Below are 72,089 nucleotides of genomic sequence, written 5' to 3' on the forward strand. Positions count from 1 at the left end.
TGCCGAACTGATTTATTACAGACTAACTTATGATATTATTTTCTTATTCCAGCTATTATTTAGTAATTCATGAAATAGCTTAAATACAATCAACAAAAGGAACAAAAAAAACGAAATTAAAACTTCAAATTTTCATTCTTCATATGTATTCATGCTTCATATTTCGGATTACAATAACCAGCTTTTCAGTTGTGTACCTGATATTGGAAGCAAAAGAAAATGAATATGAGAATCAGCAGCAGCAGTAAAATCAGTACAACACAACAAGAATAGCCCAGCAACAGTAACAACCCAATAATAGACCGGTGGAGTAGTAATCCCAAAAAAAACAAAATCTTCCCGCTTTTATGAAACAACAATTAATTCTGATTTCAAACAACAAAAGAAAGCAGAATATTTTTTTTAGTTTTTTTTTATTTGAAAGCTTAAATATTTTTCGGAATTTTCTATCTCTTAAATGTTCAGCCTTTTTCTCTCTCTTATTTTCAGATTTGTTTCTCTCTCCCGTTTTTTTCTGTCTCTGTATTTGATTTCAAGACTTCTACTTATATCACATCCCATAAATCTTTTAATCAATTAAAATCAACCCATTTTCTCTACCAAACCCATTATCTTCTCATTCATCCCCATTACATTAAATAAATATATCACACCACCCCATTATATTTTGTCCCCCATGCCTAACATAAAATAATGCAAGATTCCCCCCACTAAATTTTGTCTTGTTCCCCCTTTATATTAAATAACCATATCACAACCCACCCCATTTTATTTTGTCCCCCATGCTTCAAATAAACAATTACAAAATGTACAATTCCTAAACAACCCCTCCGACCCTATTGCAAATTACTATTTTACCCCCGAAAGTACTATAAATTACCAAACTACCCATCAGCTATAACACATCAATTAATCAAACTTAACCAAAATATAGACAATATGATTAATTTCTAACAATGTTCAAACAACAAATTTCATGAACATGAATTCTTCAACATTTCAACAACAAATCACATGAACATGATTTCTTCAACATTTCAACAACAAACCACATGAACACAAATTGAACAACAAAGAACAACTAAAATTTGATTGAACAATATTTTAGCAACAAACAATCCTATTTTCGGATTCAACAACAACAACAAACAAGTATATTTAGATTTCTAAATTCAATCATATTGAACTTAAAATCCACTCTAACAACATTACAACAAACAATTCTTATATTAAACTTTAAACAAGATTATGAGACCAATTCAAGAAATAATCACAAATGGTAAACAAGAAATCAAACTATACACATTTCGGATTCAAAATCAAACAAACATAATATGAACATGAATTAAATCTAAAAATAAAAACGACGGATTCAAATGACTAAAACCAACATACTTCCCTTATTACAACTAAATTCTTTTAGGCAAATGACAAAACAAAAACTAAGAAGAAATAATTATGAATTTAAACTTGAACTTAACAATATTAACAATTTCCGGAAAATACATAAAATACATTAAACAAATTGAAGAAACAATTAATTAAACTTCAATTTGTATCTAACTAATATTAAACTAACAAATATTCACTTAAACAATAATACAAACATGAAATAAACATGAAAACAACTAATTAAACTTCTATTTTGAAATCTGAAAATTAATTTTAACAAAGCACATGAACATGAACAAACTAGAAAAACGATTTCAACGATGAACAACGAACAAAACAAGAATCAAATATTTAACGATTTTAATTTTGAGAAATATAAAAACGAAAATGTACAAAATAAAATTCAAAACAACTAACCGGAGATGAATCAACGACGAACTTTGATTGTAAACAAATCTGTCCGAGCCTCGACCAAAGCTCGAACGAAGAACGACGAAGACGAAGAAGAAGTAGAAGCAGCCCGCAGCTACTGCCGCGACGAGCAGCAGCAACAGTCCGTCCAACACCTGCTGCGACGAGCAGCAGCAGCACGACGTTGAGAAGCATAAGCAGCGGCGGCGACAGGCAGCAGCAGCGGCGACTCCACACAGCAGCAGCAGTCGACGCAGCAGCGTGGAGAAGATGGCGACAGGGTTGTCGACTGAGTTTGGGTGGTGTCCGCGTGGGGCTGCTGGACATCGACGGACAGTAGCAGCTGGAGCGAGGTGGAGGAGTCGATGGATGCTGGACGAAGAAGAAATAACAAAGGTGTTCGGCGAAGGGGTCATCACTTGGTTTGAAGGAGACGGAGGCAACGGGGTCGTAGCAGCCATGAATGGCTGCTGCGTGCACTGTGTGTGTGCAGTGAGGGTGAGGAGGATGGAGGGGCAGCCATTGATGTGTGCTTGAGGAGGCTTGAGGAAGAAGAAGAAGAAGATAGGAGGGGGGCGGATGGTTTAGGTCTTTTAGGGTTTTTGTCTTCTTTTTGTTTTGTTTTTGTTTTGTAAAATGTAAGACAAAGGGGTTTGGGTCTTTTGGGTTATGGACTGGGTCGACCCAGTTTGAAATGCACTGGGTCGTAGGGAAGATTGGGCCATTTTTCGGGCCTGTGGCTTGAAATCGAAGAAGAGGCCCAATTCCGACTTTCTTTATATTTTTGTTTTCTTTTTTCTTCTTTTATTTTTCTAAAACTAAATTATAAAAATACTTAAACTATTATTAAGAACTAAATTAAGTTATAAAAGCGCAAATTAACTCCCAATAACAATTAACGCACAATTAAGTAATAATTAAGCATAAAATTGTATATTTGGACATTAAATGCTAAAAATGCAAACGATGCCTATTTTTGTAATTATTTTTTGTAAAACAAATTTAATTACAAACAATTGTAGAATTAAATCCTACATGCGAAAGGCGACATATTTTTGTATTTTTTATTAATTTAGCAAATAAACATGCACAAACAAATACAAATAATTATTCAAAATATCACAAAATATCACAAAAATGGCACACCAAGAAAAATTATTTTATTTTTGAATTTTTTGGGAGTAATTCTCATATAGGGCAAATATCACGTGCTTACAAACATCGTTCCGCATATTCAACTAATTGAGAATATACGTCCCAATACCAACCCTTACTCCCATATTCAAATTCAGAGTTCAAGTCATGACAAGCCCAAAAATTCGGGCCATAAAAATACTTCGTCAACCAAGCGTCTTCATCAATAACCTTATCTCCGTATATTTCATCCCTAGATGTCATGTTGAGAGAACTAGAAACACACTAAGAGAAAAGTCAAATAGTTATAAAATTAAAAATATTTACAAAAAGAGAAGAAAAAAAAAGTGTAAAGATAAAAGCAAAAGTCTAATTAAGAAAAATAGTTAATTTCTATGTCCCCGACAACGACGCCAAAAACTTGTTGCGGCCAAACGCACACGCAAGTATACACTGTCGTCAAAATAATAAAGTGATTAAAAGTCGGATGTTGATCCCATGAGGACTTGTGATTAACTATTAACTAAATTAGACTATCCTAATTATCTAAACAAGAATTAAACCTAGAAGTATTTGATTATAAACTAATTAAATAAAGAAATATAAATAATGAACTTTGAACAGAGGAAGAGCAGATTTTTATGTTATCAATGTAATGAAAACGATCTAAGGTTATGGGTTATCTAACAATCCTATTATATTCTTCAATTGAATTGACTAACTAATTTATCTAGTTTATTGGTCAACAAGGTTAATATTGCTCATAAAAATTTGTCGAGTTCTTACTCGCCTATTCTTGCTAACCTAATGCCTATATGTCTATGGAGTTAGAATCAACAAGAATGCATTTATATTTCCTATAAATAAACCAAGTAAGATAATTAGGTATATGTCTATCCTAACCGCGAATCCGTTCCCCGATGCCAGGTTCAAGAACTTGCTCTACTCAATCCTATATACAATCTAGAATTCCCACTTTCGAGTTCAATTCTAGATTCATAGATAGTATTCAATTGGTGATCAAGAAATCAAATAATTAAGCGCAAGATTGAATAAATAAACCAATATGATAAATCAATAAGGCAAAATCAATATCCGAATAGCAATAGTCATGAAAGAACTACAACCCTAAAACGTGAAGTTTAGCTCCATATAGATATGGTAGCCAAACAACAAATTATACAAAGAAACATAAAAATTACAAAGTTTGGTGGAAGAAATATGAAACCCGGCCTCTACGGCGGCTCCTTGCTCTCCCTAGGTTCAATTCCCTTCAAAAAATGTGTTAGATGACCTAAAAGAGGTGTTTTTGGCTTATATATTGCGTATAAACGTCGTGGGCCAAAGTTCTCATATTGCTAGTCCGACTCAGCTTCAGGGATTGATGCTGGGGTGGATACTTCGCATCCACCTTGTCATCCGCTTCGCATGCTAGAATCCACCCTTTTTTCCTCCATCTCAGCTTTGCCCAGGTGCTGATGCTATGGGGATGCTATCAGCCAACTTCACTACTAAGGGTGCACCAAGTAACCTTCTTTCCAAGGTTGGATGTGATGCATCCACCCTTTTCTCCTCTAGTTGGAGCATCTTTTCTTCATATTTTTGCTCCCCAAACACCCTAAATCATCACACACAACTCAATCAGTCATAAAACCAAAAATTAAACCATGTTGGGCATTTTTAGCACCAAATGGCAATAAAAAGCGATTAAAACATGGGTAAAGTAACATCATAACATATAGAAATATGCCCAACATCAGTAAGCAAGGCTTCTTTTCAATCAACCTCGAATACTGGGGGGCATCACCCTCAGAGGTTATATTTTCAGGAAAATACTTTACTTTATGCCAAAGAGGGCCTCGATAGTATAACTTTGTAATGGGCCAAACGGTCAGATGAACCGTGTCCATATAGTAGTCGATCCCCGACGGAAAAACATGTACGCATGTATCAATTATTTGAATAAGTACTCAGTTTATATCAAAAACACTTTGTGTCTTAATGAAATCTACTATTATATGAGCTCTACACTGACAATCCTACGGGAAACTGCTCAAGAGCCAGAAAGTAAACACCCCCCCTCCCCCGAATACTCGGGGACTATCATCGACAGTCAACACATCCGAGTCATCAAAAACTCGGACTTATAAGACCTCAAAGAGGAATCCCCTCGAAACAAAGGCCAAGTCCAATACGCTTGGGGACTAACTTTTCGGAAAAGTTCGAAAGGATATTGGGAAACAAATCCAAGTGACATACCCGAAGGCTACGGCCATATTAAAGACTATGGTCATATAAAAAGGATACGACAAAAATAATGTTGCTCGGAGACGTCCGACTTCCGCTATAAATTAAAGGCCTTCAAACACTTTGAAAAAACCAGTTAAATCAGGCTACCCTCGGCAAAAGCAAAGTATAAAGGGCTTCGATAAATTCAGCCCTCGAATAATTTAAAGGCTTTGATAACATCAACCTTCAAAAAAACCTCAAAAGGTATTCGATTATGTCTACACAAATAAATTACTAATAAGGTTCCGATCATCGAACCTTTGAAAAACCTAATGGGTACGAAAAACACATGCTAAGCATAACCAAATTTTCACTAGGTCTTTTAGCCGAAAAGAGGGAAAAGTTATATATCCACTCTAGAGGACGAATTGGCCCAACTTAAAGAGCCTAAGGGCCAACCTAAAGAGCCTAAGGGCCAACCTAAAAGTGCCTAAGGGCAGGTATATAAGAGCCTAAGGGCTAAACTATAAGAACCTAAGGGCCAAAATATGTAGAGTTCGAGACCTTTCTCCCACCCAATTCGGACTCAAGAGTCCCGACATCCCGAGCTCGCATCGAATCAATTCAAACTTAACTCGAGGATTAACAAAACATTAAGGTATGTTATATTGATCAATAGAAACCTAAGGGTTTATTATGTTCTGAGTCCAAACCGATACTCGGACTGATTATTAGAGTTATACAATAAACTTTTCCACAAGTAAAGACAGAAAGAAATTCAACACAAACTGAAGATAAAGAAAATGAGTTCTTTGTATTCACAAAAGATAATTTTCAAATTACATTTACGACGCCCACGAACGGCCCTTACACAAAATAAAACCTAATATATTTCGGAGATACATCCCTAGAAGCGACATCCTCAGGAATTGCATCTTCAGTAGATTTATCTTCGGGAACCCCCTCTGCCTCGGAGGCACTTTCTTCACCTTCCCCATCCCCGAAGCTACTCACAGTATCCTCGTCATCGGAGAAGAAGAGAAACCTAGCTTCGGTTTCCCGTGCCTTTGCTTTGGCTATCTCTTCAGCAAGGTCAAATCCTCGGGCATGGATTTCTTCAAGAGTCTCCCTCCGGGATTGGCACTTGGCCAAATTATTACTCCGTTTTTCCTGGTCAGAGGCCTCCCTCAGCTCCGCTTGAACAGCCTCGACATCTCTTAAGTACACGACAATGGTCTTGTCAATCGTGGCCTTTGTCTTCTCAACTTCAGCCTTGACCTGTACAGCTTCGGACCAGGCTCTAGCAAGCTCTATCTCTAGCTTCTCGATCTTCTTGGCCTGGGCCAAACCTTTTACTTTAAGGCCTCGGAGTTGAGATTCAGCTGAGGTCAGTTGGAATGTAACAACTTTCTTATCGGCAGCGAGCTTATCCATGTTCTTTTTCCATCTGTGGCAGTCAGCCCTAACTTGATCAACCTCGCCCTGAAGCTGCCCAATCATCTCCAACTTCTACTGCAGCTGAGACATCAAAGTATTAGCCTCCGAAGTAAGGCCAAGAAGGACATACTTTGTTAAAATCATAGTTATTGCTCATCTAGCTCAGTCTCATTTTTCCAAGATTTGGCCAATTCATCCCAAAGGTCCTTAAGCTCTTCCTCCTTTTGGCCACAGAGGAGCCTCAGGGCCTTCTCTTCACCCGAAACCATCCTGAGCTTGGCCTCACACTAGCAAAGCTCAGCTCTAAACTTGATGATGGCCTATACATGAAATGAAGATATGTTAGTCAAAGGAAAGGAATTTAAGAACAAATTACAATGAAAGATAGTATTACCTGGGAGAGGAGACGTTGAGCCACTTCGAATAGGGTGAATGCATCGTTAAGGTCGAAGACATCATCAACCCTATTGAAATAGTCCCGGAAAGGGTCTTCTTCGAGGACCTTGCTCGGGTCGGATGTTTGTAGAGCCCAAGCACCCTTTATTGTCTCCTCGGAGTAAGCTGGTAAAGGAGGTGAATGACCCATTGTTATGGCCCCGAGCTCCTCACCCGGGGCGCTCTAATTAGCTTAGGCCTTATCATCATTTATCCCCTCATGTGTACTTATTGAAACAGGAGGAGTAATCTCAACCTCCAGGGACTCAAAGGCCTTATCCAAGTCCTTTTCCGGAGCTCCTCCACCGTAAGATAAAGTATATGGTTCAGAGGGCTTGGAGGCCTCGACTGGTTTCCTAGTTCAGGGTACCAACATCGTTTCTTCACCCTTATTCTCTTCATCTTCTAGACATTGAGGTGGTGGAGTCCAAATCCGCATGTACAAGTTTCCTCCTCGGCTTTCAAGTTGGAGTCCCATCATCCTGTGAATCTTCAGGCTTTAAAGCCCTTTATTTTTTACTGTCCTTACACAATTTTGGGATCAAGGATGCAGTCTTCTTCCCGGGCAGGGCTGGCCTCATTTTGAAGACGTCTCTGATGCCTGCACATGTAAATATGAATGATTTGAAACCACCAATAAATGAAAAGTACCCAAAACTTGGGAAAAACACTTACCATGATTCTTGGCATCCCATTTTCCCTTCGATAAATTACGCCATTTGCGCTCATCATACGAGGAGGTCGCGGCCAGCTTTCGAACCCAATCGTCTAGGTCGGGGACAGCATAAGGTGACCAAGCAACAACTACAGATAAAATATAATTTGTCTCTGACACCCGATCTTTTTCACAACCTTTCGAAAGTGGGAATCCACGTAAACTATTATTACGTTCATATGAGTTATTCTCAAAGGTTTGAAATTGAGGTCCTTGAGGTATGCATCCTTGGAGATGATTGTTGGATAGATTTAAGAATTCAAGATACGTAAGAGAAGCAAGTTGTTGTGGTATCGCTCCTGAAAGCTGATTAAATGAAATGTCCACTGATTCGACTACAGATAAATTTTCGAGTGAATTTGGTATATGACCTTGCAACCGATTATGAGATAAGTTCAAAACCCGAAGTGCAATGAGATCTCCCATAATACTTGGAATATGTCCTTCAAATCTGTTAGTTGAAAAATCAATAGCGGTGAAAACTGTCATAATTCTAACAAGTTCAAACTCCAATCCCTTGGTTGCAATTGTTATGGAATCTTTGTAATATACGTCTCCAAGATATCTTGGTTCTTCCATTGTTTGATCAAGTGTCCTCATGGCTTTCAGATGTTCAAATAGACTCGCCGGTAAGTTACCCGTAAAGGCATTGTAAGAGAGATCTAAGATTTAAAGCTTAGGAAACACATTGTCTATTGTTGATGTTTTGATGGGTCCGTGCAGTTTATTCGATCTCAAGCTTAAAACTTGCAGCTTCGGCAAAGTTCCCAACCACATCGGAAATGTGTCGTTGAGGTGATTATCTCCTAAATCAAGAACTTGCAACTCTTTGAAATTGGCCAAAGATCGAGGGATTTCTCCCTCTAGTTCATTGCCATGCAAGTTGAAGCTTCTGAGTACACCTCTAGTGCTAAAACTTGTTGGAAGAGTCCCAGAAAGATTGTTGTGGTGCATATCAAAAACCTCAAGATAACCACTCATGTTGCTAAAACATTGTGAAATTTCTCCCTTCAGATTGTTTCTACCCAAATCTAGAATTTGTAGTGATGTTAAATTGCAAATGGACGAAGGAATCTCTCCACCAAGATTATTTTGTGACATCATCAAAACATAAAGGCTACTGATATTACTTAAACATTGTAGAATTTTTCCCTTCAGGTTGTTGCTCTCCAAATATAAATTTTTCAATAATGTCAAATTGCAAATAGATGAAGGAATTTCCTCAGTGAGATTGTTGCCGTGGAGAGATAGAGTTTGTAAGTTTCTCAAATCTCCAATGAAGTAGGAATAGAACCATTAAGAAAGTTAATACCCAAATCTAGTTGAATAAAAGACGATAAGTAACCTATTTCTTCAGGAATGGAGCCAGAACGGTAATTCCCAACAAGAGACAAAAAGGTCAGTTATTCAAATTCCCTAATGAAGCAGGAATAAAACCATTAAGAAAGTTAGAATGCAAAACTATCTCATTAAGAGACTTTAAGTAACCTATTTCTGAAGGGATGGAGCCAGAAAGGTGATTCATATAAAAATACAACTCAGACAAGTTGATCAAATTCCCCATTGATGTAGGAATTGAACCACTTAGAGTGTTATTACTCAAATCTAGCAAAGTAAGGTGATTCATATAAAAATACAACCCAGACAAGTTGATCAAATTCCCCATTGATGTAGGAATTGAATCACTTAGAGTGTTATTACTCAAATCTAGCAAAGTAAGAGACCTTAAGTTACCTATTTCTTCAGAAATGGAGCCAGAAAGGTGATTATCAAAAAGAGACAACAAGATCAAGTTATTCAAATTCCCTAACGAAGCAGGAATAGAACCATTAAGAAAGTTAGTACTCAAAGCTAGTACAGTAAGAGACCTTAGGTAACCTATTTCTTTAGGAATGGATCCAGAAAGGTGATTATCAAAAAGAGACAACAAGGTCAAGTTGTTCAAATTCCCCAATGAAGCAGGAATAGAACCATCTAGAGTATTATTACTCAAATCTAGCTCAGTAAGAGACCTTAGGTTACCTATTTCTTCAGGAATGGGGCCGGAAAAATGATTCCTATAAAGATACAAATGAGACAAGTTGGTCAAATTCCCTAATGAAGCAGGAATAGAACCATCTAGAGTATTATAACTCAAATTTAACTTAGTTAGAGACCTTAGGTGACCTATTTCTCCTGGAATGGGGCCGGAAAGATAGTTGTCATCAAGAGACAAAAAGGACAAGTTGGCCAAATTCCCCATTGAAGCAGGAATAGAACCATTAAGAAAGTTAGTAGCCAATTCTAGGTCAGTAAGAGACCGTATGTTACCTATTTCTTTAGGGATGGAGCCGAAAAAATGATTTTTATAAAGATACAAAAGGGACAAGTTGGTCAAATTCCCCAATGAAGCAGGAATAGAATCATTTAGAGTGTTATTACTCAAATTTAACACAGTAAGAGACCTTAGGTTACCTATTTTTTCAGGAATGGGCCGGAAAGGCGATTCTCGTAAAGAAGCAAAAAGACAAGCTGCTTAAATTCCCCAATGAAGCAGGAATAGAACCAGCAAGAAAGTTAGTATACAAAACTAGCTCAGTAAGAGACCTTAGGTGACCTATTTCTCCTGGAATGGATCCATTTAAATAGTTGTTCCTTATGTGGAGGGTCTGAAGCTTGGCAAGTGAACCGATTTGTGGTGGGATTGTTCCTGAAATCTGATTGAGCGACAAGTCAAGATAGACAAGATTAGCGAGTTTTCCAATTTCAGGTGGGATGGTGCCAGAGAGATTGTTCATGCTAAGATCAACATATTCAAGAAAAGGGAGAGATGAAAACGGAAAATCACAGAGCGTACCAATAACACTAGCATTTGTAATATTCAACCTATTTACCCTACCATTAAAGCATATAACCCCATACCAATCCCTGCATGTATCAGAACTAATGTCTGTCCATGAAGCCAATAAGGAATTATTCTGGTTCTTGAAAGTTGCTTTCCATTTTAGGAGAGCAGTTGCTTCCTCAGAGGAAGCAGCAAAAGTAAATGTAAAGAGATATAAGAGAATGAAAAACTGAAGAAGAGAAATTTTTTTGGGAACCATTATCATATATTGCTAAACGATAGATATATGTTGAGTTGGATTATTTTGGTTTTTGATCGATGAACTTGGTGCAGGGTATAGACGTTAAATACACCGTAGCAAAAAGTTTAATAATTTGTCATTTTGCTATTCAGAATGTTCAGATTTTTGTTGAAGAGCATTCTACACCACTCATCCCAATAACGACACACACAGTCACTCTTTACACACTCACAAAAGTTCCAGAAAACACAATCATACACGGACTTCAACAAACATTAGTGGAAGATAGTTGAATTTTATACTTTAATGCCGCACAAAAGGGATAAATTTGCTTGATTTATTCGTGTCGGGTGCACGTGTCACCATAGCAAATCCTACGCCGAAATGGGAGAGAAAAGTGAAGTAAAGCTTTAGAAGTGATGACAACACAAGTTAATATGGTATGCGCGCTTTTAATTTTGGCTCGATGTGACGTAGTCCGAAAGACAAATCCGTGAGCGTCTACACCCAAAGCGGACAATACGTGCCAAGTCACATAATTATCCTTGATTTATCCTTGTCGGTTTGGTATGAAATTATGAACAAAATAATTGGAGCTGGTGTCTTCTTTTTAGAATTATGTAATGAGACATTCAAAGTTGAGAATATGAACTTAGGAAAAAATATCAAGCTAATAAGAAAAAAAAAACAAATGTAAAGAAAAATGAGAAACATGTTTTATGAAAGAAACTTAAAAGTGAACATAGGAATAGCTAAATCCATTATATGTCAGTTTCCACTTGAAACACATGCATGTTTACAATCCATTAGGACTTTTCAATGTAAAACATCCAGGTGGTCAAGGGTAAGATTTCCCAGAATTTTGGACTGTTAGTCAATATTAATTTGCTTATTTTATTTATTAGTACATGATGATAGGCTATAATTACGTATTTTAGTCGCTTATTATACTCAAATTTACTGCACTTTAGTTGAGTTTGTGCTTTAATCGCTAGTGTTTTGCACTAACGGTGTATTTTATGCCTTGTAGGAGTTATTCCGAGCTATATAGATAGTATGGAATGAATTCAAGTGATTTAGAGCTTTAAAGTCTGAGTAAAATCCCAAGGAATTAAGAAGGGATCGTATTCGGGGATCAACGGATGATAGAGCAACAAAACGAAGAATCGAGTAGGCATATTGCGCACTGACTAGTAAAATACACATAACTTTTTGTTCAAAATTCCATTTGGGCTCCACAATATATAGTTGGAAAGCTAACTTAAAGGGATACAACTTTCATGTTTTACATTTTCCCAAATTCCAAATGGAACAGGGTGAACAAAGCGGTCGAAACTGCGACCGCGGACTTGATGCGGACTGAAACAGTAGCCTTGCACAGTACCGCGGCCGTCCAGACGTGAAAAATTATCCTTTTTCGCATAGGAGAAGGTATAATTATTTGGGCCCGACCCTACTTGGTATATATACATGGAAAAATGGTATTTTTAAGGGAGGAGACTAATTTTAGACACAGATTCGACCTAAGGAGGCAAAGACACAATAGGAGCAAGGCGGAGAATTCTTCTACGAGTGTTTCCTTTCCTCTTCTTATTTTTTCATTGTTGGTTATGACTTTTAGTATTGTAATTTTACATACTATTATGAATAGCTAATTTGTTATCTAGGGTTTTGATAAAACCTTTTGTAGAATAAATTCTTGTTATGTTTTTATATAATTGAGCCGTTGGATTTCTCTACTTGTTCAACTACGTATTTGTTGTTGTTTATTGAATGGCCATCAATTGACTGTGCCTATTTAGTGTGTAGTGCTCGAGATAGAGTACATATTTAAGTAGTTGTTGAACAACATCACTCCTAGCGTATGTGAGAAATCAGTACAGTGGGTTTAAAGGCAGGTTTAGAAACAACAAAGCCTTGACGTGGTCATAATGAGCGGTTAGATAAAGACAATTAGCGTAGTTCGAGAGAATATATCTAGTAAATTATTGTAGTTGCTCGAGAGAGAATTACGACACCTAAAGTGCTCACGATCAGTAGAGAATACATTGGCAAAATTGTAGGGAACATAGCTAGAAGGATTCCAACAATTGGGGAAATCATAATTCTAGACCTCCTTAATCTTTTCCCCAACCTGTAGTTTCTTTAGTATTAATTTATTATTTTAATTTGTTAGTTAGTTAGTTAAAAACAAGAATCTTAATATCTATAAGTTAGAAAATTGTCCAAACTTGTCTTTTAGTGATATTAAACAGATATACCTAAGCCTTAGTTCTCTATAGGATTCGACTCCGGACTTTTAAACCGGATTATATTTGCAGCGACCTCTTATCCTTTTTAGGACTAAAGTTGGGCGTGATCAGTACCCATTAGAAATGGGAATCGGGAGGAACTTCCGATTTAAGTGAATTGACAAAAAAACCAAGTCATTTTAGATTATTCCCTAAAATACTCTATCAGCTTAACATTTTTGCCTAGCATTCACAGGTTATGTTTGTCTTTTAGTGTAATGACCCGACTGGTCATTTTGAGCAACTGCCTTCGGTTTGATAGTTTGAGGCCACAAGTATCTTCACACAATGTATTATGACTTTCGTGCCTTATTGGTTCGGGTTTTTGAGAAGTTCGGAAAGGATTTTTAGATGTGACTTTCATTTGAGAAGCTTGAGGTCGAAGAATTGACAAAGATTTGACTTTTGAGCATTTGATCTTGGATCGGAGTTTCGATAATTCCGATAGGATCGGGTTGTGATTTTGGACTTAGGCGTACGTCCGGATTTGAATTTGGAGGTCCGTGGGTTGAATTGAAGCAATTTGGTTAAAGTTGGAAAAGTTGAAATTTGGAAGATGGAGGAGTTTGACCAATAGTTGGCTTTTGTGATATCAGGGTCGGAGTACGATTTCGAGAGTTGGAACAGCTCCGTTATTTCATTTGGTACTTGCCTGCAAAATTTAACGTCATTTCGGATTGGTTTGATAGGTTTCGGCATGAGTTTAGAAGTTGGGAGTTTGGAAAGTTCATAAGTTCGATTCATGGCGTGATTCGTTGTTTCGGCGTTGTTTGATGTGATTTGAGATCTCGAGCGATTCCGTGATAGGTTATGGGACTTGTTGGTATGTTCGTACGGGGTCCCGACGGATATAGGTTTGGGTTGTGTTGCGCTCATTTTTTTTTATGTTTTGATGTCGTTTCTTCAAGCATAAATGGTACCATATTAAACAAATGAGTTCCGATTTCTGTTTTGATTAAAGCATTAGATCTGTATCGTAATTAAGAAGCCATATCAAAAAAGAATCGTCAAATTTGGACATCGCATAAGGATTTTATGGTCATTTTACTAAGAATTGGGCTGCCAGATTTTTCAGATTAATTACGAAATTGCCACTGACCTCGTATTTAAAAATCTGCACTATTTCCAATTTGAAACCACTATATTTCCTTCATGATAAGGTAAAATGGAGTGATTCAAAAGTTTCACTTGTCTGAAATTTCACAAGGAATCCATTGAAGGCATCAAAAGCGAGTTTCGGGATCGTTTGGCAAGCAAAACGAGGCAGAATAGCTGGGCATAAATACTTAATATTGAAAGTGTGTTCATTTGGTCATATTTTGAGTTAGAGAGCTCGAATTTGGACTATTTTTTAAGGTGATTTTCTATATGGGTTGGGGTAAGTGTTCTATACTCAATTTTGGTTATATTTCATAAATCTATTTTTGTTTTAGGAATTTGATTGATGATTTCAAAGTGAAATTTGGGGGTTTTGTTTAAAATTTCATAAAGTGAATTTTTGAGTTTTGAATATCGATTCGGAGTCGGATTTGAGTGAAACTAGTATGGTTGGAATGGTAATTGAATGGATGTTTGGGTTTTGTAAATTTTGTCGGGATCCGAGGTGCGGGCTTAGGGAGTTGACTTTTGTTGACTTTTTACAAATTGTATAAGGATCATAGCTTTTTTAATTGAAATTATTTTTTCTTACATTTTTTGATGTATTTAAGTCCTCTTTAGCTAGATTGGGTCGAGCGATGGTGAATTGATAAAAAAAAAAGCTAAATTGAGTATTGAGCTGGCCGAATTGAGGTAAGTATCTTGCCTAACCTTGTGTATGGGACTTCCCCTTAGGATTTAAGTCTTCTATGCTAATTGTAGTTCATGTACGCGAGGTGACGAGTGCGTGCTCGGGCTTATTTGTGAAGAATTTTCCTTAGGGTTCTTAGGTCCTTATATTCACTAAGTGAGAAGTTGTTCTGATATGATTGGGTTTCCTATTTGCTAGTTTCACCTCTACATGCTCTATACGATGTTGTTAGGACTTCTTTACCTCTTACTTGTTATTTGGCCCTTATTTGCCTTAATTGAAGTGATTGCCTTCCTTATTGTTTTTGTTACTTCTTAATTGTGAGTTCCTCTATTGTCACGACCCGAAAATCCCTCCGAATGAGTCGTGATGGCACATAGTCTCTAAACTAGGTAAGCCTAACATTAACTGAGATAACAGTGATATTTGCTAACTTTAAATTAAATAACTCTTAACAAATTCCAATTCCCAAAACCGGTGGTACAAGTCATAAGCCTTTCTAAGAGTAGCTATACAAAAATAAATACATCACTGTTCCGAAACAAAAGGAACAAATGGAATTAAGTACAAATGAAGGCGACTTCGAGGCCTGCGAACGCTGCAGCAGATTTACCTTGAGTCTCCACTGCAACGACCAACCTAGCTACTATCGACTAAATACCTGGATCTGTACACAAAAATGTATAGAAGTGTAGTATGAGCACACCACAACGATGCCCAGTAAGTATCAAGACTAACCTCGGTGGGGTAGTAACGAGGAACAATCTAGATACCTACTGGTCAAATAAATTAAACAGGATTTGATAATAAACTATCAACCTAAAAATGACAAAGTAATATCAACAGAAGGGAAAGAACAAACTACAATCAATAAAAACAATAAAGAGAAACACGGATGGAAATGAAAGATAACCAAATAAATTAACACCAACATAGCTGGAAGACAGACAAGTAAAAATGTACTCAAATAAGGAAGGCGGTGTCAGCCCAATAAATCATATCATTTCTGATGCACAATTCCATCCATCTCAAACTCGATGTCTCATACCATAACCATAATTACCAAACTTTTAGCACACCCGAAACCTTGTGCCCACATATTTCTATCTCTCTTTGCACAACAACGTTCTCATTGTTACTCAGTAAATATGGTCCATAACCAATGAAATTAAGATGTTCAAGGAGTCTCGTTTACATAACATAAATTAAAGTACAACTTCTAAGCTAATTAGGAACTCAGCAAGAAAAGATGAAATTATTTTAGAAATCATTTGAATGAAGAAAGTATCATTTTTAATTAGAATACAGCGTCGACTGAATTATTACCTTTACCGTGGGATTTAATAAATTACAATTTAGTAGAAATTCTTTTTTAAGTAGAATACAACTTCCGACGATTTAGGAAAATTTTAATTGAGAAATTAATTAAATCAAAGATGTAGAAGTTATTGATATTTGAGGTATTGAAATATATATATAAATACGGCGAGGTATTGACAACACTATAGGTTCTAACACAAAGAATCACAACAGTAAGGGAATCTAAATGTGAATTGATAACAACAAATAAACAGAAAGTGCGCGGCATCACACTTCGTGCTTTTACACTCACAGAATATAGACAGGTGATCTCCCAAGATCCTGTCCCGTAGTCCCAAACGTAAATACTCGGGGATCTCTCAGTATCCTCATTATAGGAGCTAGGGATCTCTTGGTATCTTCAATATATGTGCTAGAGATCTCTTGGTATCCCAAGGATCTCTTTGTATCCTCAATATATGTGTCGAGGATCCCTTGGTATACCGAGGATCTCTTGGAATCCTCAATATATGTGATGGGGATCTCCTGGTATCCTGAGGGTCTCTTGGTATCCTCAATATATGTGCTGGTGATCCCTTGGTATCCTGAGGATCTCTTGGTATCCTCAATATATCTGTTGGGGATCTCTTGGTATCCTCAATATATGTGCTGGGGATATCTTGGTATCCTCAATATATGTGTTGGGAGATCTCCTTGTATCCCGAGGATCTCTTGGTATCCTCACAAAAAAATAAAAACAATACATTCCGGCAAGGGAATCAACAATATGAACAATAACATCCCAACAAGGGAATCACAAAAATCCAACAATCCAATCACAAATAAATTTGACCACCAAGAGTATGATTACATAGCAACAAGAGAATCACGGAGAAACCAAGAAGCACAATAACCTTAACAAGACATAATAAGTATGTGATAATTACACCGACAATCACAACGTTTTGGACACATAGCATATATACATGGGGTCATAGAGGAATTTCCAATTAAGAGATAACAAAACAACAAGGAGAACAGTTAATTCAATTAATGCAAATAAGGCCAAGTAACATGTAAGAGTTAGAGGAAGGCTAACAACATCATATGGAGCGTATAGAGGTAAATTATGCAATTAGATAACCCAATCATAACAGAATACTTCCAATATAATGAATATAAGGACCTAAGAACCTTATAAGCAAATTTTCCACAAATAAGTCCGAGCACACACTCGTCACCTCTCATGAACGAACTACAATTAGCATAGAAGACTCAAATCCTAAGGGAAAATCCCACACACAAGGTTAGACAAGATACTTACCTCAATCCGGCCAATTAAATACTCAATTTAGCTTTTCCTTTACCAATTCATCAACGCTCGGCTCAATCTAGCCAAAAACGACTTGAATACATCTAACAATGTAAGAGAAAACAATTCCAATTAATAAAACTATGATTCTTATACAATTTGCAAAAAGTCAACAAAGGTCAACTCCCCAAGCCCGCACTTCGGAACCCGACAAAATTTTAAAAAACCGAATACCCATTCCGATACGAGTTCACCCATACAAAAATTATCCAATTCCGATACCATTTGATCCTTCAAATCATCATTTATATTTTAGAAAGATTTCACAATTTTTCCTAAATTCCATCCCAAATCACGAATCAAATGATGAATTCAATGATAGATTCATGTATTCTATCCAAATCCGAGTTAGAATCACTTACCCGATGAATTTCTTGAAAAATGTTCGAACAATCGCCAAGATCAGCGCTCTATAGGTCAAAATATGAAATAAAACCCTAAACCTCATATTTATAGTGCACCTCCCAGATTTCCTTCACTGCTGACCGCGGAAAAACCACCGCTGACCGCGGTAAATCCATCGCTACAGCGAAAAAAATGTTGACTGCAGTGACATACTTTAGTATTTTGGCCATAACTTTCGCTACAGATGTCCAAATTATGATTTCTTTACCTTTCTGGAAAATAGACACGAAGGACTACTAATTTAATTTTTGAATTAGCTCAACATTCCTTGTATATCAAAAGACATAGGCTTCCAAAGTCAGACCAGTGAACCTGCGGATCCTTCCTTGCCGCGGACTGCGAACTATTTTCCACTACAGCAAATATTCCACTACTGCAGCGAAATATCACCGCTAGAAACGGTCCTTCTGGCTGCTGGGGTGATGATTTACTGCTGTCCGTGCCCCCCCCCCCAATCCGTAACGATTATTGAGTGCTGAAATGTTCGAATCGCTCAAAACTAACCTCGAAACTCATCTGAGGCCGCCAGAACCTCAACCAAATGTACCAACACATCCCATAACATCATACGATCTTAGCCCCACTCTCAAATCACTTCAACCATCACTAACCACGAATCAGATGCCCAAATACATGAAAATCACTATGAACTTCAAGAACCTCTAGAATTGCAACCAAGCATCCGAACCATATCAAATCAACTCCAAACGACACCAAATTTTGCAGGCAAGTCCCAAATGAGATGACGGACCTGTTCCAACTTTCAAAATCACATTCTGACCTTGATAACATAAAATTCAACTATGGGTCAAACCTCTCCATTTTTCAAACTTTAACTTTTCCAACTTTCATCAAAATGCCACAAATTACCCTACGGTCCTTCAAACCCAAATTCGAACACACACCCAAGTCCAAAATCACCATACGAAGCTATTAACATCATCCAAAACTCATCCCGGAGCCATTTACTCAAAAGTCAAATTTCGGTCAAATTCTCTCTACTTAAGCTTCCAGAACTATATTCCTTCTTTCCAATTTGACTCTGATTCATCCGAAAACTGAATCCAACTATGCACACAAGTTGATATACATAATGTGAAGCTGCTCTTGACCTCAAACTGTCCAACCGAGCGCAATTTCTCAAAATGACCAGTCGGGTCTTTACATCCTCCTCCACTTAAACATACTTTCATCCTCAAACGTGCCCGGAGTCGTTCCAAAGCCATCGAACCACTGCATGAGCTCCTCATACATACACCTAGGGGTGTTTCCCCATCACCCAACCTATGCAGTACTGACAGTGCCACTTAACTGAAGGTCTCATCTCCTCCTTAGTCCATAACCTTAGAACAGAACCCAACCTCAACATCTAAAATTCGTCATAGAATACAAATTCCACATCATCACATTGTTTACACCCGAACAAGATGAATCGAGCCAAAAATTCCAATCTAGGATACAATCATATGTTGTTACACACAACTCACATACTCGAAGCAATAACCTCTGACCATATAGCTGCTCAAATGACATCCTGGATGCCGGAAATACACTTCGCATTGAATACAACCTTGTTCCGGACTTCCATAACACTGCCCATGATAAGGAAACATATGAAAACTCGTATCCGCCCATGAAGTCAACAAGACAAGAAATTTCTCTCGCCCGTCAAGGGCAATTACCCAAATCTTAGCAGAAACACCCTCTTACTTCTAAACATTGATCACCCTCAATACCATAGTACAAATCTCAGGTTTCAGAACCTCACCTCAGCCAATACAGTCAGCCCAACTAACAACCCATCACAGATTCTCACACTACACAATTTGTACACCAAATCGGTAATGACTCAATTATACAGCACAAATAAAGAAAAGCATAGTATAAGAATTATATAACAAGTACAACATGTATGACAACAAAAGTAAATCGTCCCACAAAGGGAAAACACAACACCAGATAAACACAAGGAAAGGGTATCCCATATAACATCCGCTACGACGTGCAGCCCGCTCTCAAATACTCATCAAGGCAAAATGCTCGGGCTCACAGATCATATGAATACTAATATCAAGTACAATAGAGTGCACAAATAAGACTGTGGGAAAAGTGAATAGAAGTAATAAGACATAAAAAACAGGCACAGCTGAGGTGTAATGAGCAATTAACATCACGAGGGCTATCTCACTCACATCGCCATAAGGCCTGAACAGAATTACAACATGCGTGGAGAATAATCATACCGCCTCACAGCTCATCACAACATAAGGGAGCAGCACATAACATAGGCCAGAGGCACAAATAATATCCATTCTGCCTGATAACATAACCAAAATGGCAATTCCACAGGAGCACACAAACTTAACCTGATACAAGATACATATTCTCATTGAGCTTTCACATTGTCTAAACCAGATTTTGATCCTTCCCAACTAGATAAATATGCTTCAAAAGGATCCACAACAACTCGTCAATAATACAAGCTATTAATCATCTCATTCTCAACATTTCTTCAAAATCCGCAAACAGGAAATAGTCCATATATGAGGGCATCTAACCCCAAAGCTTAGGAATACCAAATTTTCATACCCGACTCAACTACGCAAATCAAATGGCCGATATCTCACTCACATCCTATCATTCTGCGGAGGCACCCATATAGGATTACTGGCCACATAACAAAATATGAACCTCGAATGCCTCGAAACCTAGTAATCACCATGCTACTAGCCACGCACCCGCAAACCAAAACTAAGGTCCTTTCAAAAAAATGCACATTCTTCACATATGATAGCCAAAAAGGTCAACTCTCTATTAATTTCTGATACCTGTTCAGGGGAAAGCTACAATGTACCACATATTTCTTATGTCCATAGTAGACAGCCAGCTCAAGTCGTTGCCAAACCATCGAGAACTCCCCGAGATCCACCCGCACATAACTAAGCCACTAGGACCGTATCTCCCCAACTCAATTAAGTAACACAAACCTTCCAATACCAGAGTGCTGCCACAAATGCTTGTAGAGAATTCCCATTCAAAAGGACTAATTACTTCCATTACTATGCTGACCCAACACTACTGAGCTGACTCATTTCTTCGGATAGTCGATATATAGTAATCTCAATTAAAGTCCCAACATCGTCCCGCGCAAGATCTCAGACCTTAGTCATATACAAATTCCGGGAACCTACCAATACCACACATACATATACCTCATGCCAAACCTGACGTTAGTCTGACTATGCAATCTGAATACCACTGATGGACTCATCCACTTGGCGTGAATCTATAGAAAACAATGTATGATGATCCGTAGAGCTAACCTTCACAGCTCGTACAACACAAATCACAAGTTACTCCAATACCTCCAACTATCCTCAGTCAACACCCACCATGCTTCCACTGCGCCTCCATATAAACAACTGAATAGTCTCTCAATACCTTTGTACCTCCAGTCTAGATGACACATTGAGAAAATGTCTGAGTATCCCTGACTCCCTCGTAGCATGTATGTAGTATCACGAACCACTGGCGCATAGCGGACACCGAGAGCATAATATTACACACGAGTGGATGTAAAGGAACATAAGTTTTATGCTTCGAGCTGAATCAATATCGCACGATAAGGAATGAAGGATGTGAGATTATCCTAATAGTTTTGTAGCATCTCGAAGATAAGTACAGACGTCTCCTTACCGATCCACAAGACTCTACTAAACTTGCTTATGACTCGTAGCACCTATGAACCTAGAGCTCTGATACCAACTTGTCACGACCCGAAAATCCCTCCGAAGGAGTCGTGATAGCACCTAGTCTCTAAACTAGGTAAGCCTAACATTAACTAAGATAACAGTGATATTTGCTAACTTTAAATTAAATAACTCTTAACAAATTCTAATTCCCAAAACCGGTGGTACAAGTCATAAGCATTTCTAAGAGTAGCTATACAAAAATAAATACATCATTGTTCCGAAAGAAAAGGAACAAATGGAATTAGGTACAAATGAAAGTGACCCCGAGGCCTGCGAACGCTGCAACAAATTTACCTTAAGTCTCCACCGCAACAACCCGCCCAACTAATACCGACCAAATACCTGGATCTGCACACAAAAATATATAGAAGTATAGTATGAGCACACCACAGCGGTGCCTAGTAATTATCAAGACTAACCTCGGTGGGGTAGTGATGAGGAACAGTACAGACACCTACTAGTCAAATAAATTGAACATGATTTGATAATAAACTCTCAACCTAAAAATAACAAAGTAATTTCAATAGTAGGGAAAGAACAAACTACAATCAGTAGAAACAATAAAGAGAAACACGGATGGAAACAAAAGATAACCAAATAAATTAACACCAATATAGCTGGAACACAGACAAGTAAAAATGTACTCAAACAAGGAAGGCGGTGTCAGCTCAATAAATCATATCATTTCTGATGCACAATTCCAGCCATCTCAACTCGATGTCTCATATCATAACCTCAATTACCAAGCTTTTAGCACACCCGGCACCTTGTGCCCACATATTTCTATCTCTCTTTGCACAACAACGTTCTCATTATTACTCAGTACATAGGTTCCATAACCAATGCAATTAAGATGTTCAAGGAGTCTCATTTACATAACATAAAGTAGATTGCAACTTCAAAGCTAATTAGGAACCCATCAAGAAAAGATGAAATTATTTTTAGAAATCATTTGAATAAAGAAAGTACCATTTTCAATTAGAATACAACATCGAATGAATTATTACCTTTACCATGGGATTTAATAAATTACAACTTAGTAGAAATTCTTTTATAAGTAGAATACAACCTCCGACGATTTAGGGAAATTTTAATTGAGAAACTAATTGAACCAAAAATGTAGAAATTATGAAATTTGAGGTATTGAAATATATATATATACCGCGAGGTATTGACAATACTATGGGTTCCAACACAAAGAATCATAGCAGTAAGGGAATCTAAATCGTTAAAACACTTGAATTGATAACAACAAATAAACACAGCAAACAGAAAGTGCACGACATCACACTTCGTGCTTTTGCACTCACAGAATATCGACAGGGGATCTCCCAGGATCCCGTCCCATAGTCCCAAACGTAAATACTCGGGTATCTCCCAGTATCCTCATTATAGGATCTAGGGATCTTTTAGTATCCTCAATATATATGCTGGGGATCTCTTGTTATCTCGAGGATATCTTGGTATCCTCAATATATGTGCTGGGGATCTCCTGGTATCCTGAAGATCTCTTGGTATCCTCAATATATGTGCTGGGGATCTTCTGGTATCCCGAAGATCTCTTGGTATCCTCAATATATGTGCTAGGGATCCCTTGGTATCCCGAGGATCTCTTAGTATCCTGAATATATGTGCTGGGGATCTCTTGGTATCCTTAATATATGTGCTGGGAATATCCTGGTATCCCGAGGATCTCTTTGTATCCTCACCCAAACAATAGAAACAATACATCCTGGCAAGGGAATCAACAATATGAACAATAACATCCCGACAAGGGAATCACAACAATCCAACAATCCAATCACAAGGAAATTCCACCACCAAGAGTATGATTTCATAGCAACAAGAGAATCACGGAGAAACCAAGAAGCACAATAACCTTAACAAAATAACAAGACATAAGAAGCACGTGATAACTACACCGACAATCACAACATTTTGGACACATAGCATATATACATGGGGTCATAGAGGAATTTCCAATTAAGAGATAACAAAACAACAAGGAGAACAATTAATTCAATTAATGCAAATAAGGCCAAGTAACAGGTAAGAGTTAGAGGAAGGCTAACAACATCATATGGAGCGTATAGAGGTAAATTATGCAATTAGATAACTCAATCATAACAGAATACTTCCCATATAATGAACATAAGGACCTAAGAACCCTAGAGGCAAATTTCCCACAAATAAGTCCGAGAACACACTCGTCACCTCGCATGCATGGACTACAATTAGCATAGAAGACTCAAATCCTAAGAAGAGTCTCCCACACAAGGTTAGGCAAGATACTTACCTCAATCCGACCCAATTAAATACTCAATTTAGCTTTTCCTTTACAAATTTATCAACGCTCGGCTCAATCTAGCCAAAAATGACTTGAATACATCTAACAATGCAAGTGAAAACAATTCCAATTAACAAAACTATGATTCTTATATAATTTGCAAAAAATCAACAAAAGTCAACTCCCCGGGCCCACATATCGGAACCTGAAAAAATTTACAAAAATTGAATACTCATTCCGATATGAGTTCACTCATACAAAAATTATAAAATTCCGATACCATTTGATCCTTCAAATCATCATTTTACATTTTTGAAAGATTTCACAAATTTTTCCCAAATAACGAATCAAATGATGAATTCAATGATATATTCATGTATTCTAGCCAAATCCGAGTTAGAATCACTTACCCCGATGATTTCTTGAAAAACCTTCGAAAAATCGCCAAGATCCGAGCTCTCTAAGTCAAAATATGAAAGAAAACCCTAAACCTCGTATTTATAGTGCACCTCCGAGATTTCAATCACTGCTGACCGCGGAAAAACCACCGCTGACCGCGGTCCGTCACCGCTGACCACGGTAAATCCACCGCTACAGCGGAAAAAATATTAACTATAGTGACATGCTTTAGTATTTTGGCCATAACTTTCTCTACAGATGTCCAAATTGTGATTTCTTTATCTTTCTGGAAACTAGCCACAAAAGGATAAAACTCTTGTTTAGGAATAATCTCAAAATTCCTTGTAGATCAAAATATAAAGGCTTCCGAAGTGAGACCACTGAACCTGCGAATCCTTCCTCACCGCGGACCATTTTTTGCTACAGCAAAAATTCCACTACTGCAGCGAAATATCACCACTGGCGGTGGTCCTTCTGGCTATTGGGGTGATGATTTACCGATGTCTATCCCCACCCCCACCCCCACCCACCCCACGATTCGTAACAATTTTCGAGTGCTGAAATGTCAGAACTCGCTCAAAACTCACCCCAAAACTCATTCGAGGCCCCTGGAACCTCAACCAAATGTACCAACACATCCCATAACATCATACGAACTTAGACCCACTCTCAAATCACTTCAAACATCGCTAAGACCATGAATCAGATGCCCAAACACATGAAAATCACTATGAACTTCAAGAACCTCTAGAATTGCAACCAAGCGTCCGAACCATATCAAATCAACTCCAAACGACAGCAAATTTTGCAAGCAAGTCCCAAATGACATGACAGAGCTGTTCCAACTTTCGAAATCGTATTCTAACCTTGATAACATAAAAGTAAACTATGGGTCTAACCTATCCATTCTTCTAAACTTCAACTTTTCCAACTTTCACCAAAATGCCACAAATGACCCTACGGGCCTCCAAACCCAAATCCGAACACATGCCAAAGTCCAAAATCACCATAAGAAGCTACTGACATCATCCAAAACTCATCCCGAAGCCGTTTACTCAAAAGTCAAATTTCGGTCAAATTCTCTCCGCTTAAGCTTCCAGAACTATATTCCTTCTCTCCACTTCGACTCTGATTCATCCGAAAACTGAATCCTACCATGCACACAAGTCGATATACATAATGTGAAGCTGCTCTTGACCTCATACTGCCGAACCGGGCACAAATTTTCAAAATGACCAGTCGGGTCGTTACATCTGTGACTTTGTGCATATATGCTACATGTCCAAATTGTTGTGGTTGCCCGTGTAGTTATCACGTGCCTTACATGTATTGTTTTTTTTTTGTAAAGGTTGTTCTATTCTATTGATTTTTACGTGATTCTCTTATCGTCGTGTACTCATACTCTTGGTGGTAGAAATCCTTATAATTGAGTTGTTGATTAGTTGTTGTTGATTTAAATTATATACGGTGGGATCGGGTTGCACGCCGCAACTGGAGGAATAAGGGTGATATATTGAGGAGAAATAAGGTTGAATTGATAGTATATGGTGGGATCGGGTTGTGCGCCACAACATATTATGTTTATTGTTATGATATTGATATTTTATGGTGGGATCGGGTTGCACGCCACAACAAGAGGAATAAGGGTAATATATTGAGTAGGAATAAGGGTGAATTGATATTATATGGTGATATCGGGTTGCGCGCTGCAACATATCTTGTATTTTGGTATCCCCTGTTTTACTGTATTGACTTTAGTTCCTTCGTGCAAGACTTTGAAAATTTGTATTTTTGGTTTTCACTGAGTTTTGAGTATCGAGTTATTGTCATTGACTTATTGACTTGCCATCATTTTCTGAGTTCTTTTCCTAATACTATTATTCTGGTGAATTAATTTTTAAAGTGAATTTACTATGTTGAGTCATTTCCTCCTGCCCTGCTGAGTCGTTCGTAATATCTTGATTTAAAATGAAGGAATTAATATCATGGTTCCTTGTGTGCCTTTAAGTTAGAAATCTTCGTATATTTTAGTATCTATTATTTCTAATAATCATTATATTTTATTTCAACGGCTTCCTCAGCTTCATCTTCTTCATTTGCCTAAGGTTTTCTTCTATTTTATTTAAATAGGAATGTTATTATGTTTTAACTTAATAAATATTAAAGGCAATAGCTTATTCGATGTCGTATTTTTATTTAAAAGGGTTATTTTCTTCACTCAAATGATTTCTAAAAATAACTTCATCTTTTCTCGTTGATTTCCTATTGAGTCTAGAAACCATATATTTACTTTATGATATATAAATGGGACTCTTGAATATCTTAATTTGAGTTTGTTGCGGATATTATGTACTGAGTAGCACGTGGATTTTGTCGTGCAAAGTGAGATCGAAATATGTGGACACAAGGTGCCATGTGTATTAAAGGTTTAGAAATTGTGATTTGATATGAGGTTATGAGGATTGGGATGGTTGGAATTTGTGTATTAGAAACGATGCGATTGGTTGAATTAACATCGCTTTCAATATTTGAGCACATTTTTACTTGCACGTATCCCAACAGTGTTGGTATGTAATTGCTTGGTTCTTTTTTTTGTAACCATTCGTATTTTCCCCTTATCGTCTCTACTGTTTGTGATTTAATTTCTTTCTATTATTGGCATTACTTTGTTATCTTTATCTTGTTAACTGTATGTCATATCCTGATTAGTTTATTAGACTAGTGGGTATCTTGACTGTTCCTCGTCACTACTCCACCGAGGTTAGTCTTGATACTTACTTGGCACCACTGTGGTGTACTCATACTACATTTCTGTATTTATTTTGTACAGATCCAGGTATTCGGTCATTAATAGTTGTGCGGGTGGAGACTCAAGGTAAACCTGTTGCTGCGTTCGCAGGCCTCGGAGTCACCTTCTATTGTATTCATTTCCATTGTTTCCTTTGTTCTGGAACAGTGATATATTCATTATGTATAACTACTCCTAGAAAGGCTTATGACTTGTACTACCGATTTTGAGAAATTGTAGATTTTGTACAGATTCCTCTTTCAAGACTGTTAGATTATACTTATTATTGTTGTTCTCAATAAATGTTAGCTTACCTAGTCCCTAAGACTAGGTTCCATCACGACACCCAACGGAGGAAAATTTGGGTTGTGACAAGTTGGTATCAGAGCCCTAAGTTCATAGGTGCTACGAGTCATAAGCAAGTTTAGTAGAGTCTTGCGGATCGATACGGAGATATCTGTACTTATCTTCCAGGGGCTACGAAAACTAATAGGAAATTCCACTTCTTTTATTCTTTGTCGTGCAACATTGATTCAGCTTGAAACATATATCTTATGTTCCTTTACATCCACTCGTGTATGATATTGCTGTAAGAATGTAATTTTTGACCCGCCACGTCTTCAAACTATATTAGCAGTTTCACATATTTTATATATTTATTTGAATTTTTCTAGAATTCTAATATACTAATTTTATTGTTATTCAGTATTTAAAAAAATCAAAAACACAAAAAGAATTTCAAGTCTATTTAATTTAAGGTTAATTAGTACTTAATGTAGTAATACTATTTTCACCTATTTTTATTTTTATATAATCTTAAAAAATATCAAAAATAGTTTCACAATATAATATTATTTGTTTTAATTAATTAGAGTTAGTTATGTATTTTATAGTATAGATATTACATTATTTGTAGAAAAGAATTAAGATTTTAAGTTGGAAAGACCCACTTTAGGATAACCCAAAATAACCTAAATTCCAAAAGCTAAGGGAGAGCGGCAAATCCTCTAAAAAAAATCCATCTCCATTGTCATTTTTTGACAAGTAGAAAGCTAATCTTGAAACAAAAAGGACCAAAAAGTTGCTTAAGCCTCTGCGTTAAAATCCTCTAACAGCACGTCCCCCAAAAATGGAGAATTCTCCATTACCGTTCCTCTCTTAACCAAGAAACAATAGCCAACTCCCTCTAACGTAGCAACAGACCCTTGAGCACAATCGACCACCGCTGCCGCCCCCGAACTTCCCAAAAATCAGACCAAAACGAGCTGAAGAAAGGGCCAAAATCCAGCCACTAATCACCATTGAAAACACTCTAAAAACACTCCGAAAATCAGTCCAATCCAGCCCCCAAATCAGCTAAAAACGATCAAAACAACACCTCTGGATAAAACACAAAAAAACAGCCACCTCTCCGCATAGAAACAACATCTCGAATTGCTGTCGTTTTCGCCGAGAAACGTCCCAAATAACCCTAAAAAAACCCTAACCGAGAGGAGAGAGATCAGCCGTAGAACCCAAAACAGGAGACCCCCCCCCCCCACCCCCGTTCTTCTTCATTTTTCACAACCTGCAGAAGACCCTAACCTTGGACTCGTTCTCTCTCGTCATTCTTGGAGCCAAGCTTTGCTCTGAAAAATCAGATTTTTATTTGGTTGATACAAAAGGAAAAAAAAAAACTCAATCTCTTCTCCACTTAATTCTAGCTGCTCCACCAAAGACCCATCAGTCCCTCCATCTTTTCCGGCGAAAATATATGTCCGCCGCACTTCACCTTCCTCTTCAGCCATAACCTCGTTGCTCATTTTCACCTTTAAGCTCTCATCTTCTTTTACCAAATTAAACTACTCTAAATACTTTACCAAGAAAATCACCAAAAATGTTTAGTTCACTTTGTCTAGTTTCATTTTTGTTTCCCTTTTGTAAATTGAAAAGTAGAATCGTAGCTACTAGAGTATAAATTATGGCCCATAAGTTTTAGTCGATTTAGTCGATGTGGGTGGTTGTTCGAATATTTTTAGTGAATCGCTCGATTTTATTTTAAGCTTGGGTTGATGTTCTAGTTTATCGAGTATTCCGGTCTAAGTGGGGAGGGTCGATTTGTCTCTTTCTTTTAATATCTGATTATGTGTGATTGAAATATGGTACTTGCTTGTTCTCCTAGTTTATTTGATTTTATTTCCATTTGTGTGTCTTGTTAGTGTGTGTTTATCTTCCTTAGTTGAGATATCAACATGTCTCTCTCAAAATCTTAGTTGGCCATCTATGTGTTAGTGTCAATATTTATTCACTAAGTTTTACTCTAAGGGGTTAATTTCTTGGATGTTGGATTTAACTTGTTATTGAACAAAAATTGGTTAAAGCTCACTCATTGAATGCTATAAAGATAATAATAGCCCGTTTGGCTAAGCCGGAGAAATCAGCTTCTTTTGAGAAGTGCTTTTAAAAAAAGTATTTTTGAAGAGAATCAGTTTGTGTTTGGCTAGTCAGTCTGAAAAGCACTTTTGAGAAATAATTTGTGTTTGGCCAAACTTTTTAGAAAGTGCTTTTAAGTGTCAAATTACGAATAAGGACATGAATAGATTTACTTAATAATTAATATTATAAGTAAATAAATAATATCAAAATTTTGTTATTACATGCAATAATTAAAAAAAAATCATTTTATTCAAGTAAAATATGAAAATAAAATTAAAAAGTACTTAATTCTTTTAATATAGGTTAAATATATTAAAATTCTTTCAACAAATATAAAAGCATTCACCCCTAAAGTCACTATATATTAGAAAGTTTCCTAAAAATAAGAAGAAATATTTATAAAACAATATCCTAAGTATTAGGTTTAAGGGTTATTTTGGTATATACTATATTTTGTTAAGGGTATTTTAGGTAAGAAAAAAAGCCAAAACTGCTTCTGCTTTTGGAAAGAAGCTACTTTTTTCTGCTTCTCTAAAACTGTTTCTGCTTCTTCCCAAAAATACTTTTTTTCCCAATTAAGCTTGGCCAAACACCTCAAATTAGGGAAAAAAGTGCTTTTGAAAAAAAAAATACTTTTTTTATCTTGAGAAGCTTGACAAACAGCCTATAAGACTATAACACTGTTTGGAATTTCAATAGGTTTACTACGAGGCTTTAATTCATCTTTCCTATAGTACATTAGTTTAATTCAATAGGTCATTTCATTTCAATATTTTTTTTTTATTTTTCGTTTCTCAATGAGTCTTGGATGCTACAGTGGTATGGGGGTTGTTATTTTGTTTAATTTGGCTATATTATGAATGATGGATATCGGATAGTGAGAGATGAAATCGAACTTGAAATTGAAATAGGACCATAAATATTTTATTACTTTCATTTTATATATTACATCACCCGCGCTTGGGTAGGCAAATTTTTAGGCGCGTAAATGAATCATCGTGATTATGTATACGGTTCCCGTGGCATAGTCATGATACGTAATCCTCAAATTCAAGTGTGCGTTTCACGTGACTCGACCATAACTTCAAATACTAATAAAATAAACATGTTGTAAATCGCGGGTGCATTTCATGTGATGCGGTTTGCAATGTGCACCGAAACGACAAGTGTACGACATCGTGACTTGTTCCGAAAATAATTTCATAAATAAATAAAAGCGGTTATAAAGTTAAAAATGCACAATAGGTTTAAAACACATAATAAGTTAGATAATTAGGTCATAGTTAAGCGACCGTGCTAATACCACGGAACTAGGAAATGCCTAACACCTTCTCCCGAGTTAACAGAATTCCTTACCCGGTCTTCGGCATTCATGGACCATAAATAAGAGTCAATTTCCTCGATTTGAGATTTAAAATAAACTAGTGACTTTGGACACCATAACAAATATCCCAAGTGGCGACGCTGAAATTAAATAAATAATCTCATGTCGATTAATGTCACTTTAATTGCAAAAACCCCCAATCCTTTTCGGGTAAAAAGGATGTGTGACAGCTCTGGCGACTCTGCTGGGGAGTAAGAACCGAGAATCTCTGGTTCAGAGTTCAGAATTCGAGCTTAGAATAACTGTTATAGTTGGCTTTTATTTATTATCTTATTTTTACGTGTTTGAGCCTAATCTACTAATTGCTGCTTTTTACCGCTTTGATATTCTGTGAACTGTATATAAACTGTTGCGAAACTCTTCTTCTCTCTGAGTCTTCTAAATCATCTGGAAGCATGCGCTTCTCATGACTTCTTTTCTGTTAGAGTCATATCCCAATTTTGGAATGAGGTTTAAGACAAATTGCAAAGTCGGTGAAGCTTCTGTATTCCCAGTACGTTGTCCTCTCTCGGCTCGAGCTGTCCGCTCGAGTAAGCCTGGTCTAGAACAATGCACCTAGGTTTTTAAACCTAGAATAACATAGTCTCATGTCGAATCCCTAGTAGGGTATGTTTATTTGCATCACGTGCATTTGACTTTGGGGACTCAACACAGGGATTGGGTCCTTTTAGGACAGGTGTACCCACATAAAAAGACCATACTGATGCATCTTACATGCTACTCGCGCATCTGTTTGTTTCGGCTTGCATGTTGACCGGCTTCTAGAACAAGGAAAGAAAATAAAATAAAAAAGAGAAAAAAACAAGAGCGAGAAGTAGGTATTTGGAAAATTCTGAAACTCTGCCGAAATTCTAAAAAAAAAGTCATTTCAAAATGAGCCAAAATTTCAAGTGCCATGTTTCCTCTGTTCCATCAAAACTGGATGAACTACGCGGGTCTGATTCTCACTGGATGTGAGATACGTCGGAAAACCTCATCGGTTCCGCCCAAAATTTTCAAAAAATCCAAAAATATTTTCCTTTACTTCCTTCTTTAGAAAGTCTTTCTTTTAAACCACAATTTTTTTAAAACTACAAAAATATTTTCTTTTAATCTCTCTCAAAATCCAAAAATATTTTCATTCTTCTTTCGAAAATTCAAAAGAAAATTCAACATTCAAAAAATATTTTTTCTTTTCTTTAGAAGTATTTCTTTCATAAATTCAACATAAAAGTCCAAAAAGCCAAAGATATTTTCTTTCTTCTTTAGAAGATTTTCTTTCGAAATTCAAAAAAAGAAAAAAAAGGAAAATTCAAAATAAAAAAAATAAAAAAAGATTTAGTTTATTTCCTTTATTCCTGATCTTCCCGAACTACGCAAGATCTGATTAATGTTCCTACATGATACGTAGGCAACCCACATCAGGTTTGATCAAATGATTTTGAAAAAAAGGAGTGATAACAGAAACAAAAAAAAAGAAAAAAACAAGAAAAAGAAGAAGAAGAGTGACCATTCTAACATATTGTTTGTTTTGAATTGTGAAGAAAGTTTGAGTTGGTCGGTTTGTGGTAAGCTGGCAACACATCCATAATTCACAAGATCCAAGGGAAAAATACCAATGACAACTAACATCGAAGCTGTTACTAGTGCTCAAGAAACTCAGTGTTAGATTGTTCAGCAAAAGTCTACTGTTGTTGAGGAAAATAGGGTACTAAAGCAGCAAATGACTTAAATGTGTCAAACATGGGCCAATGGCCAAGGACCGCCCTTTTCTTCTCATGGTTTCCTAGAGTTCACACCCATCTCGACTACTGTCATTCAGATCTCATTGTCTGATCAATCCTATCCACCTGGGTTCAGTCATTATCCCAATTGTACGACTACAGCTGGAATTTTTATTGTGCGCCCTCAAAGTTTTCCATTGACAACTAATCAGACAACTACTGGTGTTATGCCCGTCTTCACCATTCTACAACCGACGGTGGTGCAGAGGAAAACGCATGAGTCACAGTTTGCTACCCAGCAAGAATAGTCCCACTCTCTTGAGTACCACTTATACCTATTTGTTCTTCCTGCAAAGATTGAGAAGCCCTCCCGAAAGATGGCACAGGAAGAAATGACCCAAAGAGTGAAAAGCTTAGAATAACAGTTGGAAAAAAATGCAAGGGTTGGCAGGTCAGAAAAGTATTGCCTTCAAGGATCTATGTATGTTCCCTGATGTCCACTTGCCACCTGGTTTCAAGATCCCCAAATTTGAGAAGTATGATGGACATGGAGACCCAATAGCCCACCTGAAAAGGTATTGCAATCAGCTAAGAGGTGCAGGAAGAAGTGAAGAATTGCTAATAGCTTATTTTGGGAAAAGCCTTACGGGAGTAGCCTCCGAATGGTTTATGGATCAAGACACATCTCGCTGGTATGTCTGGGATGACATGGCAAGGGCCTTTGTCAAACAGTTCCAATACAACATCGACATCGCATCAGACCGCAATTCCCTTTCAAACCTGAAGAAGAAACCAACTGAAAGTTTCAGAGAATATGCCATTAAATGGAGAGAGCAAGCAGCTAGAGTTAAGCCACCCATGGACGACCACGAGCTAATCACTGTCTTTCTTCAGGCTCAAGAGCTAGATTATTTTCAAAACATGATGTCAGCAGTGGGTAAATCCTTCTCGAAAGCGATCAAAATGGGGAAAATGGTTGAGAATGGTCTTAAGACAGGCAGAATTATAAGTCAAGCAGTTCTCAAAGCCGCAACTCAGGCTGTCCTGATTGAATTTGATAATTTTAGTGACACGAATAAGAAGGACGAAGAAATCATGATGACATCAGGGCCGATAAGAGGTCCTAGGAAAGCATCTCGAAGGTATGACCAGCCTGGTCTGTTTTTCGATGATGCTCCTGAGCACTACTATCCACCTTAGATCTCACAATACTCTGTTGCTCCACTTCAGTATATTGTCCAGCCACTAAATCACTCAAGAAGGCGAGCACGAGCATCACAAAATCTCCACCAACCTCCACAAAATTTTCAAGTGCCCTATAACCCACATCCAAGCTAGGGGTATAGATAGGAACAAAGATTGAAAGATAATTTTACGCTAATATGAGAGTCCTATGCAAACTTATTTGAGAAGTTAAAACATTATCACATGATTGTACCCATTCATCCAAATCATGTGGACCCACGTGCAAGAAGCTTTGACTCTTCTAAAAGGTGTGAATACCATTCCAATGTCCAGGGGCACAATGTTGAAAGCTGTCGAGATTTGAAAAGAGAAATAAAAAGGATGATCCAGGAAAAACTAATTGTGATCCAAGACAGTGACACCCAAAATATCATGCAGAATCCTTTATCTGGACATGATGATGCACACTTTGTGGGGATGATGCGTGGTGACATGGAATATGATAATCATCTCTAGAACTTGCCGACTGAAATTGGAGAAGGCCATGGTGATTTTGATGAGCAAATTTATGGCTAAATGTCAAGCTTAGCAATTGAAAAGTCATTCCCTCCTCACAAGGAAGAAATCCTAGTAGCTCGTTTTGATAATTTTTCTATTATCTGGGTTATTTCAGGGTTGTGATCCAGACTTTATTTGTTTTATTGAGTCAAACCATTCTATCCCTCTATTCTGTTTGTGTGAGTCTTATCTGTCTGGTTTTGTTGCTATTTTCATTAACCGGGTTATTTTAGGATTGTAACTCGAATTTTAGGTTGTTTGTCTTGTTGTTTACGCAATGAAATACAGTTTGTCCTTTTGTGTCATTCCATGCTTAGTTCTTTTGCCGCTAGTTTTAGTGATATGACATGCATGTAGAATTTTTTGGTCAGATCTTAGAAAACTGATTTAGTCTTGAATTGAATGACTGAGAAAAAGACACTTTTGAGGATAAATAAAGAATCGAAACACTTTGGAATCAAGCTTGAGCAAAATTCACATGAAGTGGAACTAGAATAGTCATACCCATGGAGGTTAAGAATCTTTACCTTCAAAATCATTGAGAAGATCGGGTTGAGGAAGAATCAATTGACGTTTGTCGGAAATTTTGACTCTAATGGATGAAAGGTGTATTTCGACCAAGGCACACCAAGAAGATAGGCATGTTCATCAATGCTGTGATCGCAAAAGGATACTATGTTTGGCGTTCTCGAAGCTGGGAGACCCTTTTTCTACTACCCAAATACTTTATACCCTTTGTTACCCCTTTTGAGCCTGAGTTCTTTTCTTTGACCACCCTTTTTTGGAATCAAGTTTATAGTCAAAAGTCCAAAAAAAAATAAAAAAATAACAATAAAAGTTCATGCCCCAAGAGTACAAACTGGGGCAGCTTTTAGAAAGTTCAAATGAAAAAAAAAGGAAAAGAATTGTCAAAGGTTCATGCCCTAAAAAAATAGAAGCTGAGGCAACTTGTTTTGAAAACAAAAAGAAAAAAATATAGAAGAATAAAAAAAGAAAAGAAAAGAAAAATAGAAAGAAAGATGAAAAAAATTAGTTAGTCAAATGTTTAAACTACGTTTGACCTGGTTCCTTTTAAAAAAGGATACGTAGGCAGCCTCACGGTTCGGTCTAACCAAATAAGAATTCAAAAAAAAAATCCAAAAGTCCTCAGTATCTGAAACTGGGGCAGAGATTTTATTTCACTTTCGAAAGAGTCGATTCCAAGAGTTGTAAGTCTGCAACCCGTCATTTGAGTCTACTTTGAGCCTTCATGCCGACCCTTCTTTCCAACCCTATTCAAAAACCTTCTAAATAAAGACCTCCCGATATGCCTTCGAGAATACCAAGAGAAGCATGCAATGAGCAACGGTGGTCACACGACATAGAACACTGTCAAGTTGCTCAAGAAAGCAACAGAAGAAAAAAGAAAGAAAAATGAGAGAATCTTGCTAATGAAAACCTTCACGGGCACTGTAAGGTGATGGTAAGCAGAGATGAACAAATGAGAGAGACTTATTGATGAAAACTCCTTGGGGCACCACTAGTCGAAAGTAAGTCGTGAAGCTGATGCAAAGAATTGGCACAAACAAGTCTGACTTTGAAGGTCATAGGAATTGTAAAAGGAAAGATTAGGTCAATTTGATAGATCGGCCATTAAGTCCAAAATGCATGTCATGATTCATTAAGGCTAGTTATTAAAAAAAGGTAAAAAAAAAAAACCTTCCTTCTATCCTTCCCGATAGGGACATTTCTTGTTAATATTATTTCTTTACATCATTTGTGTCCTTTACTCTGATCGGTGAGACAAATTTAATTGGGCCAAGCAACCAATATCACATTCTACTCTTCTTGGCCTTCAAATGAGGTAAGTAATTATGTCTCTCTGGCATGATAAATTCCAGATATAAGCACCCAGGTCCTCGTACATTGGCTCCTCCAAAGGCTCAGATGACTCGATTTTGCATGTCATCATCCAAACACAATGTTGAAAAATGTATGGAATGAGGACCAATACACCCTAACTCTAGAATTGTATCACTATTTACATCATCATATGTACACACATTAGAATCTTCAAATATAATATTATTTACTTCCTCACATGACTCTAGAGTGCTTTCCTCGATATGGACATCATTAATAAAAATCACCTCTCTCTAAGCCCTAACCTTTCTCTATAAATACTCTCTTTGGATCTCAGCCGAAATCAGAGGTCCTAGAGCACGAAAAAAACCCACAAAAATTCTAAATTTCTAAGGCTCAAATACTCTCAGATACGGTGGAAAATACTAAGCTTTTCATCCGACATTGAACACTCTAAAGAATCAGTACATTTTTTTGTATTTTCACGGCTGCTTTTCCAAGCTCTTGGTTGTTCCTTCACTCTAAAGGACGACCTTCAGATCTGTTTGTTCAAAAATAAGCCAAAAGCCAGTTGGTCAACTTATCAAATTTCAGCTTATAAGCACTTTAAGTTTGACCAAAATATTTACTATTTTATCCCTAAAATATTTTTTTTTAAAACAAAACTCTTTGTATATTTAGTTCTTCGTCTACTTATTATTAATTTCAGCACTTCTATTCAAATACGTAACTGTTTATTTTTTAAATCAGCTTCAGCACTGCTTATCAGCTATTCTAAATCAGCTACGCCAAACGGACTCTAACGAAAATATTTTTGTCACCAAATGAGCTTTTCTGTCGCACCTTCATCATATTAATATGTTATAAATTCACTTTCATTCTGTCATGTAAGGAAATATGTTGAAGAAGTTTACTACTATCATACTAGTCAAAAGATGATTATTGCAAAATTATGTCAAACTTCGGCAAGACTTGAACCTTGAGTTAGAGCTTTCTGGATATATTGGTAATATTGTACTTTTAGAGGCATAACAAAGGCGTTCAAGGTTTACTTAAATCAACTTGTAAGAGTTTTGTTGATAGAACAGTGTGTTTCATGTGTTAGGAACCATACTTAGAATTTTTACCTCGAGTCACTTAAATACAGGCGCCAAAGATTCGCGGACAGAATACTGTATTTTCTTTAGTTAGAAATCATGTTTACATTAGGTGCCTAGTTCTTTTTGGCTGATGCATATTGTATGGATAACCATCCTTGAAATCTGAAGTGTCATTCTTTTGGATGCTCTAACTAATCGTGTGTCTAGTTGATCACTCAATATGTTAAAATACCTTTAATGACCATGTTTAACTAAATTTTAGGAATAAGTACTTTAAGAATGCATGATATGTTGGAATATGAACTTGCCATACTTTGTTAGACTGTTTGTACGTTGAGCTTGAGCAGAATATCATGAATCCTTTTTCTTTTGTTCTTATACTGTTATTGGTCGTTTGGTTGGAATACGATTTATACCGGTATAAGTTATATTGGGATAAGTTATGCTGGGATTGTTGTTTATTCATTGTTTGGTATGTTGTATTAAGAATGACAATTGCATAATTTCTAAGAAGAAGGTATAAGTTATCCGGTGCTAATTACCCCACCTTCTATAAGGTATAAGTTATCCCAATATTAAAATTAACACCGGAATAACTTATACCTGGTTTGCTAACCAACTAGAATATTGAAGTGGTATTAAATTTTTAAACCACCCTTATACCTTCTTATACCTCGTACCAAACGACCCCTTAAGAGTTGCATTCTCTTTTCTAATTCATTTTCTTTCTTCTTTTACACTGCATGACGTACCGGGACTCGATGATGTTGCTATACATGAAGCACGCATATACCCTAAAAATATACTTTCCATTTCCACTCGTAAAGTATATTTAGGGCTCTCAAGAAAAGAGAGGAGAAGATTGAAGAACAAACAATGGCTGCCTATTTCTTTATTTTGTTTTGAAAGTTGATTTACTGTCTCATGTGTGTTTACTTGTTTGTTTGCTCCATACTTTAAAAAGTATTTCTATAGTAAAGAATCAGTTATTTGCATCTAATTAATTTTTCTTTAAAATCATGACCTGCGTCAAATACTGGTTGTTAAGCATGCTAAGGTATTACAAAGACCAACAATTGCTTTTGAACTACTCTCTGCTCTACAGATGTTTTGTAAGATTGATAACTCTTCTTTTTTTGTGATTTTAAAAGGTCTTAAACTCGTAGTATTTCCAGCACACAGAAGTTGTCTTCTTTATTTTGCTTTCCTGTTTCATATATTCAAGACGACACTACAAGAAATTGGATAATTAGTGGCGACATTTAGCAGCAACCCTATAAGTTGCTACAAAATGTATAGTATCAGCAGCGACTTTAAAAGTCGCCATAGTTTGAATATATTTAGCAGCGACTATTTATGGGTCGCCTCTAAAGTGGCTAAAATTTTCACTCCCGCTAAAACTAAAAATTTGGCTCCATATATTATTGTGGCGACTACTGTAAAGTCGCCGCTAAATATGAATTGCAGCGACCGGGTCGCTCCTATTATCTTTTAAAATAACAAAAAAAATAAGCTAGAAATTAAAATAACAAATGAAACACTAAAATCTGTCTAAAGACGTTTTGAACTTAAAAAAAAAATACGTTTTGAACTAATGGATACTTTTCTAATGTTTCAAGTTTGGAGTTAACAGGTTAAAGGAAACTGATTTTTTGGACAGCGTTGAATGATATCGATGAGCTCATTACTAGTTCAAGAAATCATTCTCTCAGATCTTAAAGTTCAAGTTCACTACTCTTTAAATCTTACATTAACGCTATTATATTTGTTTTACAAAGATTTATTCACTTTTTTTTTTCTTTCTTTAGAAACTAATATATTCTTTGATTTTACACTCAGCCTTAATTAACCTAAGTTTGGCCGGTTAACTATATTTAATGTATCATATAGAGTGCTTGATACCTTCTCTATAAGATCCTTACCCATAGTCTTAAAGGTTAAGTAGACCATGAAACATAGTTAACTTAAAACATTATTTAGCTAAAATTGGTGTCCTAATTCACCGTGAATATAATTAGGTGTCGACTCTTTTTAATTAATTAAACCTCGGATTTGCCAAATATGTTATATTCTAATTTGACCTGTGTTAAAATGGAGTATAACACCAAGTTTGACTCAAAATCTCCTCTTTTTCAATATTTAGTCTTGCTGGTTACTCGCTCTCTTCATTCAATTCTTCCATATTGAACTTCATTCTTGTGATTGCTATCCTCATTCTTTTCATATCTTTTATGAGTTCATTATGTTCCTCTGCTACTTGCCTCAGAATATCCGTAATATATGCATCACGTTCCATATCCTGGACTTCATTGCCCCTATCAAACTCACAAACACTGTTAGAAAGATCATAATAAGGGCTCAGAGAAGGATGAAAAGAATTAGGAAAACCATCCCAATGGCCATTTTGACCACCACACATATTACAATTATTCCACTCATAAGATTGAGATGGTGCACCGAACTCGCTTTCGGGAATATTTTGACATTTTTTCCACCGGTGGGGTCCTCCACAATATGGACAAGGATCACCAAAGTAAGAATAATCATCATTAAAACAATTTTCATTCCAAGATGTCATGTCAAAATAGGAAAAGAAAATACTAACTAGATAAGAAAATTAAAAACTTGAACAAAAAACAACTAAAAGCTAACTTAGAAAAGCAATCAATAACTAAGTCCCCGCAAACGGCGCAAAAAACTTGTTGGGACCGAACACACACGCAAGTATACGTGGGCGTCAAGTAATAAAGTTACTTGAAAGTCGGATGTCGAAGCCACAAAGACTTAGATTGATCGTTAGCTAAGTAAACTAAGATCAATTAATTGTCCAAGATATTTAAGAGTGATATTTTTCTGTTAATCTACTATTGCGGAAACTAAATAAATAACAACAAAGTTATCAAGAATGCGATTTTGTATGACGAGATTTTACTTCAGAAGAGATGAAAATTCCAGTGTTGTGGCTGGTTTATTAATCATATTAAGTTCAATAATCACACTCGTTAATCCAGATTATCTATGGTTGCTAATTAACCGGATCTTTTATATGAATAGCATGTTCCCACAATACTACTCGCCTGCCCACAATATATCAACCATATATTCTTATGGTATTGAGTCTATCATGGACGAATATACTACGGTATTTACTTAAGCAAGACTGTTAGGTTTATTCCTATCGTAACCGCGAAATCTTCCCCGGAGCCACGGGTTCAGAAACAATCTCTCTCTAATTCTACTGTAATCTAAACATGGCATTCCCAAGCATAACATAGATAGTAAATAGAACTCAACTGCTGGCCAGACAATTAAGCAATTATGCACAGAATTAGAGAAATAACCACAAGATGGTAATCCAAATTAACAAAGAAGTAGTTAATAAACGTTAATAATCATGTCAACTACAGTCCTAGAACGTGAAGTTTAGCTCCACATAGATATGGTAGCAAAACAACAAGTCATCAAGAAAAAGTAAAATTACTAAGTTTGATGGAAGAAATATGGAATCTGATGATTCCTGCCTTTACGGCGGCTCTGTGCTCTCCCTTAGTCTAATCTCACGTCTCCCTAGGTCTAATATCTGTCAAAAAGTCCTCAAAATAGCGTTTTATATGTATTTATTCCAAGTAGGGTCGGGCTCAGATGAAACACCCTTTCCTGTGCGAAATAGGACTCTAGATATGTAAAATTTGTACATGTGTGCCGCATGGGGCGACGCGCCACGCGTTGTGCTTGTGGGGAAGTTCATAGAGCTGATTCTGACAGGCTGCAGAAAATTTCCACAGGTGCGGCGCGCCATGAGCTGCGTTAATGGGAATTGGCAAACATTCAAAACATGAAAGCTGTAGCTCTTTCAAATATCTTTCCAACGATATATTATGTAGCCCAAACAGACTTCTGAGCAAAATGTTATGTGCATTTTACTAGACAATATGCCATATGCCTGCTCGATTCTTCGTTTCATTCTTAACTATCATCCGCTGATCCCCGAACACGATCTTGCTTGATTCCTTGGTCTTTTAATAAGACTTCAAAGCTCCAAATCACTTGAATTCATTCCATAATATCTACATAGCTCGGAATTACTCCTACAAGGTATAAAATACACAAGTAGTGAAGAACACTAGCGATTAAAGCTCCAACTCAATTAAAGTGCAGTAAATTAGAGTGTAATAAACGATTAAAGTACGCAATTATAGCCTGTCATCAGCATGTGGGCGTGCACCCTGTGAGTTGTGACTCTGTTGTTTCCAGGGTACTATTTAGTGGCCCACTTTGTTGATATTTGAGTTTTTCACCATGTGATAAAATAATTGAGCTGTACACCATGATAGATATCATGTTTAAGTTTTCTACTGATATTGTTGGGACCCCTAGCGGTCGTTTCTTGCTGTCATCTCATTGATTTAATTGATATTCCTTACTCAGTCACATTCACGCATTCATATCATATCTCAGTCTCAGTTGTTACTTATTGATACATCATATCATTATTCCGGATCTGTTTTCATGACATTGTGAGCCCGTGGGTAAGACTGGAGAGATTGATGACTGAGTGAGGCCGAGAGCTGATTATGAGTGACAGTTATGGGATCGGGCTGCACATCACAACATGTTTTATTGATTTATTTCTTGATTGGCTTGTTACAGCGCTTGGGCCGTAGGAGCCCCTCCGGAGTTTGCACACCCACAGTGGGCGTGGATGGTATTACTGAGGGATGGATTTCCCTGGACATGGATTTGTCCAAAGTATTTGATATCTGGAGATGGATTTCTCCACAGGGTTGGAGTGCCCTTGTTCTTCGATACTGGGTGACTTCTAGTCAGTGTTGTATATGTTCCGTGATGGATTTCCTTGGTTCGCATGGGCCATATATAGTGCCGAGTGATTGAGAATTTATATATTATTGAGGGATGGATTTCCCTGGATATGGATTTGTCCGAAGTAATTGATACCTAGAGATGGATTTCTCCACAGGGTTAGATTGCCCTTTTTCCTCGGTACAGTGTGACTTATAGTCAATGTTGTATATGTTCCGGAACAGATTTTCCTGGGCCGTATGAGCCATATACAATACCGAGTGGTTGATTATGATGGGTAAAAAGTGCGATACAATAAGGTTAAGTGCTCTGAAAGTGTGAGTACATCATTCATCTATGAGATACATGGCATTGGCATGCGTATATGGCATACATGCATAGAGACACATTTTCCTCATGATGTATGGTATCATATCATTTGTGACTTTTTACACACATTGATATGTGGCTATAGAGTGGTATTTCACACTTGTTATTTGGAAAGGAAATGAAATATTTTTTATTTATCGTGGAAAGAATTTTTCAGGAAAACTATAGGTTTCAAACTATCTCATAATTTTTCGATGATTTTGATAAAGGATTTGAGTTTCCAATGATATTCTTGAAAAGCGGAACTATTTTTGGAAAACTATGCAAAAGCTGAACATGTTTAGTTCTCAGATTATTTCCTTGGTTATAAGCTCTACATTGTATGAACTGATGTTGGTTATTTGTGTTGGACCCGACCTATGTTCCAGCTCATCACTACTTTCAACATGAGGTTAGGTTTATTAATTTTTGAGTACATGGGGTCGCTTTTACTCATACTGCACTTCTTGCACATTGCGTGCAGGTCCCGAATGTCGATGTTGTTGTGTTCGATGGTTGCTGGATTTCAAGGAGTACCTGCATTCCTGTTGTAGCTGCCTCTTGTTCACAGTAGCCTTAGATTATAAAACTCTGTTTATGTACTTTTCAAACAGAAGATGTATTCTTTTCATGTCAGCTTTGTAAACTCTATTCTTAGAAGCTCATGATTTGTACTACCAGTCCTTGGGAAATGTAATAGATCCAAATAATTTATTTTGTTTAATTGACTTATTAGTAATATTGAAATTGGGTAGTTGTTAGTTGACTTACATAACAGGTTGGGTTAGGTGCCATCACGACTAGAGAATTTTGGATCGTGACACAACAACAATCTGACACCCGAACAGAGCAGTGGCAAAATCTCAAAACAAACTAACACATCGAGTGTCTTAGAATTATAAGAACAAAAAAGCCAACCTGGACGTGAAGAATAAACTCCAAACAGTATTTTAACACCAGAAAAAGAACACACCTGAAATACGTTGGAATTGACAAGACGACGGCGGAGCGTGAGAGATAGTCGCGAGGTGGAGGTGGCGCATGTGACACACTCGTTGCCCACCTGATGCCGAAGAAAGTTTTGAGAATAAATTGATCCCTAGGCCTTAGAGGCTCTGATACCTTGTAATTTAATGATAGAAGAAGATGATTTCTATTCATTTATATGAAAGGAATTTATACAGTTACAAGAACTCTATCTAAGAATAGAAATCAAAACAAATGAAAGAGAATATTACGAGATCTGCTAAATGTATGTAGACTAATCTAGTAAATGTATCTACACCATATTTATAACTAATATTCTATAATATTTCTTGAACTAAAACAAAATACCCTCCTCCCCCCCTTTCTTTTGGAGTTGCACATTAATTGAAAATAAAGTGAAAAATAGAGAAGTAAAGTTTTCACTAGTAGAAAGTGTAGACAAAGATCTCAGATTCTCAGATTATGATATTCACTAGTTATTTCATGAACTAAAAAGGCTATGTTAAACTAATCCTCTTAGTATCCTTAACTGTTAAGATCATTTTTCCAATTTTGAAAATCCATATTTAGCTTAAACAATTAAAATCATACTTAGAATCCATAGTAAACTCTGCATATGAATAGCTCATTAATAAAGTGATAAATTGAAATTTGTTATTCTCCAAGTCCTTGCAATAGTGGAAATTCCAAGTGAAAGCTACTTTACACAAATCCTTTTCACTATGAATTATCGTATTGATATTTGTTGCGGAAGATCGTGTGTTAACTAGCACACAATCACACATAAAACAAATAGAGAAGAAAAAACAACACAAAGATTTAACGAGGTTCGGCTAAGCCTAATCCTCGGGGCAAAAACAGAGAGAGTTTTCCATTATGAATGAAAAGAAAAGCACAATACAATCTATAGAATCTCCAACTACAACCCCTATATATAGAACCCAAATAGTCCTAAACCTATAAGAGAAAGATTTTCCAATGTGACAAGGACAATAGCTTTTTCTTTCCCAAATCTATTAGGACAATGAGTTTTCCTAAACCTATAAGGATTATGGGTTTCCTAAAAATACAAGGAAATAATTCAAGCCACAAAATAATAAATCTTCCCCCTTGCTTGAGTTCTCTTCATCAACAGGGACAATGTATCTCTACCTTGTCCTCAGCCCTCGTGAAGTCTCTACCCATAGCCGCATACATCAACCAAGTCTAGGAAATACCTAAACTTGTTACAAGACTTAACCTCTTCAGTCATAGCACTAATCCATCGATTTGGTTCGGTACCCAGAATAGCTTCTGGATAACTATAACACTCAAATGCATCAACGGTCTCTACAACTGCCAAAGCAAATCCCACAGGATTCGTATATCCAAGAAGATTATCATCAACTACATTTGCAAAACTTTGCAGTCAGTTAATCACTCTCTTCTCTTTGCCTGTTACAATTCTATATGGTTGTTGTGGTGCACGTGCATAAAAAGTATCATCTTGATCAATATTTTGCACCTTCTCCACTTCTTCTACTTTAGAACTACTAGGCTAAGCTAGTGGAGATTCAATTTCTAGCCTTATGTGGTAACTGACACCACGATCTATTTACGCTATTACCTTCTCCCACTAGCTGTCCAATGAGGCAGATTCATTGAATGTTACATCCCTACTGATAATTATCCCTGGAGTCTTTTGATATGTGCACCACAACCTATAACATTTTACTCCAGTTGCATACCCTAGAAATATGTACTTCTTTTCCCTCGGCTCATGTTTTCCATCCCTCACATGATCATAAGAAGGACAGCCAAATATCCTTAAATTTGAATAATCAGCAGGCGAACTGGACCATACCTCAAAAGTAGTTTTGAACTCAATAGCTATGGATGAAGATCTATTGACCAAATAACAAGCTGTATTGATTGCTTCAACCCAAAAATACCTGTTAACATATGAGTGTGAAAGCATGCATCGTGCCCTATCACAAAGCATTCTGTTCATATGTTCTGCAATACCATTTTTTTGTGGTGTTCCAATACAAGTGCGGTGTCTCACTATACCCTCTCTGCTACAGAAATTATCGAATTCAGAATTGCAAAATTCCAACCCCTTGTCAGTTCGAAGACGCTTAACTTTCTTTCCGTCTGCTTCTTAACCATTGTCTTCCATTTAACAAATGTCGGAAATGCCTCATCTTTTGTTTTCAGAAAATTCATCCATACCATCCTTGAGTAATCATCTATCAAAGCCATAAAATATCTGGCACCACTCTTGGAGGGAACTCTGTTTGGACCCCACAAGTCTAAGTGTATATAATCTAACTTGTCTCTGGTCTTGTGCTCGGCCTTCTTGTTGAAATTTACCCTAGTGTTTTTACCAAACACACAATGCTCACAAAAATTCAAAACTTGATTTTTTAACCCATTCAGTAAATTCTGCTTATTCAAGAAAGACGATATATTATCACTCATATGGCCAAGTCGCAAGTGCCACAACTGAGACTGATTCATCACTTTTCCAAGAAGCTAAAACAGCTTCCCCTTCAACTACACTGGCCTGAAGATGATACAATTTAGAATGCAGTTTTTCGTGATTACCATGGAGCCTTTATACACTATAAGTATTCCATTCTCGGAGTGAAACTTATACCCTTGATCATCTAGACTCAAAAGAGAAATAAAATTTCTCTTTATCCGAGGAACATGCCGACACTCAATATTTCTGATAATTCCATCAAACATTCTCAATTTGATGTTACCAATTCCCTTCTACTGGTAATGGATTATCATCTTCCATGTAGACAGTCCCACTCATTTTCTTGTAAGTTGAAAATCAATTCTTGTGCGGACACATGTGGAAAGTAGCACCAGAATCAAGAACCCAAGAATTCTTCCCATGACTTGAACTCACAGCACATACTTCCCCTACATAGTCACTCTCATCAGAATTATTATTAGTGTCAAAAATATTTGCTGAATTATTATTTTCTACTTCCCTCTTTTCTCCTTCAGCTTAGGACAATCTCTCTTGTAGTGATCTCCTCCCCGCACTCATAATAATGTTGCTTCCTTTCTCTAGACTTTGATTTGGCGGCTGACTTTTTCCTGTTAAATTCCTTTTGTTGTGTTCTTCCTTTAATCATAAGGCCACCGCCCTCAATTCTGCTGTTTGGAAAGCTCTTTTTCAACTCATTAGATTTTAGTGCATTACTAACATCTTCCAGTGAAATGCTGTCTTTCCCATATAGCAGTATATCAGCAAAAGTACCATAAGACTGTGGTAAAGAACATAATACAATCAAGGCGTGATCCTTACTCTCAATTTTAATATTCACATTTTTCAGGTCCATTATAATTGAATTAAACTCATCAAGGTGAGTTTTAACAGGTGTACCTTCGTTCATTAGGAGATTATATAACCTCATTTTTAGGTAGAGGTGGTTTGTTAGCGATTTCTTAGAATATAGATCTTCCAGCTTCTTCCATGCCATTGCTGCAAAAGTTTCTTCAGCAATTTCCTGAAGAATGCTATTTGTAACGCTCATGAAGATCGCACTCAAAGCCCTCTCTTTCAGGTCTGCCTTCTCTGTCTCTTTCATCTCTACAGGAAAATCCCCATAAATTGCCTTCCATAACCCTAGTAACACCAGGGACAATTTCATCATAATCTTCTATAGACTGACACTAGAAACCCCATCAAATTTCTCTACTTCGTACTTTGTTGAAGATAATGAAGACATCTTACCCAAGATTATATGTAGAAACCCGAACCTTGCTCTAATACCAATTGTTTCGGAAGATCATAGGTTAACTGCCACACAATCACACACAAAACAAATAGAGAAGAAAAATTAATACAAGGATTTAACGAGGTTTGGCTAAGCCAAATCCTCGGGGCAAAAGTAGAGAGATTCCACTATGAATGAAAGAAAAATACAATATAATCTATAGAATCCCCAACTACAACCCCCAGATATAGATCCCAAATAGTCCCAAACCTATAAGAGAAAGGTTTCCCAATTTGACAAAGACAATAGCTGTCACGACCCAAAATCCACTAGTCGTGATGGCACCTAATCCAACCCGCTAGGTAAGCCAACTAATAGCTATCCAATTTCAATAATATTAAAAAGACGATTAAACAAAGGAATTATCTGAATCTTTTACCTTTCCCAAGGACTAGTAATACAAATCATGAGCTTCTAATAATAAAGTTTACGAAGTTGGTATGAAATAAATACATCATCTGTTTGAAAAATACATAAATAGAGTTTTATAAATCTACGGCTACCATGAACAAGAGGCAGCCACAACTGGAACGCATGTACATCTTCCAATTTAGCTTCAATCAAAGCAACAACGACATTCGAAGTTTGCACGCAATGTGCAGGAAGTGTAGTATGAGTACAATCAACCCCATGTACTTAAAAAGTAACAAACCTAAACTTAGGTTGAAAGCAGTGACGAGCTGGAATATAGGTCAGGTCAAACACAAATAACAAATAGCAGTTCATAATAGCATAAAGCATATATAAATAATGAAGTAACTCAGAGATAAAAATGCTCAGTTTTTCACACTTTTTCCAAAAGTTCCGCTTTTCAAGAATATCAGTGAAAACTCAAATCCTTTATCGACATCATCATAAAATATGAGATAGTTTGAAAACTGTACTTTTTCCCAAAAACGTTTTCATCAGGTAAATGTTTCATTTTCAGATAGTATGAGAAAAGTACATCTCTATGCCTACATGTCAAGATACAGGTAAAAATCATGAATGTCACCAAAACCAGGCAGCAAAGGAAATGCATTCTATGCATGTATATCAAGTACGCATGTCAAACGCAATGCCTCTCAGCGATGAACTCATGAACTCACGCTCTTAGAGTAATCAACCTCAATGTCTCGCATTATCTCTTACCGTGCTCAATACTCAGCACTCTCAATCACTCAGCACTGTACAATACCCGTTGCAGCTTGCAACCCGATCCATAAACATATATATAGTCGACTACGCTCACTGGGGGTGTGCAGACTCCGAAGGGGCTCCTACAGCCCAAGCGCTATAATCCGCACGGACAACTCATGTGCTATAATATCAATATCAGAATCAGCACGGACAACTCACGTGTTGCACGGACAACTCACGTGCTATAACATCAATATCAGAATCTGCACGGACAATTCACGTGCCATAATATCAATATCTCACAATTAGTCACTTAGCCTCACTCAGTCATCAATCTTTCCAGTCTCACTCACGGGCTCACAATGTTATGAAACTAGCTAGACAACAATGATATGATGTATAAATAAACAACAACTGAGACTGAGATATGATATGAATGCATAAATATGACTGAGTATTAAATATCAATGAAATCAGTGAGATAACAACAAGAAACAACCTCTGTGGGTCCTAACAAAATCATCATAAAGCCTAGTCGGGTTATCTAGCATGATTTGACAGCTCAGTTACTTAATCACATAGTGAAAGCACAGATATCAACAAAATAGGGCCATTAAACAATGTCATGGAACCACAGAGTTACAATTCATATGGTGCACTCCCATCACCTAGCATGTGCGTCACCTCAATACCAATCATATAACACGTAATTTGGGGTTTCATACCCTCATCACTAAGTTTAAAAGAGTTACTTATCTCAAACCGCGAAATTCTTTTTTTCCTCTGCTAGACCTTGTCTCGCGAACCGGCCTCTTAACACCACGAATCTAGCCACAATAAATTTGAATAAACTTAGTGAATACAATGTACAAGAATAAATTTCGTATAAAAATACTAATTTTCCAACAAAATCCGAAATTTAACTCAAAAGTTGCCCGTGGGGCCCACATCTCGGAACCCGACAAAAGTTACGGAATATGAAAACCCACTCCACCACGAGTCCAACCATACCAATTTTACTAAATTCCGACATCAACTCGACCTCCAAATCTTCAAATCTTAATTTCAAATCCCTAAGCCCAAATTTTTTGATTTACACCCCCAAAACATATAATCTAGTTGGATTATTCGATGATAATTCAATATTATTGAGTAAAAATGGACATAAGTTACTTACCTCAAGATTTCCCATGAATTCACTACGACAAAATTGCCCAAAATCGTGTTGGAAATGTCCAAAATGACAAAAAGTCAGAACCTCTCTTTTTTTGTAATTTGTCCAGGGGTTCCGCTTCTGCGGAAAAATAACCGCATTAGCGGTCCTGCTTTTGCGGTCAAGAGGTCGTTTCTGCGCCTTTTTCGCTTCTGCGGACAAGAGTCCGCTTCTGCGGTGTTTCCTAGCCCGTCACTCCCGACCGCTTCTATGATGGCCCTTGCGCATCCGCGGCTCCGCAACTACGGTCAAAGCTTTGCAGGTGCGGTTACATTAGAAGGCAGAAATTTCAAATTTCTCTTAAGTTCAAATTTGATCTGTTTAACCATCTGACACTCACATGAGGTCCTCGAGACTTCAACCAAATGCACCAACAAGTCCTAAAACATCAGACAGACTTAGTCAAAACCTCAAATCCCATCAAACAACGCTAAAATAGCGAATCACACCACAATTCAAGCTTAATGAAACTAAGAACTTCCAACTTCTATATTCAGTGCCGAAACCTATCAAATCAAGTTCGATTAACCTCGAATTTTGCACACAAGTCATAAATAACGTAAAAAGCGATGAAAATTTTCAGAACTAGATTTCGACCCCGATATCAAAAAGTCAACTCCCTGTCAAACATCCGAACATAAATTTTTTATTTTCGTCATTTCAAGCCTAGTTTAGGTACGGACCTCAAAATAAATATCCGGACACACTCCTAAGTCCAACATCACCATACGAAGATATTTGATTCAACAAAAATCCATTCTCGGGCCGTTTACACATATTTCACCATTCGATCCATTAATTCAACTTAAACTTCTAAAACAGGAATTGTTCTTTTAATTAAATTCAGAATCATCGGAAAACAAAACTTGACCACCCTCGCAAGTTATTATACACAAAACGAAGCTGCTCACGACTTCAAATAGCTGAACGGGATGGAAATGCTCAAAATGACCAGTCGGATCGTTACATTATCCCCCCACTTAAATATACGTTCGTCCTCGAACGTGCTAAGCGTTGTTCCGAAAGCCATCAAACCACTGTGTAGCCTTACCAGACACATACCCGGGGTGATCCCATGTCACCTTATCCTATATAGGTCTGATAATACCACATAACTAAAATTTCTTAATTCAGCCTGACTTATAAGCGTTAGAATCTATTTTCCAACATCAAAAATGTTCTATAAGATCAGAATCTCGCTTTATACACTGTATAAGTCTGAATAAGCTGTATCAAGATGTAACCATAACTCGAATACTCAAAACTCAAATACCACATAACTCAAATGCTCGTATTAATGATTTCTAATCATAGAGGATGATCAAATTAACCCAATGCATGTAATAAACCTCGTATCAAACAAAACCTCGCTATAAAACCTTCGTACTCTGTCGTTGATGAAAGAAACACGTGTGAACTCATAACTATTTATCATATCCTGGAGCTTTCCCTCGTTTAACAAGTACCATAGCCATTTATTTATGCCGAATTCTAAATTATTCTTCCAACTCGCTATAATCAAACCCGATAGTATCCATTCTAGGTCAAATAACCTTGTATCACCAAACACACTATTATAGCTATTCCGGTGTAATCCTTCCTTTTAGGCACAGAACATTATTTAAAACCAACTCATCAAATTCTTTGAGAAGAACATATATGTGTGCATGTGCACAATTTCCTCAAATTGCCCTGACCAGTCAATATCATAACATGAAGGGGAAGGAAACAACTAATGCGATAAATGATCGAGGATTCGCAAATTTTGCATACTTCATGGACAACTCACGTGCTAACAATAGTACCCGCATGGACAAATCACATGCCAATAATATCAACATATGGATCTGCACAGACAACTCATGTGCTAAAAACATAATCAGCCCGGTATAGTCCTAGGCCTCCAGTCCAAACATATTATATGAGAGCATTTAAATAGGTATACATGTATATGATAGATAGGATAAGGTTCTCATGTTCTTGGACTGGTATAAATGACATACTAAAGTGCGGCATGTAAAAAGTGCGCCATCGTGGCTCAAATCGGAATCTTTTATCACCGAGGCATTTATCAAGTTCTTTCAGGTATTTTAATCTCTATGTAGCGTCAAGAACAATCCCAAATAGCTCACAGAATGTTACAAATGAGAAACACCATAGCTTAAAACTTAACAGTCAATTCTAGGCATATCATAACCTACGCAGTTTCCTCGAGCACAAATAGTGTACCCCGATGCTCGCACATGGGTTCAAACATCACATATATGCGCACTCATAGTGCGTAGTTATCACAATCAACCAACACAACTAGTGCCTCTACTGGTTTAAATAAAATACTCACATCCAACATGACACAATCCCGAAATAGTATACTTTTGAGAACTCCTAGTCTCCAAATTCATAGATCACATAAATCACCGTAATTGATATATAACCTCAACACTCAAATGACTAACACACCCCTCAAGAACGATCATCCCACAAGAAATATTTTCATAATACTTCCGTGCTACATAGCAAAATTCGAACATTAGTAGTCGATCAACCATGTATGTGTCGTAATACCAATGAACATCCGATGGTTGAAACCTAATGCGCCCTTTTGAAATGTGCACCCCTCTCAGGGATTACTGAGCAGTTATAACATTCATCTAAATATCTGAAACTGACTATTCTATCCAAAATTCGTGACCTTCCCTTCAAGAATGAACTACCACCCTGTACATGAAAATCTTAATCCCGCACAACATACCACGTCTTGTCATGCCATCATGTGAGAAGCACAAGAATCTCATTATAAATTCTGGGTTACAGGCAAATTACATACCGGTCAGTTAGAAACCTTCTATTTGCTCCCATCCAGGAGGAAATCAAAATACACAATATGTCCCTTACACTGGTAGAAAATATCCGGCTCAAACCATGGCAGAACCCATCAAGAACACCTTGAAATTTATTTGCACATAACCAAGCGGTCAGAACTGAATTCCTCTAACTCGTCCAAGTCGCGTAGGTCGCAAAACCCAGTAATATTGCCACCAAAACCTCTATAGAGCCTCGCCACATCATAAGTACACCAAGAATCGATCATATCCATTATCGTGTTGATCCAACTTACTACCAAGCTATCCTGTTTCTTCGATTCCTTTTCAAATTACCCTCAAGTCGACACTCTTCCTCGACATAGACCATGATCATTACCTAAAGTTCACTACCAAAGATCCCAACATAAAACCATACGACCCTAATGCTCATAAGCCACTGTATTCTTCTTAAGCATCCCCGTAAATACCACAACCAAAACGCTTATTCTGAAAGTACCTTTTGTGAATTTAAAATCATTCTTTTACCTCTATTATACTAGAATATAGAATCCGTAGTTACACAGAATCACCGCAAGTTTCGATACCATCCAATGTAAATAATTGATTCTAGCGGTATAGGAATCTGAAACTTTTTTGATTGCTACACATACATTTTTGAATCCATCAGAACTGTCTCAAGAGCCATCTACTCTGTTCAAATCTAAACTGCACCGCCCAAACAAGCCAACTTTGCCTTAACACTACTGGTCGAATTTTATTCCATGCGTACTACATTTTTCGCAATCAACAACTTAGTCATTCCATGATTTTCATATATTCATAAAGCACAATATAACCTATATTCGGGATTTCATTATTCTAGTCTTCCTCAATCTCAGCCTTTGCAAATCATAGTTAACCCACAAGTATGCCTCGAACCAAAACCTAAATCCAACATATAACCATGAAATCGAATTGTCTATAGCGGCTCCCCCACTTGGCTCAAAGCCATATATCAAAACATTCAATAATTTACAATACCCATATTAAATTACTGCCATAACACCGTAGTGCGATTTGACTAAATTCTTTACAAGCTCATGCAACACAACCTGTATGGTACCTCAAATCGTCTACTAAACTTGTCTTCAGTATCGTGATGGTCAGGTCAACTCTCTTGACTAATTCAAATTTAAATCCCAATACATCTGCCTTACTAGTGGTAAAGAAAATTCTCCACACCACATTATAAAGATCATGCCTCTGAAGTTTATTCAGCAAGTGATAACCCGCATGTTTAGCCTCAAGCTGGGATTCTTTCTATACTCTTTTCGCAACCACAATTACTATGCAATCATTTAATCTCTCTGAGTCTAAACTCATTTACAATTCATGAGAATGTAATTTGTTCCACAATTGCACCACGTGAAAGATCATTCAACACACTCATAACTCCAGACTATAAGTCAAATCAAGATATTTCAAGCAAATTCCTTTCATCACAATCGATCCATCTGAACACATCCCCCAGTCCTCATACTTATATATAACCATTCAACTGCTCATCGAGCCACATATCTCGGCTCATAAGGACACTACCTGACTTATAAGTCCACAAGAACGTGCTTACGCTATTGAAATATCTGTGGTCAATCTACACTCAAAACCCGGCCTCAAGTCTCCCAGACTGGCCCATCATCAACACACTATAACCACATCTCGCATATCATCCATGGAATCACAAACCATCAAAAGCTGATACCAAGTGCTCATGTGCGCATACAAATACGTGGAAGGAAATCAAAAAATTTCAAGCTGAATTAATACCGTACGATAAGGAGAGAAAGATGGGAAATATATCCTAAATGCCCAGTAACCTCTCGAAGATAGGTATGGACGTCATCATACCGATCCACAAGACTCTACTAGACATTTGCTCATGACTTGTAGAACCTATGAACTTAGAGTTTTGGTACCAATCTGTCATGACCCAAACTGCACTAGTCGTGATGGCACCTAACCCAATCCACTAGGTAAGCCAACTAATAGTTATCCAATTTGAATAATATTAAAAAGATGATTAAATAAAGAAATTATTTAAATCTTATACTTTTCCTAAGGACTGGTAGTACAAATCATGGTCTTCTAATAATAGAGTTTACAAAGTTGGTATGAAATAAATACATGAACAAGGTTTTATAAATCTACAGCTACCATGAACAAGAGGCAACCACAACCGGAACACATGTACATCTTCCAATTCAGCTCCCATCGAACTCAGCAACATCGGCATCCGAAGTCTGTACGCAATGTACAGGAAGTGCAGTATGAGTACAAATGACCCCATGTACTCAAAAAGTAACAAACCTAAACTTAGGTTAAAAATAGTGACGAGCTGGAACATAGGTCGGGTCCAACACCAATAACAATTAGCAGTTTATAAAAGCGTAGCGCATATAAATAAGGAAGTAACTCATAGATAAAAATGCTAAGATTTTCACAGTTTTTTTGAAAATAGTTTCGCTTTTCAAGAATATCAGTGAAAACTCAAATCCTTTACCGAAATCATCATAAAATATGAGATAGTTTGAAAACTGTACTTTTTCCCAAAAACCTTTTCATCAGGTAAATGTTTCATTTTCAGATAGCATGAGGAAAGTAAATCTCTAGGCCTACATGTCAAGATACAAGTAAAAATCATGAATGTCACCAAAACTGGGCAGCAAAGGAAATGCATCTCTATGCATGTATATCAAGTACGCATGTCAAATGCAATGCCTCTCAGCGATGAACTCATGGACTCACACTCTCAGAGTACTCAACCTTACTGTCTCGCATTATCTCTTACTGCACTCAATACTCAGCACTCTTAATCACTCAGCACTGTACAATACCCATCACGGCGTGCAACCCGATCCATCAACATATACGTAATCGACTATGCTCAATAGGGGTGTGCAGACTCCGGAGAGGCTTCTACAACCCAAGAGCGATAATCCACACAGACGACTCATGTGCTGTACGGACAACTCACGTGCTATAACATCAATATCAGAATCTCAGTAGGTCAACTCACATGTTGCACGGACAACTCACGCGCCATAGTATCAAGATTAGAATCTGCATTCTCAACTCACGTGCTTCTCGAACAACTCACGTGCTATAACATCAATATCAGAATCCACACGGACAACTCACAAGCCATAGTATCAATATCTCACAATCAGGCACTCAGCTTCACTCAGTCATCAATCTCTCCAGTCTCACTCACGGGCTTACAATGTCATGAAACTAGCCAACAACAATGATTTGATGTATCAATTAATAACAACTGAGACTGAGATATGATATGAATGCATAAATATGACTGAGTACGAAATATCAATGAAATCAGAGAGATAACAGCAAGAAACGACGTCTATGGGTCCTAATAATATCATCATAAAGCATAGACGAGATATCTAGCATGATTTGATAGCTCAGTTACTTAATCACATGGTGAAAACACATATATAAACAAAAAAGGGCCATTAAACAATGTCATCGAACCAGAGAGTCACAATTCACTGGGTGCACGCCTACACGCCCGTCACCTAGCATGTTCATCACCTCAATACCAATCACATAATACGTAATTCGAGGTTTCATACCCTCAGCACTAAGTTTAAAAGAGTTACTTATCTCAAGTCGCGAAATTCTTTTTTGCCCTTGCCTCGCGAGCCGGCCTCTTCACGCCTCGAATATACCACAATTAATTTGAAATCTTCAAATCTTCAAATCTTATTTTACTAAATTCCGACATTAACTCGACCTCCAAATCTTCAAATCTTATTTTCAAATCATTAGGCCCAAATTTCTGATTTACACCCCAAGAACATGTAATCTAGTTGGATTATTCGATGATAATTCAATATTATAGAGTAGAAATGGTCACAAGTTACTTACCTCAAGATTTCCCATAAATTCTCTCTGAAAGATTGCCCAAAATTGTGTTGGAAATGTCCAAAAATGACAAAAAGTCGGAACCTCTCTGTTTTTGTAATCTGTCCAGGGGTTCCGCTTCTGCGGAAAAATAACCTCATCAGTGGTCCCGCTTTTGCGGTCGAGAGGCCGCTTCTGCGGACAGGAGTCCCCTTATGCATACTCGCTGCTGCAAAGAACCTGTCCGCTTCTGCGGTCATGGACAGCCCGTAACTCCTGGCCACTTCTGTGATGGCCCTTGCGCATCCGCGGCTCCGCACCTGCGGTCAAAGCTTCGCAGGTGCGGTTACACCAGAAGGCAGAAATTTCAGATTTCTCTTAAGTCCAAATTTGATCCGTTTAACCATCTAAAACTCATACGAGGTCCTCAGGGACCTCAATCAAATGCACCAACAAGTCCTAAAACATCACACGAACTTAGTCGAAACCTCAAATCCCATCAAATAACGCTAAAACTACGAATCATACCCCAATTCAAGATTAATGAAACTAAGAACTTCTAACTTCTATATTCAGTGCCGAAACCTATCAAATCACGTTCGATTGATCTCGAATTTTGCGCACAAGTCATAAATGACATAACAAAGCTATGAAAATTTGCAGCAGTGGATTCCCACTCCGATATCAAAAAGTCAACTCCCGGTCAAACTTCCAAACTTAAATTTCTTATTTTCGCCATTTCAAGCCTATTTTAGCTACAGACCTCAAAATAAATATCCAGACACACTCATAAGTCCAAAATCACCATACGGAGCTATTGGAATCATCAAAAATCTATTTTGGGGCCGTTTACACATATTTCACCATCCGGTCCATTAATTCAACTTAAACTTCTAAAGCAGGAATTGTTCTTTTAATTAAATTCTGAATCATCTGATAATAAAACTTGACCACCCTTTCAAGTCATTATACACAAAACAAAACTACTCAAGACTTCAAATAGCTAAACGGGATGAAATGCTCAAAACGACTGGTCGGGTCATTACAATAGCTTTACATTTTCCAAATTTATTAGGACAATGGATTTTTCTAAACCTGTAGGGATTATGGGTCCAAGCCACAAAATAACAAAGTTTTTGGGCTAAACTAACCTAAATACTCTCTTCACATGGTGTGATATTGTCCACTTTGGACCAAGCCCACATGGTTTTTCCAAAAGATCTCACACCATTAAGACATCCCTACACCTTATATGTAGACTCCCAATCTTTTAAGCTTTTAATGTGGGACTTTGTTCCCACACTCAACAATCTCCCAACTCGAACTAAGTTCCACGTGGCTCACTACCACGATTCACGGGTCTCCCCCTCGAACTAAGTTCCATGTGGTTGGTCTATTGCCATGATCCATGGGTCAATTTCTGAGATTCACTATGTGCCACCCACATTGTTAGAGTATTATGGCAATCGAAGCCCGCAACTAGCTTCTTCTTGTGTGAACACTGGCCCGCACTATCACTTTGCCACCGTCATACTCGTCCTGTGAAACCTGGTCTCTGATACCAGTTGTTGGACAATACACTCTTCACATGGTGTGATATCGTCTGTTTTGGGCTAAGCCCGCACGGTTTTCCCAAAAGACCTCACACCATTAAGAGATCCCTACACTTTATACGTAGACTCCCAATCTTTTCAGCTTCCAATGTGAGACTTTGTTCGTACACCCAACAATATTACTACTCATTAATAGAACATATTCTTTACTCTAACTGCCAAGGATCATACGTTAGCTATCCATTCAAGCCTTGTTTTGTGTTGCTCCCAAAATAAGGACAAAAGGATAATAGAAAAAGTACTACTCCCTCGGTTTCAATTTAGATGGTGTAGGTTAATTTGACATAAAGTTTAAGAAAAAAGATGAAGATTGTTGAAATATGTGGTCCTAAAATCTTAAGGGGCAAAAGCTTTGTGAGACCATAATATTTGTGTGACTATAAAAGCTTCTCATTAAGGGTAAAGTGGATAAAATAAAAAGTTTAAAGTGAAATTGTTTCTAAATATAGAAATATGTCATTCGTTTTTTAAACAGATTAATAAGCAAATTGTATCATCTAAATTAAAACGGAGGGAGTATATATTTACCCTAGATGATATACAATGTAAGTGATGATATTGAAACACAAATTACTCATAGACTACATACTCAGAGCCAAGAAGTGAATGTGGTTTAACGATCAATAAAGTGGCTTAATTATATTGTTAATGAAGAAGGTGAAAACCACAGGAAACGATGAAGGCTTAAATCCCACAGAAACATTTTGTTAGGTGATTTTTTCTCATCTCCCACTAAGCCTAAGCCTTAGTAATGCATTTGATGAAATAATTGAGGTCACAAGTTAGACCAAAGACCCGAGCACCACAACTAAAATGAGGTCAATGAAAGTCTTCTTTTCTTTTGGGTGGGTTCCATGGAAGTAGGGGTAAGAATGGGTTCAATTGGAAGAATTGAACATTTCTAATAAGAAACCTACTTCATCAACTACCTACCTTCAAATATTCAATGTGAGCGTCTAACATGTTTGATATCTGTTGGATCTGTTAGGGGCAAGGGAACAAGGTGGGGTAGAGAGAAGAGGTAAGGCATCATTACTAATCAATAATGATACATGTGTTCATAAAAAAGCACCTAGTTTACTAAGCTCCCGTTATGTGCGGTGTCCGGGGAAGGGCCAGACCATAAGGGTCTATTATATGCAGCCTTACCTTGCATTTCTGCAAGAAACTGTTTTCACGTCTCGAACCAATGATCTCCTGGTCATATGGCAGCAACTTTGCTAGTTATGACAAACAGAGGCGGAACCAGAATTTGAAGTTTATGGGTTCCGAATTATAGCTTTTTTAAGTTACGAGATTCTAAATTAATAATATGTATATATTCAAATGATTTCTTAAGGCAAATACATGTTTTGAGCCAAAGCTACTGAATTTAGCTGAACCTGTAGTCCGAATGGTAGCTCCGCCCCTGTCGCGAAGGCTCTGGGGTTCCCCTTCATAACTGTTCATAAATAGATACGTATTATATATTGAGACAAGGAAATCACAAATTATTGGCCATCTCCACAATGGTAAACAAGAAACTACTTCCTTTGCTTCTCATTTGCATCGCGGTGGCTGTGGCTGTGATCACAGACATAGCCACCACCTCGGCAGCACCTATAGCTGCCGATGCGACCGTCGATTGCCACACGGTGATTATAAGGCTGAAACCATGTCTTGGCTACGTGTTAGTTGCCGGAATTGTACCGTCAGTTTGCTGCAGTCGGATTAAATCTCTTTTCATAGTTGCACATACCAAAGCTGACCACCAAAGCATTTGCAACTGCCTAAAGAGCCGTTATGCCAGCGCTAAAAGAGAACAAATCAGCCGTGCTGCTAGAATCCCTGGAATATGTAAGACCAAGGTTCCTGCCAAGATTAGTAAAGATGTTGATTGCTCAAAGATCAATTAAGAGACTCCTTGTGAGTGGAATAAATGATAATTCTAGCTGTTGCGTTAACCTATTTAATTTTTTTTTTTTTGAGAGTTTCATGTGTTGCATCTAAGTTGCTTACAATTGTATTGTATGGTATTGTTACTTTAAATACAATATTTATTTTTATTGTTACTTAAATTTTATTGTTTTGTATTGTTAAATCTATCGTTTCGTTATGACGAAAAGTGTCACTTAATGGAACGATGAATTTAGTTTGGTGACGTCGTTTCCTTGCTATTTTTCTTTGATCTTATTATTAAATAATCGTATTTTATCATTTAATCTACTTTTTTATATAATAATTTTACTCCGTATCCTATTTTTTCTTAATAATGTTGCAAATTTATTTTTCATATTGTTAGTACTTGTCATCATAAAACGACCGCAAAAAATACTATCTATCTAAACGTTATAGTCATCAAACAATACAGTACAATACAATATAATATATTATGAAACATTATGTAACAACAATCCAAACAAGCTGTTAGTGGCAAGAGCCTAACCCACGTATTATTCTTTGCGCTCTTACTATTTGACAAAGTTATGTGGGTTTCTTTTGTTTCTCATTATCATATGGATTTAATGAAATAAGTTTAAGGGCCTTTGTTTCCTGTCATGAGTTTCGTGTGTTATTTTCCATCCAAGTTAATTAATGGCCAGTAAAACATGAGATTGAATATATATATATATATATATATATATATATATATATATATATATATATATATATATTGATGTCCTATATATATACTATAAAAATTTCTCATAGCACAGTACTATAGTGTTGTTTGTTCCGATGATTTATAGAATTAAATAAAATCAAATAATCCCACACTTGGTAGAAGGGAAAATGTATAAATCCCCCCTTCCCCCATAGTTGAATTTCCAACTACACACTCTATTTTTGGGAGGGTTTTAATACCCCCTAAACTATTTTAAAGTCAAATACCCTTTAAAGTACCACAACCAAATTTCCGTTGGACAGTGAACCACACTCGCTTTACACATCAAATTTCATTATAATTAAAAAAAAATTCCTTTTCCTTTCTCTTTTCTCTTATTCATCACTAAAGTCACGACCAAAAAACCGGAATAGCAAAGGTTCACTCATATTTATTTAGCCGCCAATTTGCCTTTTTCTTTTTTTTTTGCTGCTACACTAGGCTTGAGGTCTTTAAATGTAATGACCCGGTCGGTCGTTTCGAGAGTTGTAGCCCCGTTCCCCCATTTTCTCCTCCTTTTGTGCTCAACAGTTGTTATATGACTTACCGGGTTGGTTGGTTCGGGTCCGTAGAGCTTTCGGAGTGAATTGAGACGCTTAGTTTCTTAATTGAAAGCTTACGTTGGAAAAGTTGACCGGATGTTGAATTATGCATAAACAACCTCGGATTTGAATATTTGATGGTTCTGTTAGATCCATTGGGTGATTCTAAACTTAGAAGCGTGTTCGGATTGTGATTTGGAGGTCCGTAGTAGAATTAAGCTTGAAATGGCGAAAGTTGGAATTTTGGAAAGTTTGATCGGGAGTGGACTTTTTGATATCGAGGTCGGATTGAGTTTTCAGCCGTTGAAATAGTTTCATAGTGTCATTTGTTACTTGTGTGCAAAATTTGAGGTCAATTGGATGTGTTTTGATAGGTTTTGGCGTCGTTTGTAAAATTTAGAAATTTTAAAGTTCATTAGGCTTAAATCCGTGTGTAATTCATGTTTTTGGTGTAGTTTAAGGCGATTTGCGGGTTAGACTAAGTTCGTATGATATTTTGGAACTTGATGGTATGCTCGGCTGAGGTCCCGTGGGCCTCGAGTTGATTTCGGGTGGTTAACGGATCAAGTTTTGAACTTAAAGAACTGCTGAAGATTTGCAGTTGCTTGTGTAATCGCACCTGCGGAGCGAGCAATGCAGATGCGAGCTCCCAGGAGCGAGCTGGGAGGCACAGAAGCGAAGCGGTGCCGCTGGGCAGAACATATAAAAATGATGGTTCCGAGATTTTCACCATTTCTAACATTTTGAGCTCGGGCTTAGGTGATTTTTGAGAGGGTTTTTGAAGAGATTCTCAAGGTAAGCTCCTTGTGTTCATTTTTCTTCAATAATTATGTTTCCCCACTAATTATCCACCTAGTTTGTGTGTTTTTTATTTGAAATTTTCGGGTTTGAGTGGCGAAATGATGTTGCATTTTGATAAATTTGGTATGGTTAGACTCGTGAGTGAATGGGCTTTTGGTTTTTGTGACTTTTGGTCGAATTTTGATACATGGACTCGGGGCCGACTTTTGGCCAATTTCGGATTTTGTCTTGTAATTTTGTATTTTTCTTGTGAAATTGATTCCTTTAGCCCGTATTGATTGTATTGTACTGCTTGTGGTTAGATTCGAGAAATTTGGAGGTGGACTTGCGAGGCAAAGGCATATTGGAGTAGTGTTTTGCTCTGATCGAGGTAAGTAATAGTTCTAAATCTGGTTCTGAGGGTATGAAACCCCAAATTATGAGTTATGTGATTGGTTTGGAGGTAACACACATGCTAGGTGACGGGCGTGTGGGCATGCACCGTGGGAATTGTGACTTGGTCCATTCCATGGAACTATAAAGTTGAATAACTTGTTGTTAGCTATATGATCTTCTTTTGTTATAGAAATTTTACTGCAAATCATGTTTAGGCTATGTGATGACAATATTGGGACCCGCAGAGGTCGTGTACTTATTGAATTATTTGCTAATTGTTGTCTTGTACTCAGTCACGGTTATACTTTTGTATCATATCTCAGTCTCTTCTTGTTTCTTGTTGATACATTATATTTATCTCTATTTGGCTGATTTTGCTGATTTTTGAGAGCCCGAGAGACTAGAGAGGTTGGTGACTGAGTTAGAGCCTGAGTGCCGAGCTGAGAGCTATATGCATATACATGGATCGGGTTGCACTCCGCAATGAGTCTGAGGGCTGTATGTATATGGATCGGGTTGCATGCTCCAACGAGCTTTAGGGCTGTATATATATATGGATCGGGTTGCACGCAGCAACGAGCCTTATGGCTATTTATACATCATGGGATCGGGTTGCAAGCCGTAGCGATATAGCGCTTGGGCTGAACGAGCCCCTCCGAAGTTTGTACACCCCAATGAGCCATGTATCTATTCAGTGTGAGTGTTGAGGGCTGAGAGCCGAGTGATGAGCTATTGAGAAAGACATAGTGATTATTGCCTTGAGAGGCTGTATTTGCTTTCATTGTTGTTGCACATAGCTGCTTTATGTCACTGTTTTGAAACTTATGGGAGATATTATATCTAGTTGTTACTTGAACCTAGAATGTATAAACTGATTTGACTTAATTGCCGGATTTGAAAGTAAGCCTACTTTCTTATTGAGATTACCGAAAATGAACTATAACTGTGTAGCTCGTCACTATCTTTTAGTTCCTTATTTATTATTGTTACTTATTGAATTGGTTGTATTCGTGCTACATCCTGCACTTCATGTGCAAATCCAGGTGTTTCCGGACACGGTGGGCGTTGATATCGTGCACGGTTGGCCTTCGGAGATTTACGAGGTAGCTACCCCATGTTCGCAATCCTTATTTCTCCTTCCTTGTCATTCTCTTATTTGTATTTGATCCAGGCTTTCATAAAAATTTCTTTTCTAGACTGGTTATGTATAGATGCTCTTGAGCTCAGTGACACCCTGATTTGAGAGCTATTTTCCGCACTTATGTTTTGGGTTTTTACCCCATTTTATGAAAACTTTAGGTATTTAAAATTTCTTGATTCATGTTGGAAGTATTTTGGAAATTTCAGCTTGCCTAGTTCCACGATAGGCGTCATCACGTCAAGTTAGGATTTGAGTTGTGACAAGTTGGTATCAGAGCCTAGGTTACATAGGTCTCACGAGTCATGAGCAGGTTTAGTAGAATCTTGATGGTCGGTACGGTGACGTCTGTACTTATCTTCGAGAGGCTGCCGAAACCTTAAGAAACTTCATATTATTGAATTCTTATCGTGCGAATCTGTTGATTTTGGTTACTAAACTTCTGTTATTTTATTCTCTCACAGATAGTGAGGACACGTACTACTGGACAGGATGGACATCCACCAGTACTGCCAGCTAGGGCCGCAAGAGGCCAAGGTCGCGGTAGAGGCAGCAGTAGGGGCAAAGGCACAGCTCGTACACGTGCAGACCCACCAGATGCTCCAGCTCAGGAGCAGGTACCAGATACAGTTGAGCCAGTGGGGCCAACTCAGGCACCAGATGTGCCCATCGTGATTCCAGGCCTTCAAGAGGCCTTATCTCAGATTCGGACCATATGCACCAGTCTTGCTTGATAAGTTGGTATTTTACCAACTTATCTTGTCTTTAAGCTTAGATTTTTGCTGTGTTTGAGTGATAAAATCATGTGTTTATTGTCGTTCACTTCTATTTTACAGGTTCTATGTGATTTAGAAGTGATCATAAAGAAGCTAAGTGAAAACGAGTCAAAAATGAGTTGAAAAGAAGAAAATCTAGAAAATGGCCTCAGATGTCGCAATTGTGACATAAATGTGGGAAATCCGATGATAGCACCAATCGCAATTGTGATTAACAAATTGCAAATGCAAAGCCAACCCAGTCAAGCAGTGTTCGCAAATGCAAAAAAAGGATCGCAAATGCAAAGTCAAACCAGATAGTCAACCTTCGCAAATGCAAAGTCTTCATCACAAATGCGAAAGTCAATAGTCAAGTCATAGTTCGCAAATGCGAACAGAGCTTCGCAAATGCGAAGGTCGCACTTCAGTTCTAGGCACTTCTATAATTTCACATTTTTTGGCCCTAAAACCATTTAATACACCACCTATCTCATTTTTAGAATATCTTTGGACATCTTTGGCAGACCTTGACTAGAGAAAATAAGTTTTGGAGCTAGGGTACTTGCACACACACATGGGTCTTGAAGATTTGAAGCTTTTGGTTGAGAATTTCTTACTCATTTATGCTCATTCTTCATTTCCTTGCTTTGTATTGTATATCTAAGTGTATAGTATTTTTTTTCCAACACTTGAATCTTGTTTATAGAAATATTCATATTTAATGTGTGGATTAAATACCTTGTTGTGTTTATGTATTGAACGATTTTTATTTATCATGAAGTGAGTTATTATTTCTTTAATTATTCTTGTTCATTAATGTTTCCAAAGGGATTAGCTAACCCTAGGACTCACCCATTTACTTCGAATTAATATTGGGAAAGATTAATTAACAAGAACTTGATGCTTTAACCCTCACTTTATAGATTCTACGTAGGGATATGATTGAACTACTTGTATCCATATTCGGATGTGATTAATCTCTTAATTATAATAGGGATAATTTAATTAGGAAGTCTTGTTAGTCTTTTGAAGAAGCTAATATAGAATTATTACCCGAGACTAATTAACATAAACTCGCTCATATTTGTAAAATCGTGAAATACATTGGATCATTACTTGAGTGTAATTCCCCGTGTATCCATACTTGTATCCATTGATCGTTTTACTTGCTTTCTAGGTTAGTTTACATATTCTCTATTAGTTATAAATATTTTCTCAAAATATTTCTAAGTATTTGGCTTAGCATAATAAGTGACAATTCTCTTACACGCCTAATCGCCTACATATTGTTCTCTGTGAGATTCGACCCCGACTCATAGTTTGGTAAAATATATTACATGCGACCGTGTCTATTTATCTTTTAGTAGTGCATTTAGATGTCATCAAAATTGACGTCGTTACCGGGGAACAATTTGGTGTATTTAGGTTATTTGAGAAGTAAGCGTAAGTGATTTGGTCAAAACTTTTGAATATTTGTGTAATTAATTCTTCTTATCTTTGTTTATCTTCTTAGTTTGTTCTTGTTTATTTTCTTAGTTTTAAAAAAAAGCATCGCATAATGAGAATTGGTCGGATGCTAGTTGTTCATACTTTAATGACTCTTGTCCTTATTGTGGAGGACCACACTCTTGGCAAAATTGTTTAAATTCTCCCGGGCGGATTGTGTGCACAATATCAAACCCATGAGTGGAGTGTTTTTGATAAGTGTGGTCGTCAAAATGGTCATTGGGATAATTTTACTCATTTGTCCTCTCCTTCCCGAACCCCCGCTACGATGATTCTATTTTTTTGTGATTAAAATTACAGGGTTATAGAAGTGGAAGAAATTGAGCATGGTCAAAATGGAGAGTTCAAGATCATGTAGAATGCCTACTTGAAGGAGGAAATAAAGAGCAAAATGCCTTGGAGGAGCTTTTGAAAAATATCCTCCAAAATGATTTGGAGCTTGAAAGGTTGCACTTACAAATGGGAGAAATGCTTGAAGCTTTGGAGGTCCAAAAAGCCTCGGAAGTGAATGATAGCCAAGAATCTTCCTTGGAGGTTGAAGCCGAAAATCCTTCTTTGGCACTTAATCAAAATCAAGAAGAATTATCAAATGCTCAAAATGAGAGGATGATGCTCATGTTGGAGGCCATTCTTGAAAATGAGAAGAAGCACAACTTGGCACTCACTTGAACCAAGTCTTGACTCAACATGATGAGAATATCTGCACTTTGGAAGATCGAGTGAAAATATTGGTTTAGGCTCACTATGCCCACCAACTTGAGAGTGTTGAAAAAAGTCAAGAAAGTGAGATTTACTTTGAGGAATCAAGAATTGAACATCCTCCAACTGACTCCATGCTTTTTACTGATACCGAAAAAAATATGGAATTAGAATCAACCGGTGCAATTGAAATTTTGGTTGAGACTGACTCTAGTCCGGGGGAAAAAGAGAATGTCTAAATCCGAAAAACTTACAATTTGAAGGCTTGAGGTGGCATTCCAAGCATTTTTAACCTTTGGAATTGCATGATGATATGGAATTGAGCCGTGTGAATCCATATGAAAGTGCAAACAAGAAAAACAAGAGCCATACATTTTACAATTTGCATATTCAAGAAGGCAAAATGACATTCCTCAAAAGAAAGCCAATAAATGCAAAATAAGGAAATTAAAGTTTGGCATGATCATCTATTTACCACCCCCCCGTTGCTCGTCGTCACAATCTTGACTCCAGGTTAAGTGCCCAATTCATATCGTTCAAGTGGCGAGAAAAGTGGTAAAGTTGATTGGCATCATACCACGACGTTAAATGTGGCGATTGGTAGGAGGAAACCCATCGTTTTTCAATATTTTTAGTCTTTTTTGAAATTTTCTTTTTTATTAGAATAGCTTAGAATATTATTTTTGACTAATCTACCAAGTTTTAGAATTTTTGAAGTTGATTTGAGCAAGTTAGGGTAACCGGAGAGCCAAACCAATAGATGTTAAAATTGCAGAAGCTTCGTGTTCGCATTTGTGAACAAAGGCTCGCATTTGCGAACTTGGACCCATCGCCAAACCGAGGACTTGGTCACATTTGCGACCAGTGATGAATTTTTGATGTTCGAAATTGCGAAGAAGGTGTTGCAAATGCGACATCAGAGGCCTTAAACGGGTAACTGTGTTCTATTTTGAACAAAAGTTAAAAAAATAAAAATTGGGGCTCTCAATCTTTCATCTTCCTCATTCTCTTAACTCTCAAGTTCCACCATTTTCACTCTTAATTGAAAGCATCAAGGTATGAAGGCTTAATATTCTTTTTCTTTTTCTTCTTCTTCTTCTTCTTCTCCTCCTCCTCCTCCTCCTCTCATTGTGCTATCAAATACTAGGGCATAAATTAATTCTTATTTTCTGTGCAAAAATTATTTGAAAAACAATAGATTCATGTTGTTATTTCTGGGTGAGGTTGGTTGAGAGTGTGCGCCTATTGCTTGAAAATGGGGAAGTCCGAGTACCCATGGCTTTGTTAAAATAGAAATGATTTTTATGTTTACTATGTGATCGATTAAAAGTTCAAATGAGATTCTTGGGCAAATCATTGAAATTTCTTCAACTTGTGGTTGTGTGTGAAGTTTATTTCATGTTTGTGTGCCTAAAAATAGATTGATTATCTAAAAGTGTGATTTTGTTCGAAATTTTTTGGATCTTGGGATTGTTATGTGGCTGTGGACGATGAGGTTGCAATTGCGATAGCCTCTTCGCATTTGCGAGCTTCACATTTGTGAAGAGGTGTTCGCAATTGCATAATCTGTTAGCTCTGGCAACCTTCGCAGTTGCGAAGAATAGATCGCATTTGCAAGATTTTTAGTTTCTTGTTGCCTTCGCATTTGCGAAGAAAATGACAGAGAGCAGTCTCTTGGTGAACTAAAAATCTGAAATTTTTTCTAAGGCTAGGTTCCGATTGCCCAATTATTTCTTGATCATATTTGACTCATTTTGCAATATATTTCATAGCCATACCATGTTTTCACTCCAATACTTTCTTTACTGGTATCGTAAGCTGAAAATGAGCTCTAACTCCGATGAATCCGCGCAAGAAAATCCTTTGGAAGTTGAGGAGAACTATGACCAACACCGATTCTTGTCATTGGAATGTCATGAACGATACTATGCTGAGTTGTTTCAAAGAAGTTTCTCCCAAAAAGTGGTATATTGATGGATAAGGTCCCGGAAAGACTTCTTGAGTTCCATCAGAGGCTTGTAGACATGGGATGGACCTATTTTGCCCCCTCAACCTTGCAGAGCCAATGAGCAATGGGTGAGAGAGTTCTATGCAAATCTTCTAGCCATCAGGTTAAAAAAGCCAAATATGAGGATTCGCTGCAAAATGGTGAATTTCGGAGCTGAATTTTTAAACCAAATCTATCACCTACAGGACCACGACATGGTTCCATTTCGTGCAAAAAATTGTGCCTCAGGCGAGTGGTTGGTCTCCAAATTATTCCCGGGTGCATGGGTAACTGAAAAGAGAGGGATCAAGTCCAAAGAATTCACTGTTGAAGCAAAGATATGGCTGGTCATCATATGCAGTCGCATCTCCCCTGTGTCAAATATATGAAATGTACCAATAATGAGAGCTCAAATGATAGTCTCCATTCTTGATGGTATTCAGATCAATGTTGGTGAGATTTTCTTCAATGAAATGAGGGAGTATCGGATTCAGAATGGTCCGTCATTGATATTTCCATCTCTTATCACTGTGTTGTGCCAACTTTTTGGGGTTCAGGAGGATTCAGGAGACAACTGGATAGAGCCGGGAAAGCCTATTAATCCATTGAAGAAAAGAGGAGAGGGCGGAGTCGTCAAAAGAAAAAAGAGAAAGTTGGGATTTTCTTCCCAGACCGACCAGGGTATCCAACCATCATCTTCTACAGGAGGACCATTTGCTATGCTTTACGAGGAAATGCGGTTGATTCGCAACCTAGTAGTTGGCCTTCCACAAGGATCTGGGGAAACATCTGAGGGGCCCTCTGTAGTCATTTCAAAGAAAGAATTTTAAAAGTATCTTGATGATTAGAAGAAGCAAGGGAATCACCTTAAGAAGTTGGAGAAGGCATATACTGATTTGGCCACGGCGCACGGTAATTTGAGCACTTCTCATGACAAACTAGCAAATGTACACCAAGATTAAGAAAAGGGAGAAGAAGAGAGATAAATTTTCCACCAGCATGTGGAATGGTGTGAAGGGGCTATGGAAAGTTCTAAATTCTCAAGAGCCAGTGTCGTCGATCGAGTTAGAAGATGATGATGATGCTCCAGTTCATTGGTCCGAGTAAGAAGAAGAGGAGGATGAGACTAAGTCCGACATCTAGGAGAGTACTTGATGCAGTATCTAGGGAGCACTTTCCACCATTTTACTCTATTTTATTTAGTTGCATTGGGGACATTGCAACATTTCTAGTTGGAGTGGCTTCTTGTATAACAGTGGATATGGTAGATTGATATTTTGTTTTCATGTGATGTTATTTTGTTTTCATGTAGTGTTATATTAGTAAGTTTACTAACTTCGTGAATTTTTATTTTTATATATAGTATGTTTTATTGACTTGATGTTTATTATCTTCTTGATTTTTTTAAGTAGTATGTTTTATTTTGGTGGCGATATCCTTGGTTTTCTTTTACCACGATTCTTTTTCAGAGGATGCCAAGTTTTATTTTGAACCGGGTAATTTTTAGTAAATTTTTGTGTCGACTTTTCCCGATGATGGATAGCTAGGTGACTTTCTTAAGGGAATTGGTCTTGTAACTTAGATATAGTTTTTATTAATTTAGGTAGAATAAGTGGTATGAGTTGGGGTTTGTGACCATTGGCCAATTTGTGTCTTGCTTGGTACCAACATGATTTAAACCTCGGCATATGAATTCTTGATATTTTTAAAAAAAGGAAAATGATTGAAGTAAAGATCATTATCATGACTTTTAGACTCAATTTTGGCTATTTGATTCACTAAATAGTTTCTTAGGCTATATGTTACTTTTTTGAGTTCATTGGTTTCGATTAGATTTTGGATTTGTATTCCCCTTGAGTTTTCATGTGCCATGTGTGGTAAGATTATTGTGAGTTCTTTTGTGTCATTTGTAGTCTAGAACTTGCTCGGAATGTGCTTCAAGGCGAAATCCTAGACTAACTTGGGTTGAAAATGATGTTAGGCCTTCCTTGGATCGCTATTGTGCCTTAAATTTTCTACCCTTGTATATTTTCCGTAGTCAACCCCTTTTGAGCCTTTAAGCATTTTCTTTGGCAACCATGTTACAAGCTTTAAAACTTCGTTCTTTATTGATTTATCTTTTGGTACCCTACCTCCCTAAGTACTTTGAAAGTATAAACATAGGCTAAAAGCCTATGTTTGGGGGTGAAGGTTGGAAAAGTTGTGATGTGAAAGTTGCTTTAAAGGTGAAAGGTAATTAAAAAAAGAGAGAGAAAAAGAGTAATATTGAGAAAAAAAGAAGGAAAAATAAGGAATTGTGAATAAATAGAAGACTAGGTGATGAAATAAAAAATGAAGAAAGGGTGGAAAAGTTCTTGAAGGAAGTGTACTTTGATTGTTGAAAAAAAACAATTTAGTGCTTAGGGAAGTTTTGAGTCACTCTAACCAAAGTTGTGCCCTACCTTAACCAAAAGCATAAACTACAACCCTTTAAGTCGTAATTGATTTTGAACTAAGTTTATCGACATTAGTGGAGAAATATATGAAGAGCAAGCCTATGGTACTATTTGTGTGCATTTGAATATTTTTGTGTGAGAGAGTTAATTCTTTCAATTTGATAATCCATTTATGTTTTGAATTGCAATTTATGAGTGTGGGATTCTATATTAAGTGTGAGGGCACATGAGATTTGAGTTGTGAATTTAATCCCATTTTCAATAGGGAGGAAAGAACGAGGGAAGTTAATTGAGATAGAGAGGCAAATATTGAAGCCTTAGTGTCATGACTTGATTGCTACTTTGAGTTACATAGTGTTACAGCACTTGAATTTTTTTTTTGGTATTTCATATGCTTTGGATTAATTGTTAGTACCAATCGAAGTCATGTATTTGTGCTTACAGTAGACCTTTTTGACTTGGCATGATATTGGTGCACTATTGAGTTAAATACATGGAAGAAGATTTTGTCGCTTTCATTGCTTGAGGACAATCAAAAGTTTAAGTTTGGGGGTTTAATAAGTTGGTATTTTACCAACTTATATTTTCTTTAAGCTTAGATTTTTGCTGTGTTTGAGTGATAAAATCATGTGTTTAATGTCGTTTACTTCTATTTTATAGGTTCTACGTGATTTAGAAGTGATCATGAAGAACAAAGTGAAAACGAGTCAAAAAGGAGTTGAAAAGAAGAAAATCTGGAAAATGGCCTCAAATGTTGCAATTGCGACATAAATGTGGGAAATGCGATGATAGCAGCAATCGCAATTGCGATTAACAAATCGCAAATACGAAGTCAACCCATTCAAGCAGTGTTCACAAATACGAAAAAAAGATCGCAAATGCAAAGTCAAACCAGACAGTCAACCTTCGCAAATACGAAGTCTTTATCGCAAATGCAAAAGTCAACAGTCAAGTCATAGTTCACAAATGTGAACAAAGCTTTGTAAATGCAAAGATCGCGCTTCACTTCTGGGTACTTCTATAATTTCACATTTTTTGGCCCCAAAACCATTTAATACACGACCTAGCTCATTTGTAAAAAAATTTTGGACATCTTTGGCAAACCTTGACTAGAGAAGACAAGTTTGGGAGCTAGTGTTCTTGCACACACACTTTGGTCTTGAAGATTTGAAGCTTTTGGTTGCGAATTTCTTACTCATTTATTCTCATTTCTTCATT

The 72,089-nt window shown here is 37.1% G+C and overlaps 1 pseudogene; it reads right to left on the reverse strand.

The window, feature by feature from the left end:
- Positions 1–6,023: 6,023 nt before the first annotated feature.
- LOC104230443 (receptor-like protein 9DC3) lies at positions 6,024–10,871 on the reverse strand (annotated as a pseudogene).
- Between the last annotated feature and the right edge of the window lie 61,218 nt (positions 10,872–72,089).

Source organism: Nicotiana sylvestris, chromosome 10, assembly GCF_000393655.2.
Source record: "Nicotiana sylvestris chromosome 10, ASM39365v2, whole genome shotgun sequence".
NCBI classification, from domain to species: Eukaryota; Viridiplantae; Streptophyta; class Magnoliopsida; order Solanales; family Solanaceae; genus Nicotiana; species Nicotiana sylvestris.